Source organism: Pavona decussata, unplaced genomic scaffold, assembly GCF_977016875.1.
Source record: "Pavona decussata unplaced genomic scaffold, jaPavDecu1.1 SCAFFOLD_274, whole genome shotgun sequence".
NCBI classification, from domain to species: domain Eukaryota; kingdom Metazoa; phylum Cnidaria; class Anthozoa; order Scleractinia; family Agariciidae; genus Pavona; species Pavona decussata.
This window is the reverse complement of record NW_028145676.1, coordinates 333,828-395,605: the sequence shown is the minus strand read 5'-3', so window position 1 is coordinate 395,605 and position 61,778 is coordinate 333,828. Positions and strand designations below refer to the sequence as shown.

Genomic DNA, 61,778 nt, shown 5'->3' with positions numbered 1-61,778 from the left:
TTTACGTGTATTAACGCATGAAATGAAACTAGAGACCTTGGCTTTTATCTAAAAGCTTCCGTGAACTGTATTGACACGTGCAAAGTTACAGGAGGAACATGAAGTGCTGAAATGGCGAATTGTGTCAAAGTGCATTCCACACATCTCGACCTAGCGCGCTCGCTTTTCACGGGCCAAACTAAATATTTTAACATGATAAATAAGAAAAATTACCCGTTCAAAAAAAATATTTCATTACCAGTATATTCGTATACCCCCGATGATATGGTCATCTGAAATATGGCTAAAATCACCCTATCTAAGAAATAGCAAACATTGTATTCTTTACGTTGCTAACTTCAAATGAAAGAATGTTCAGGTCGAGATAAAATATAGTTTGGAAGCAAGCAAAAGGGATGTAAAAACGATTGTGAAAGTGTCAACTCGAGAAAACGTTGCCTTGTCTTGAACGAGAGTTTTGAAAATGTACTAATTTGCATAATTTCAATCGGGCCATCGGGCACGTTGAGGCCGATTTCGAACTTTCCTAATTTTTGCCGAAAAAAAAATTCGCTGGAACTTTTGAATATTATTTTTGAAAATAGTTCACCAAAAGGGTCTTTTGGGGCAAATAAAAAAAAATTCGAATTTTCGCTTCTGTCGCCGGATTCTCGAAAGTTACTGACAACGGCTCTTAAAAACAGCGATTGACAATTCGAGGGCCAGAAAAGGAACATATTGGAAGGTATGGTATGATAAACTCCAAAGAAAATTTTATTCCAAACATGCGAACGAACATGTTAACGCGAAATTTATTTTTCTGCTTTTTAATCCAGAAACTGGATAAATACCATATCTATGGTGAAATGACAAAACGGTCGGTTGTTTTCCCTCATTTGTAAGGCAGTAAACGCTTTTTTACAACACGCGGGAAAAGTCTAAACATTTTTTTTCTTGTTGGTGAGCCGGTATAATGTGAGACAGAAAGAGACTTCAAGAGTTAACAAATTGTCATAAGAAGCGTATGAGATAAGTAATTGGAATTTTCGGTATAAAAATTCGTATCCAGACTTGATCACAAACGAAAACTTGCATGTTGCACTCCATCTGTCTTATTGCGTATTTAGGTTAAATAACAGTAAGAGTTTATGTCACATAAATCGATAAAGACGCTACAAGAAGAATTAACCTTACACAATCAATAAAGATCAAGAAAGGTTCAGGGAATGGTAGGTTTTGATGATTGCCTTTTGGGAAATGGTATCCAGTAGATCCTATGACACATTTTTGGTGAAAAAAAATAATAATTATAAATAAAATAAATAAATAAAAAACACTTCCGACAAAAGTCATTATTTCCTTACCTTGCTGGGCCTCTGTATTATACTGCAGACAAATTTTGCAAAGAAAACACAAGAGAAGGAAATCAAGAATGGAGAGGAAACAACCTGCCATACTTGAATGGAGACAACTTGATGCCAAATGATAACTCACTGTATGTAGTGTTGGATAATACGAGACTAAGAGCAGCTGATTGGTCAGTGACAGATCGGTTAAAACTCAACTGAAAGACAGATATGTCATCCACGAATTCAAAAGTATGACCATGGATCTCTCCTATTGGCTGTTGAAACACGCCGATAAATAATACAGGCTCTTATTTCAATTTACTCTTTAAAACTTCCTCTGTAGGATTTCGACAATACAATTTTTAGAAAGAAGAGCGAAAGAAGAACGAAAGGTAAAAGTATGCTGAAGGGATTTATAGTTCCCTTCACACAGAAAAGCGGCAATGTTGTTGAAATTCAAGTAACATAACAAAGGGGGATAAAATTTCCTAAAAAAAATAGAAAACCAATTGGATATAATATGTTTCACATGGTCAATTAACGGTGCAGTATATTTAGCAATGACGCGGGAGACAATTGATGTGTGCTGGCAGCTGATGGTTGGGGGTGCAAATTAGTAAATTTCAAACATTATTCTTATAAATATTAAAAGCAGTTACTGATAACCGAGAACGTAAACAGCGACAAACTAATTAGGTTGGTAGACTATAATAGTTAGTCTTCTTTTCTATTTGCCATAATGCGCAGTTGCAAAAGCAAGCACCGTCCTTAAACAAAAGGACTATTTATTCATCAGAAAATTATCGGAACTTTTTATGTCAGGTATATTACAAATTTGCATAACTGCTGGTGGTGGCATCTGTCCACCGATGTAAAGTAGAATCGTAAGTCGATTTTTGTATGGTCGGCAATAACACTTTAGAAAGAGAGATTTCAACTCAGATTATTCACTGGGACGTGGACGAAACAAAGCCAAGCTATGTACATTAATTCTTGGCATAAACAATAGCAGAAACGCAACTGGGACTGAAAAAAGGGAGCCGCCACCGCGCGACCGGTGGCCTCTTAATAGCGCTTCTATTTACAGTATTATACTCATAACAGCTTGGAGACTTTGAAAACTAGGGGAATAGATAACAGTTACTGACAACGAAAGGCGCAAACGACGAGAAATGAACTAAGTATAACATCATTGGTGACAAACCCGGTTCCGCACTATCAACAAAATGACATAACGACATAAAGAAAATATATTTAAGAAAAATATGGTTCTACCAAAATCATTCAGCTTATATTTCTTGCCCCGTGTTTAGAGCTCGTGTTTATATTATACCTGTGTTGTGCGCTATATTAACTAACTCCAGATGTTCACAGACTTTTCACAGAAAACATTACTGCCGATTAACTAATTTTTTCGCATGGCAAGAAGGGAAAAAAATTCTTATTCGCTCGGCTATTCTTGTTTTAGTGACGACAATTTCTATTACCAGCAAACTTTTAATGAGCCCGATCAGCGTCAGCCCAAACAGCATACGCAATGCTTTTACGCTGCCAGCGCCCCTTTGACGTCTAAAAATTATCCAGCTGTTACTGGGGGCTGTGCCACCCCCTCAGCTAGAAGAAATCTTTTTACGTTAGCGGTGAATTTATTAAACTTTTCGTGTTCCTTCAGTCATCTCTAAACATCACAACAAGCAAGCCTTTCTGGTTAATTGATTAGGACAGTAAATAACTTGGAACTAAAATGTGATATTAGGGGGCTTCACACTAGAGCTTGTAAGTATAATCTAAGTGCACTTGAAACCTACTTTGAGTGTGAAGGGGTAAAACCTACCAACTTGAACTTTACTTAGTGACCATGGAAACTTTGGCAGTTCAAAGAAGCCGAAGTACGCCGCCAAGTATGGCCAACACCACACTTGAGAACGTACTTGACGAATAGGGAAAGGGAAACCAATTGAAAGCCACGTGCTGCGGTGCCAGGACAGATAAACATTTTGCCGTGAACTAAAATTAATTTTAAAAAAAATTCAAAATGGATGGTTGGAGATACGCCTCGCAGTTTGAGGACTCCATGGAACAGTCTTTTTTGTAAGTAAACATAAAAAAGAAGGAAAAGCCGATTTAAACTTAAGATCTTATTTGAATTTCATCTTTACGGACAGCCTGAACCATCGATTTTCAGTTCAGAAGATGTCGCCTGTTCTTTTGTTTTGTCGCCAAGTACTCGTAAACAATGAAGTACCTATGCATTTCCTGTAATGTTAAAACTCTCCGAGTTAAAATTAAAGACAAAATAAAGAGTAAAAAAAACACAAAACGTTTTTCCGTTGTAAAGGCTTCATGATTTTCCGGCGAGCAGTTGCATTTCTGATTTTACCGCGAACGATGATTGACAGCTTGTGCTTCAAGTGTATACTTTGTCACCAGGTGTGAAGCCAAGTTTTCTAAAGTGCGACTTGAGATTTTCAAGTGCACTTGAATCAAGTGCTTACTTGAAACTAACTTAGCTTGTAGTGTGAAGCCAACAATTGGCTGCTTCTTAAAAATGGAAAGGAGTAGAACGATTGAACATGAAATTTGTAGGATCCATGTCAGGCAAGATGTTATACTGTTAATAAGCCAGATGGAGTATCATGCAGTGTGTCGACAGGCGCCAAGAATTAGCATTGTTAAATAGTTGCCTACACGCAGACGTTGCATATTTCCTTTGAGCGAAAAAGGAGGCAGCAAGCATGTGAGCGCACAGGCTATCAGAGAGCAGCTGAATAGGACAAATTATTTCCCTTGTTACAAAGATGCGAACTGTTCTTTGGTTATCCTTTCTGTGTTTATAGCCGCTGCATTTCTGGTGACATAAAATGGCGAAGATTGTTTCCCTCGCTCTCCTTCTTCTAATGGGAATACCGTCTAAAGCTGGTATGTTAATTTCAGCCGTTTGTTTAAATGGGTAACACTTCTTAGGGCCTCTTCATATGATCCCGGTTGACCGGGCTAGCCCGCTTACCGAGATCTCGCCTCATTCCTATTTCTTTTGTAAAAAATTCGATGTGTTCATATGAGAGGGCGGGCCAGCCCGGTTACCGAGATCTCGGTTTCAGCGACCGAGATCTCGGGAGTCCGGGACGAAAAATTTCTCATATGAACACGGTATCCCAGTTACCGGGATGAAGTCTATAACCAAACATTCGCGTCTTAGAACGGATATATTTGATTATTACGGCTCATTTCTGAGATGTTCTAGTTCAAAATAATTCCTTTTCGTAGTAGAGATAAGATATTATACTTTTGAGGTTTGTAGAACCGATAAAAATGAAAAATTCTTGCCGGGCTTGTTCGGTAAATGTCACGCTCGATTGACCGCGTCACCACTTTTCATCTCGGTAACCGGGATGAAATTTCCCATATGAACGGACTGCAAAATTCATCCCGCTTACCCAGCCATCCCGGTAACCGGGATCATATGAAGAGGCCCTTACAATTGCTTTTTGTGAATTACGCACAAGCACTGAAAAAATATTTCGTTTCTTTGTGCTAGTTTGATTTTCTCGAACTGTACCTGTGCGCCTTTGATTGTTTATTATTTCATCAAAACAATTCTGCATCCTACAACATCGTATACCGTATTTCGTCCTAATGTAGTTAACAGATTGGTAGGTCAAATTTTTGCCTAAAATGTTTTTGTTTTACTTTTGTACAGAAAATAAAAAATATTTTCTAGGTATAATCTGACTACTTTACGTTTTTTCCCTCTAGATTCAGTTTGCCCAGATGATTGGAAAGAATTTAATAACTCCTGCTATATTCTGATGCACAAATACCGAAACACGTCCGAATTCGACTGGTTGACAGCTTCGAATGTGTGTCGTGGTTTTGGAGGGAATCTCGCCAGCATAGGGAGTGAAAAGGAAATGGAACTTGTTAGAAACTTCTCTTCACAGCAAAAGACTGATCACGCTTGGATTGGCTTGGTTTACTGGTTTCAGGAAGGCGGATATCTTTGGAGTGATGGAACACCTTTTAACAGTTCTGTTTACGCAGACTGGCTTAATGACAAACCGTGTAACCATTCTGGCATTGGTTGTGTTCAACTATCAAGAGATGGTTCGGATTTTACAAATTGCAACTACAAGGAAAACCAAGAGTTCATCTGTGAAAAGCCTAAAGGTAGGATTGCCGTCAAAAAGCGCAAGAAGGAGAAAAAAAAATAATAATAAGAACTGTGCATTATTAGGTTTGTTTGTCGATCGTTGCGATCAGTAAGTTACGCTGGGGGAAGTCCATTAGCGTCAGATTATTCAATCAAAACTTGGCAAATTTCTGAATGTTTTTTTAACGTTAAGGAATGAAGAAGAAAACGAGCAAATTTAAACAGAGCAGTCAAGCTTGACGTTTTGTTTGTCACATATCATACTGTTTTGAAACCTGCTACAGTTTGTCTTACCAACACAGCTGTTTAGATTCTTTAATGAGATGTTTTTGGCTGCTTCTTAATTTTAAGTAATACAAGTGTTCTAAATTGTTTACAAGTTGCCTTTTCAAAAGAGACGTAGGCGTTCTTTGAAGAATAAAATAAAATAGATATATACAAAAAATATTTATATGAGTTAATATCCCCCAGTAAGAAATAAATAAATAAATAAATAAATAAATAAATAAAGGTGTTCATTTTTCTCGCAAGTTTTCCTGTGTAACTTGTTAAATGGGTCTCGAAAATAGGCCATAGGATAAATTCTACCTGCAAGGAATACTCTTGGACAAACAACATTCCATTTGGGATAGCTTTTTGGGTATCTGTTCTGTCGATATCTGTTCCTTCGGCAAAATGTCAGTTTAAAATTTCCGTACACTGGAAAACTAATTTCTTTCCTTTTGAGCGGACAAACATGTTGTTCAGAAAGCAGCTGAACAGGTGAGCAGTATCATCTTACACAAATATATCTTTGAAAACGATTTGAGAACACAGGAGACAGCCTTTCAAGTCCGTTTGCTTATATGTTCTCGCTGTGTGCCGGTTAATATCGGTTATTCAAGGAGAATTTGAGCAAATTACGTAGAAACACATATATCAAGGAGTTTACAAAGCAGTCGGAGGAAAAGAATCCAAAACAAATGCAAGTTACCTAAAGATGGGTTTCGTATGTCGCATGACATAAGCTAAAGAAATTGAAAAAACACGCACATCACAAACCCGGAATCCTTTTTGTACTCCTAAAATTAGCGATACTGCTAAAATAAAATCCCATGATGATAAAATTCGCTAATTCAGCTTAGGTGACCGTAATTTTGATCCGTAAGTAGCATCTGGTAAGCAGATTTTAGAGCTGAACACTAAGACATCTGTATTACTAGGATAAACAGCGATAGAAAAGTGGCAGTAATAATTAAGTGTCGTACGTAAAGGGGGAGGGGTGGGTGAGGGTAAGGGGGGGTGGGGTGGGGTGTGCCTAACTCTATATTTGTCATAAAAGGGGTACGCTGGAATTGATTGTTTTTCCTTTTTAGGCCCACTGCCTTGCCCTACAGCTGACTGGTTTCTCAATGGCTTGACTTGCTACAAGGCCAGTGACAAGTGGAAAACGTGGTTTGATGCACGTCGGGACTGTCAAGCATCCGGAGGAGATTTGCTTAAGACGGATGAAAAAGAAAAGCGAGGTTTCATAGCTTTTTACCTGGATTTGACTGGTCTTAAAAACGCAACGAGTGTAAGTTAAAAGAGCATTTAGCAGAATATTATAACGAACTTGCACTCACCTTTTTTTAGTGTCCTTTGAATAGCCAGAAAATGTATTTGTATTGGTGGATCGTTAAAATAATGGTTCATTCATGTTAACAATAACCCTACTAGTGCACAGAAACTAGTGTTAATTATCTTTGGTTAGGGATGGTTAGGATGCAACTGAAGCAACTTGAAAAAAATGGCGAACTTTTTCAAGTTTTCCTTGTTTTTTTTGGTGGAAAAAATCACTAAAAGCTACTTATTATGGTATATTCTTCCGCAGTGAAATCACTTGTCGGCTACTGTGCGGTGGACCAAGACAATTTGTCTGGGCTCGCACGCGTCTCAACCAATTAGGAAATGTAAACGAGAGTCACGTAAACAAGCGTCTTTTCCAAAATGGCTGAGATCGGAGCTTAGATCAGCACGGAGATCGAACAATGGACAAAAAATCGGCTAGTGTGCGGCAAGCTGATCGGCCGACAAATTTTCACCCGATTTGACCCCGACAAAAAATCTGCGGTTTTCCGACAAAAAATAATTTGAGATTTTACAAGTGCCGAAAGTTGGATTCTTGCTTCCAGAAAAATGGGCCGGTCATAATATCTCAGTCTTAAAAAGTTGCCACAAGATCACAATATCCGCCTCTCAAAAAACTGACACAAGATCGCATCATATGCATCTCATATAGCTGCCACAAGTTAACAACATCCGCGTCTCAAAAAATTGCCACAAGACCACAATATCCGCGTCTCAAAAAACTGCGATAGAGATCGCAACATCCCTGTATTAAAACGCAACCACAAGATCACAACATTCGTGAATTAAAAAGCTGCCACATGATCACAACATGCGCGTATTAAAAAGCTGCCACATGATCACAATATCCGCGTATTAAAAACCTGCCACAAGATCACAACATCCATGTATTAAAAAGCTGCAAAGAGATCACAACATCCGTGTATTAAAAAGCTGCCACAAGATCACATTATGCGCGTATTAAAAAGCTGCCACGAGATCACAACATCCATGTATTAAAAACCTGCAACGAGATTACAACATCCGTGTATTAAAAAGCTGCCACTCGATCACAACATCCGCGTCTCAAAAAGCTACCACAAAATCACAACATCCGCGTCTCAAAAAGCTGCCGCAAAATTACAACATCCGCGTCTCAAAAAGCTACCACAAAATCACAACTTCCGCGTCTCAAAAAGCTGCCACAAAATCAAAACATCTGCGTCTCAAAAAGCTACCACAAAATCACAACATCCGCATCTCAAAAAGCTACCACAAAATCACAACATCCGCGTCTCAAAAAGCTGCCACAAAATCACAACATCCGCGTCTCAAAGAGCTGCCACAAAATCACAACATCCACGTCTCAAAAAGCTGCCACAAAATCGCAACATCCGCGTCTCAAAAAGCTACCACAAAATCAAAACATCCGCGTCTCAAAAAGCTACCACAAAATCACAACTTCCGCGTCTCAAAAAGCTGCCACAAAATCAAAACATCTGCGTCTCAAAAAGCTGCCACAAAATCACAACGTCCGCGTCTCAAAAAGCTGCCACAAAATCACAACATCCGCGTCTCAAAAAGCTACCACAAAATCACAACATCCGCGTCTCAAAAAGCTACCACAAAATCACAACATCCGCGTCTCAAAAAGCTGCCAAAAAATCACAACATCCGCGTCTCAAAAAGCTACCACAAAATCACAGCATCCATGTATTAAACGGCTGCCACATGATCACAACATCCGCGTATTAAAAACCTGTCACATGATCACAACTTCCGCGTATTAAAAAGCTGCCACATGATCACAACATCCGTGTATTAAAAACCTGCCACAAGATCACAACATCCGCGTATTAAAAACCTGTCACATGATCACAACATCCGCTTGTTAAAAAGCTGCCACATGATCACAACATCCGTGTATTTAAAAGCTGCGACATGATTACAACATCCGCGTATTAAAAACCTGCCACAAAATCACAACATCTGCGTCTCAAAAAGCTGCCACAAAATCAAAACATCTGCGTCTCAAAAAGCTGCCACAAAATCACAACGTCCGCGTCTCAAAAAGCTGCCACAAAATCACAACATCCGCGTCTCAAAAAGCTACCACAAAATCACAACATCCGCGTCTCAAAAAGCTACCACAAAATCACAACATCCGCGTCTCAAAAAGCTGCCAAAAAATCACAACATCCGCGTCTCAAAAAGCTACCACAAAATCACAGCATCCATGTATTAAACGGCTGCCACATGATCACAACATCCGCGTATTAAAAACCTGTCACATGATCACAACTTCCGCGTATTAAAAAGCTGCCACATGATCACAACATCCGTGTATTAAAAACCTGCCACAAGATCACAACATCCGCGTATTAAAAACCTGTCACATGATCACAACATCCGCTTGTTAAAAAGCTGCCACATGATCACAACATCCGTGTATTTAAAAGCTTCGACATGATTACAACATCCGTGTATTAAAAACCTGTCACATGATCACAACTTCCGCGTATTAAAAAGCTGCCACATGATCACAACATCCGTGTATTAAAAAGCTGCGACATGATTACAACATCCGCGTATTAAAAACCTGTCACATGATCACAACATCCGCTTGTTAAAAAGCTGCCACATGATCACAACATCCGTGTATTAAAAAGCTGCGACATGATTACAACATCCGCGTATTAAAAACCTGTCACATGATCACAGCATCCGCTTGTTAAAAAGCTGCCACATGATCACAACATCCGCGTATTAAAAAGCTGCCACATGATCACAACATCCGCTTGTTAAAAAGCTGCTACATGATCACAACATCCGCTTGTTAAAAAGCTGCCACATGATCACAACATCCGCTTGTTAAAAAGCTGCCACATGATCACAACATCCGCTTGTTAAAAAGCTGCCACATGATCACAACATCCGCTTGTTAAAAAGCTGCTACATGATCACAACATCCGCTTGTTGAAAAGCTGCTACAAGATCACAACATCTGTGAATTAAAAAGCTGGCACATGATCACAACATCCACGTATTAAAAAGCTGCCACAAGAGTACAACATCCGCGTATTAAAAAGCTATCACATTATGACAAAATCAGCGTCTTTAGAAGTCTACTACGATCTCCACATGATGTCGCTAACTGCGTCTTAAAAATTTGTCAGACGATCGCAGCATCCATGTCTTTAACATTTGGCACACGGTTACAACAACCATGTCGTGAGATGTTGACATAGTCCATTGGGTGGAAGGAAACTTAAACTATAAATTTATAGAGAAAAAAAAATTAACAGGCCGTCTATACTATTCATCCGAAGATGGGAGAAAAATTTCGCAAACACCAAAGTTTGTCTCCGTACCTACGACTTAACTGGCAACAATTTAGTATAATACTTGATTGCTAGCATACATGATATGATCTTTACATAAAAGCCAGACAATTTAGAGCATGTTTTTTCTTCAAAAGTTCAATGTTTTCTACCTTTTTTGAGTAATTTAAGTTTATTGTCATTGTTGTTTTCTGCCATTTTTATTCCTATCTATTGGTTTTGGTAACTTTTGAGCCAATTTGATTTAAGGTTGCCCTATACCTTTAGAGGTGTCTTCAGAGGTGTCTCGCGTCCAAGCGATGTAGCGCGTCCGGTTTAAACTGTAGATACCTGAACCCTTAAAACAAATTAAAGCTTAAAGGGCTGGCTATCAAACTAAACCAAGAATTTTGAAATAAAATGAATTGCCGAATTTTTAGCGCTGTTTTCTCGAATCAATTTTTTTCTCTTGGAGGAGCCACTTCAAAGAGCTAAAACTCAAAAGACATTTGTTCGTTTGCCTTCAAATTTGGACAGTAGCTAGTTTAACTTATAAACAACAAAAACATGTCTGCGAATTTTTTTCTTTCGAAATATTTTTTCTCCGAGAGCGATTTTTGTACGATCACTCCACATTTTTTTTCATCCTATTTCGAAAATGCTCTATAACTTTTCATTGCGATTGAATATGGCAAAAAGCAGACACGTTGTTTTAGCGCTTTGGGTCCGGAAACTGAGGAGCAAATTAAATTAGCGAAAAAGAAAATTCGTTTTGACTTGCAGCTTTAAAAAGGTGATTCGGACGCTCGCATTAAGAGATCGTGAAAAATTCGACAATTCACTTTGTTTCAAAATTCTTGGTATAGTTTGATAGCCAGCTCTATAAGCTTTAATTTGATATAGGGGTTTAGGTATCTACAGTTTAAACTGGTCGCGCTACATCGCTTAAACGCGAGACACCTCTGAAGGTATAGGGTAACCTTAAATCGAGTAGTTGGCTCTGCATATAAATGAGATGAAAATCATCCTCGTGGGTACTGTAATTAATTAACTGTAAAACTATTCAATCTTTGTCTTGTTTCACAGCATGTGTGGATTGGCGACAAAACGAACAGGGCATGTGTAACGATGTCAACTGATGATGGTTTGAAGCTTGAAGTTGAAAACTGCGAACAAACAATGCTTTACATTTGTGAAAAGCAAGCTTCAGGTACAAGCTAAAGTAATGCCTTAGAATGTATTTACACCTGTATGGAAGAAACGTAGGCGGTTTTGCGAATGACTTCATTTTTTCTGTTCGCCACTGCTACAGGTATTGTGTAGCTTGCCCCGAATGGTATTAAGAGAAACGTCTTCACAACTTTTAAATAAGTTTAAAAACAGACCACACGAATGCTTATTCTATTCCTATTTTATTCCTATTTCCGTTAGCTGTAATAACAACTCAGTGATCTTCTCATTTCCAGAAAAAAATCTATTTTTCAAACACAGTCACAAAACAGGAAATGATATCTTCTCCGTCTATCTAGCTAACAAAACGATATCTTCATATTGAACGGATGGTTGTCCTTTTAATGCTTTTCCCATTTTTACGCTCTTAAGGGTCCTGCGATTTCTGGGGTATAAAGTGTAACAAAAGGGAAGCCCAGTTCATCGCTTTTTTGTTCGTAGGCCTGAATTCACTGTGTATCTTCAATCCTCCCCAGACTCAAATTAAGTTATCCCAATGTGCCTACATCATGTATTGATAGTTTATGTTTTCTTGTAACACGTAGATCAAAGGCTCAAATGCTTCGAATGTTACAGTACCATGACCTTTAAAGAGTGCCCAGGCCGTCCATGTATTTTCATTGGTAGCCAATGCTACTATGTGTCGAATCAGCAAGGATCAAGTGCTGAAAAGCGTTTCAAATATGGATGCACTGAGACCTTTGTAACAAAACTGATATGGGTGGTTATTTTATACAATGCTGCGATGGTTACTTGTGCAATGACGATTTGTTATGAAGATATTTCCTTTAAAACCATTGATTTTTGTTTTCAAATTACTCTTTAATTATAAAGTTATACTATTAATCTTTAGCTGGACCAGTACCATATAATCATGTTAATTTACTAATATGGTATGGTCTTATTAATTTATCACGAGTTGCGATCTAGCAATTGACCCGGCGCCACCCTCCCACCATCAGCTGTTCCTAAAATTTGTTAGAAAGGAATTTTTGGCACAAATTTGGATCACAAGACCTCTTTGTGATCATGGAATAATTAATAATATGCTTATATTTAAGCATGAAAGGGGAATGCAAGGAGAACTTTATGCATTGCAGCTTTTTGTTGAGATGCAGTTGGATTATCGATTCTGTCGGCCTATCAGTTTCAAAGTCAAGTAAATATGAACAACTTCATGAATTGAATTCCCATCCTCCGTCATTTAATTGTATTATAAAAGACCCCAAAAGTAGGGAAAGTTGTCATTTCCATTATCTTAGTAAATCTCCTAAATTAGACAATCCAGCTCTTTGAAACATCGCACCCATTTTGCTTTGAAAACAATAATTTGTCTGTTATCTTGCATAAACATGTTTAAACATATCAGCCACTATTAATTAAGATCTCTGTTAGTTATTGTGCATGTTATGTTCTTGTTTATTTTTCTCTGCAGTAAGTAAACCCCCGTCTTCCAAAGAGGAAGGGGATGAGTCCTCCATAAATGCAGTTGCCTACATATCTTCTGGTGTTGCATTGCTTCTGTTGCTGATAGTTTCGATTATCATCAGCTTCTGGTGTTACCGCAAGTCACATCGCAAGAAAATTGAAAGGTTTTTATCTTTAAAGGTCTTAACACTTTTAACACTCTGTCAGGTTTTCCGAGATCCTGAGGATGGTGAGCAGGGTTGTCCCCCTCCTCACCCCACCCTTGCTCAAAACTCCAAAAGCATTTTTAAAGCAGACCAAGTCTTCTGTACTTTCAAAGTCTTACCTTCAGCTCCGAATGAAGGTAACAGATAGGACTGGGGTAGGTTACTTCAGTTTGAACTGAGCAAGATCTATACTACTATGAAACATTCAAACATAAAAGACTGGTACTGGAGTATAGTCATTTATTTTCCTTTCATTGATAGGTATCAAAGAAATTACAAAACACAAGTAAAACGTTTCTAAGGCCAACTTGCAATGAAGGATTTCAATCCATGCCTAAATCTCAGCAGAAGAACTGGGCATATATACTTTTTTTTTTTACCTCGTTTGCAACTACGCTGAGAAAGCTTCAACCGAATCTTAAAATTCAAGTCTGGTTTTTATAGCTTACTTGGTTAGCTAAACTTTCATCCTAACCATGCTGAAAGAGTTAGATGTTAGTGCCATATAATATCGTCCCGAATGAAAATCAAGAGAAGTTTAAATTTTGACGTAGAAAACTATGGCGATTTAAATGGAAACGTTTCATTAATGGCCACTGTTCTCTCACGCAGTTTCAATTGTAGCGGTACAGAAGTTTGATATTTAATAACCACAAGTAAATATCTTGATGAAATTGCAAATGATGCAAGTAATGAAATTTCATTACCCTATAAACAAGGCAGACATGTCAGCCTTCCCTGAAATTCCCCATACTGTTGCTGTTGTAAGTCGTGAACAAGCTGTTTTTCGCACTTAACAAAATAGAAAAACTAAAAAAGTGTTCAGTTGTATTTGAAGTATTAATTGTTGATTTTCCTCCAGAACGGCTCGCTCACAACGCCAAATTGTTCCCCTCGACAAGTGGGAAATACTTCCTGAGCAAATAGAATACGAAGAAGAGCTGGGCCGAGGGGCATTTGGCGTGGTCCACAAAGCAACTCTAAGAAGACGAGCAGGAATTGAGGTATTTGAAACTGGAAAACGGCCGAGAAAAGAACCAAAGAGGGCATCTAAGATGGTTGCTGTCAAAGTTTTGCAAGGTAATTTAGAATCGATCTGTGTACTGGCTGCAAGTCTGAGGTTCAACATTGAGCCATTGTCTGATGATCGATTTAATGAGCGACTTATAGCAAAGATGTTGATGCTTTTGAGGCTGAAAAGAGCCAAGCATTCGTCTCTATCCAAATTAGCTCAAATTGTGATTAAAGGAGTGTTAATAGTAATGTTATGCTGTGATTAATGTGGAGTTACTTGTTTTATATAGATGATGCAACTGAGGCACAAAAGGAACAATTCATGTCTGAGATTGAGCAGATGAAGATGTTGGGTTTCCACCAGAATATCGTATCCCTCGTTGGATGTTGCACACTTCAGGATCATAAGTTCCTGGTGATAGAGTACGTTGCATTTGGTGACCTTTTGCAGTGGTTACGCAGGCGGAGAAGAATGGTATGATATTCGATGAGTAAAAGCAATAGAAAGGTTACCATATTAAGTGCTACGCTACAATTACCACGGCATAAATAAATAAATAAATAAACAACATAAAAGCACCGCCATTATATTGAGTAAGCTAGAGCACAGGGCGCCCACACAAACTATGTGACCGTTTGTATTTTGAATTTATAGAGGCATTGTATGGGAATATCGAAAATTCTCGTATTATCGTGCTAGATTGCGACAGATATTCTCATTTAACATCAAAATAAACGTAGTTTTACCTTAAATGTTGTGTGTTGTCGTTCCTAAGGTTGAAGACGGCGATTTTAGCCATTTGAAGGGTTCGGTGTTGAACGTTCACTCGAGCGTAATAGAAGAGTGAGAAGGGAGGAAAACTTGTTTTGAAAGGGTTCCAGCGCCGGAGCGATTTTTCCCCCAATAAACGCATCGCTCCGATTTCAAACTTCACAGCATAAAGGTCAAAAGATTTTCGATTCTTCTCGTACCTTCCAATCGAAAATCCATCCAAACGGTCCGGAGCTAGTCTTCGAAGAAAATCAAAATCCCACAGTATTCGAGCGAGTAGAATGCGTAGCAAAATTCTTGCGTGCCATTGTCTAACTTCGTCCAATCAGAAAGGGGCAATCAGCGGGACGGTTTGTGGCTGGCACGCATGAATTTTGCTGCGCATTCCACTCGCTCGAATACTGTGGGATTTTGATTTTCTTCGAGGACTAGCTCCGGGCCGTTTGGATGGATTTTCGATTGGAAGGTACGAGAAGAATCGAAAATCTTTGACCTTTATGCTGTGAAGTTTGAAATCGGAGCGATGCGTTTTTGGGGGAAAAAATCGCTCCGGCGCTGGAACCCTTTCAAAACAAGTTTTCCTCCCTTCTCACTCTTCTATTACGCTCGAGTAAACGTTCAACGCCGAACCCTTCAAATGGCTAAAATCGCCGTCTTCAACCTCAGGAACGACAACACACAACATTTAAGGTAAAACTACGTTTATTTTGATGTTAAATGAGAATATCTATCGCAATCTAGTACGATAATACGAGGATTTTCGATATTCCCATACATTGCCTCTATAAATTCAAAATACAAACGGTCACATAGTTTGTGTGGGCGCCCTGTGGCTAGAGTCGGAACCCTTAACAACAACGCGAGGCACTTGAGCTACGGTTCCAGCATTATTGTTACTGAGATAATCATAATCTAACCGAAAAGATTTTCCTTGTGTTACCTATTTAAATAAAAATGAGGCCTTTTCTATTGCTAATTACTTTTTTGTTACTGATGTTTCTTCTTTATGTCTATTGAAAGTCTTGGATTCCCCGTCCCCGCCCCCCTCCTCCCTGTAGTGCTTATGTTAAATTGGCGTCCGTACGTCTTACAAGACGATGCAGTATAGATCCATATCTCATTAATTTTAATTTTATCCAAAAAAAAAAAAAAAAAAAGCAGTTAAATGAACCATAAGAGCAAGTTCAAATTATAACTTATCCTTCCTTCAAAATACCTATATTCCTATTATAATTCAAACTAAATCATTCGGTAATATACTTTTAGAAACTGTGTTCATTGCTCATGACTCATTATTAAATAATAGATCAATATGCCTGAGGTCTCTCAAGCAAAATGCTATGAAGACAAAGACGTCGTCAAAGATGGGAGAGCAACAACAGACTTTGATAAAGTAGGTAACGTTTAAAACGTCTTCACCAGTATATAAAATTGCCTGTCAACAAGCCACACGAAGATGTCATTGTTCACTTATATTTTTTCAGTTCCTTCATTCATTCATTCATTCATTCATTCATTCATTCATTCATTCACTCACTCACTCACTCACTCACTCACTCACTCACTCACTCACTCACTCACTCACTCACTCACTCACTCACTCACTCACTCACTCACTCACTCACTTACTCATTCATTCATTCATTCATTCTTTTTTTTTTCTTTCTTTCTTTCTTTCTTTCTTTCTTTCTTTCTTTCTTTCTTTCTTTCTTTCTTTCTTTCTTTCTTTCTTTCTTTCTTTCTTTCTTTCTTTCTTTCCTTCTTTCTTTCTTTTTTTCTTTCTTTCTTTCTCTCGCTCTTTCTTTCTGTCTTTCTTTCTTTCTTTTGGTCTCTCTTTCTTTCTTTCTTTCTTTCTTTCTTTCTTTCTTTCGCTATTTTTTAACTATTTATTTATTCATTTATGTTTTTTGTACTCTGAAGCAGAAGGAAGGAGATCAAATACCAGTGGAGATGGGATCAATTGTTGTTGACATGGCCTTGTCTTCACAGGATCGCCCCGAAGTAAGTAAGCACATATTAACCCTATCTAGGGCGTCGTCTTCAGTGTTGCAGCCCTCCCGTCATAACACTGAGAGTATGAAACTATGAAAATGATACCTGGAGGATAAATAGCATGTTCAAAGATGCTTCCTTTGTGGTCCACAATGGGAGTCGATGATGTTATACCCGTTTGGAGTTAGGTCATGCTTGCAAAGCGGCGGCCATCATGGATCCACAATCTTGGATTTCTCTTAAACGTCAGAAAACTACAAAAATAGATAAACAAGTAATCGAAACCAAGAGTAGAACACTAAAATGAACTAAAAACTTAAACATCACAGGAATAATTATTTTCTGCAAAAATGTCCTTGTCAAAACCTGATTCCCATGGTATTATGGTACTTAGTGTCATTTTCCCTTTCAGGAGAGCAACGCTATCCAGATAAAGATTGTGGGAGATCAGCCACTGGTAGATGAAACCTCACTGAAGGTAGAATATATTCCATCAAAGCGTAAATAATATGAAATATTGGAAATGATTTCGAGTTCAAGTCAAATATATTAGTGATTAGTTTCTTTTCTACAACCTGATCAACCTTTAAAAAAAATTAAGTGAATTTTCAATTAACCTTTTCATATAGTAGGTGCTAGTGGATACCTGGACAGCCGTCTGTCTAAATCTTAATGAAATTCCACCAGCCCTGCACACCTACCCGTCAAAATAAAAATGTTTCCCAAATTTGAGTTCGTTGGGCTAGATCAGTCAAGTGTTTTTTCCAAGTCCAGGGAGAACAATCAATAAACGCTGAGTGATGATTAATTCAATCAAATCTTCTGACTCTACATGCTTGCTTCATGCTTTTTTTTTTTAACCTTGTTGGCTTAAATTATGTTTTGCCACGTTTTTTTTTTTATATTGAAGATTTCTGACGTTTACTCATTAAAAGGATTCGTCAATAGCCACTCAAGCTTTCATACTTGTTGCCTCTTAGCCAAATCATGTAACAAACATACCGTATTTTAGTTTACCTCGAACAGTTAGTTGACCAGTTGAGTAGTTCTTTTAATCATATTTGACATCTTTCCAACAAAGATGGATTGTTTGTCAAACTGGAGAGCAAAATTAGTGATTTGGAAATGTATTTTCTATATCTCCCTGGTGCGCTCATTTGCATCACCTAGTGTGTTTAATACAACAGAACAAAACATGGTTGAGACTCAACTCCTATTTATGAATTTTAGGGCCATGACTGTGAGGATCCCCTTGACCAAGAATTGCTGTCAGTTCCATCAACATCAAATGGAAACAGCCCGGCTGCCGCCTTTTCTACAGAGAATCTTGAGGATAGTGATGATGAAGAGGAGAAAAGCTTTTCCACCAAACAGCTTTTTTGTTTTGCTTGGCAGATTGCAAAGGGAATGGTAATTATTCCAATTGTGTTCAACGCAGTCATAGTAACTGCTTTCAGCTTGCTATTGTTTAATATAACCCAATTCAACGTTGGCTTTGTTTCAGATATATGGCACCAAGTGTCATGCTGTGCGCCGTGATTGGGTGAAACCATTACCTTATGGTGTAGTAGCCCACTGGGTTATGAGAAATGTTTTTAACAAACCGTCTGAAACATTCCTGTATAATAAGCTACACTCATGGGAAATTAGTTGATTGCACGTGCATGCCTAGCGATCGAGCAGAAGAACACTTCCGCGGTTCCTTCCGACATGTGGTCGTCTACCTTTACGTAATAATGGTCACTTGTTATCAAATAATTTATTTTTTGCTCGTTTACGGTTTTGTTTAGAATCATCTTGCTGAAATAAATTTTGTCCACCGGGACCTGGCCGCTCGTAACGTACTTGTTGGCTGTGACAACAAAGTGAAAGTGTCGGACTTTGGGTTGATGCGCCAAATATATGAAGATGTCAATACTTCAGAAAACACGAGAAAGCTACCAGTGAAATGGATGGCACCAGAAGCACTTTATCAAAACATTTGCACTACCAAAAGTGATGTGTAAGTAGATAATTTCCAAGAAGTTTTCAAGTTAGTAAAATAATTAATGTCAATCTCTGGGGCTTGTGTGTAGGTGGAGAGGTTGTTTGGTCGCTTAGAGTTTTCCTGTCTCTTCTACTTCCACTTATTAAGTTATTTACTCGGTTATTTGGTTCTCTGATAAAAGTTATGTAAACTGTGTTTGTTTGTACATTCAAGGTCACACTAGTTTTCAATTACTACTCCCGACACACTTCAGCCGGAAGAACAGCCTTGTATTCAAATATGGTATTGGCCAAGGAAACTACTTGACTATACATAAGCATAATTAAAAAACAAACAAACAAACAAACATGCACAATCATTTGAAAGGGTAATGCAAAACCAAGCAAATGTTAAATTAAGTTAATACCTGTTTCCTTTATGTTTTTACATAGCTGGGCCTTTGGTATTCTTCTCTGGGAAATGGCGACTTTAGGTAAGTGAACCAATCACACCTCTATCTTTTTTTTAACGTATTCCGTCCTTTTTTTATTCAGGTAAGGAGATATTACCATTATTTTACAAAAATTCCACTTCTCAGACAGCCTTATTAAATTGAATATCTTAGCTGTTTAAGGTGCAATATCAGAATAACTCAGACGTCGGAAATTACTAGGGCCAGTAAGACAAAGGGGAGATTTTGATAAGTGCTATATGAAAGCATTAATGTCAATCTCTGGGGCTTGTGTGTAAGTGGAGAGGTTTTTTGGTCGCTTAGAGTTTTCCTGTCTCTTCTACTTCCACTGGGTATGCCAAAAGGTTTTTAGCCCACGAATCAAATTGTTGATACAGCTGTCAAGTCATAATAAAACATTTACAAAAGCGAGGAAAAATGTTCTTACCTTTGTTTACTGGCTGACTAACTCTTACAATCCTCATACAATTCAGGAGGTGTTCCATACCCGACATTGACTAATTCAGAGCTGTACCGCCTACTGAAAACTGGTCATCGCATGGAAAGGCCAGATATGTGCTGTGAAGAAGTGTAAGTTTCCGAATTTTTTTTTGCCAAATTAAGACGATCTAACATGCAGAATCTGGATTTGTTAATTTTTGAATCTAGGAAATGATATAGCTAGGAGATTTCACACCAAAGGCAATGTATATATCCTTTAACGCTCCGCAATAAGAGTCCTCATCTTAGAGGCGAGTTACATAATGTTTTGGATAGGTGTGTTAATGCCAGAAATTCCAATTAACGATCGAAAAAGACGGATGCAAAAGTGATTTGTAAAAGTCAATGTTAAGAGAAATCATTCTTTGAGAGTCAACTCTGTAAGACCTTATCAAAATTACACCAGAACTAGTGTAGAGAAGATGTAATCTATTAGCCTATAGATTATTTATCATAGCAGGTGAAACAACAAAACAGCCCAAACATTTTTTAATTGTTTCCGTGTCCCAATCCATAACAGATATGAAATGATGACGGAATGCTGGGAGGAAGATCCTTGTAATCGTCCCAGTTTTTTTCAACTGATTGAAAAACTGGAGACGATAATGCAGATGGATGTGCCATACTTAGACGTCAGCAAGCACGATGAAGCCAGTCCTTACTACAATGTCCCTTCTGGAGCTAGCACTGCCGACGATAGAGTGTAATAAGTCAATGCAGCTTTCACAAAAACTAGGAAATGCCATGTAAATTAAAGGAAACATGGAAGAGTGCTTACGGAAGCTAAGGTCTAAAATGAGTTAGCAATATACTGGGAAGGAACGTTTTAGTACAAAAAATATATATTTAATGAGGCAACCTAGGTTATGTACAGTTAAATTGTTTACTTAAGACGGCTTTAAGACACAAGCTTTGAGTAGCATAGGCCTTATCACGGTTTTCGACGCCATTTTGACGAGTAGGCAAACAGGCTTAAAATAACAGTGTTTGTATGGAAATCCTATGTCAAATAATTTTCATAAAACATTGCTTCTGAAAAATTCATGAATTGGAAACTTTTGGCACTAGAAAAAGAATTTTAAGAACAAAATTTGAGGGATGTAGCTGTGACAGAAAGCGTCCAGTCGTGTTTGGAACTTTCCATACATTTGTCTGTATAGCGAACCAGCCGTGAACTGCTCCTAAAAATAGTTCGCGGGAAAAAATACAGGGAAATGTATGGAAAGTTCAAAACACGACTGGACGCTTTCTGTCACAGCTACATCCCTCAATTTTTTTTCTCAAAATTTTTTTCCTAGTGCCAAAAGTTTGCAATTCATGAATTTTTCAGAAGCGATATTTTATGAAAATTATTTGACATCGGATTTCCATACAAACACTGTTATTTCAAGCCTGTTTGCCTACCCGTCAAAATGGCGTCGAAAACCGTGATAAGGCCTAGTCTAGTATTTTCATCAGCTGTGAGATTTTTCTCTGTGTGACAGGTGTATAGTGTTATGTAAAGAATCTCTAGATTAATGTAATCTCTCACATTAGTACGCAATCTGTAATACCCAGACTATACTCAGATACTTGCCTTAGTACATTGTCTTCCCTCGCTACTATAAGTCAGTCTATGCAATAGTGCAACTAATGTGGGAGTCTTTGGAATTGTTGTGTGATCAACGTGACATGTTATTATAAACGATTCATTTTCATTTCGTAAAAGTCAGGTCAAGATGCGTAGGTCATCAATTGTCACGTTGGTCACACCGGTTGTTTTTTCGTTCTTTTTCCTCAGCCGTCCAGTTGCTTAAGCTCCACGTTGTCTTGTCAGATGCATTGAGTTAGGATCAGTTTTGAATTTTGTTTGTAGTTCAGCGATTTAAGGATCCTGTAAATTTCATTTTGGCTTTGGTTGTTCTCAGGTGAACGTTTCTAAACAAAGAGAAACTAACAGAGCCCTTGCTTAACTTTTAACTTGAACCGTTTTGGAACAACCGGTCCCTTTTGTTATCGTGGCTTTGAATGTCGAAGTCTAACTCAACGGTATTTCTTTCTCCTAGTAGCAAGGCTCTTTAAGATCTATTCAGTTTTGCCAATTTGTTAACCCTTTCAGACAAAACGACATTTTGTCCAGATCCAGGACTACAAACTCACTGCCTATGTATGATATACCATTTTAAGTGAGTGAGCGTATTTCCAATCACTGATATAATTAAAAACAAGAAGTTTTGAGATAAACGGGCTTAAAACGTAAAAATTTAAAAGTTCAAAAACGTTGTAATCCTGGTGTATATTAGGTATACCCCTAAACTATGCCTTAGTTTGCAGTTCTCAACACGTTCATTAATGTGAGAGGCCCACAACTTTTAGGGGGAAAAAGTTGAAAAGTTATGGGGGTGGTCAACCATATCACAAATAGGACGGGGTTAACATTTTTAAAGAATAGATCTTCACAAGAACATTTTAGTGTGAAAATTTGTTTTTCCATTCTCAATATTCGTCGGTAAAGTTGATTTTCCAGGTTTTGATGCCGGTGGGTTCCACTGTGGAGTTTTTGTTAAGCACTTTATAATAATGTTTGCAGCGCATGTTTGCTAGATCTACAGGTGTACTTTCAGTTGACGAGAATACCGTAGTTCAATTTAGTAGCTGTTCATGTGAAGGTACTTCAGCTGACATAGCTTTCCTTTTCAAATCGGATGGGAAAGCAGCCGCCATGAGTTGAAAGTAATGAAGATAATTGGTTGTTTTATCTCCTTGTTTGCTTCCTCTTTTAATAATAATTTTACTATAGTCTATGAACTGGTACTGAAATGAGTTCCGTTTCTTTTCTTTAAGTTTAAGTTGCCGTAGGCAATGTAATCGATGTAAGACGTGTAAATTGTAAAATATTGTTTTGTAATTAGTTATTGTGCGTTGCATTAAAATAATAATAATAAAACGACCATCTTGTTGTCAAAAATTCATAAAAAAAGCTGTCAAGTATTGACAGAGTTATGGCATTACGTGCAATTGGCACTCCTAGGGGTTAAGTGGCACTTTCCCTAAGAACGGTCCACTGCGTTTCAGGTCAAAAAAAAGTTTGCCCTCAAACTTTGCCCACTAAATCATCTTGGGTCATAAGTATATGAAATGACTTTAGTTTTCGGAAATACGTTAAAATATATTTTTTACAGGCCACAACAGTCAGAGCGCTCGAGGACCTAAATTTGAGCGTGGCGAAAGGAGGAAGTTGCATAAAATTGAAGAGCTCGCTGCTCGAAAATCAGGAAACGCCACAAAAATTCATTATAATTCCCAAGTCAAGTGTTCCTTCAAAGGTATGAAATGCATGTTTATTTTGATTTGTTTTCATTTTTAGGGTCACAAAAACTAATATTATTAACCCTCGTTAGAACGCTTTCTGAAAACCGGTGAAAGTACCCTGTCTTTGCCGGCATTCATTTCACAAGTCCAGACCGACCCATTCTAAATTCCAACTGAACTTTGCTAAACAGATGTTAGGAAGCATAGAAATATAAAAATACGTTGCGCTTTTTATCTTCCTTGACCACGGCGACTTTGCACGTTTGGTGCTTTTTCGAATGTGAAACCCGCGTTATGCAAATGAGGTTGTCGATCAAATTCAAATTGTTGTAAATCAAAACATTCTTAATCGCTAAATTTCACCATTCTAAATTCACTACACCAAAAAGCACACAAATATAAAAGCAAAAACGGTTTTACCCGTTTAAAATGCTTAAAACCTGATGAATTATTTAGTCCTGATCTCTGACTGCTATGTAAAAAAATTGTAAACATTGAATATGCTAATTGCGTTGTGTGGGACACTTAGTCCTATATAAAGAAATCTTTCTTCTCGCTGTTTTCTACTGTCGATTTTCATTTTTTTGAAAAGTGCTATTGAAAATTTGTACACGTTTTTAGTATCAAAAACTTGAAGAAATAATTCAGCTTTAAATAGATGAGCACTCACTCTGACATGACCTGCATTGAAATCGACAACACTTGACTTTTTTTAAATCAATATTGTGTTACACTCTGGGTTATTTCTTGATTGCCTTTTTATTTGGTGAATGGCTACTAAAAGGACAATGCTAACAAGACCAATTTATTTTCCCTGATCTACGACCGACGTACAGAATGATTTGATGAAGAAAGTTTTGTTTTGCCGGATATGGCATTTTAACGACATAACTCCCGCGCCTCAGACAATCTCTCACCAGCTTTCAGTGAAGTCTTATCCGCCCTGCAGCAATGTTTAGCCATAGCATCTACTAATTCGTCTAACTCGTCATCAGGCAGTTTACTAAACGACCTGAAATCTTCTAAACCATAATCTTTGATCCTCCTTGATGTAGTCCAACGAGATACTCCCAACATCTCCGCAATTCTAGTGTGTAAGTAAAGCCCAAACCCAGGAGGTCTTCCAGGAGCTCTGCAGTGATGTGGAAAGCTGGTTTACCGGGCTCATCACTTTTTAGCCTGGCACAAACATTCTTTGCCACTGAGGTTGGAGACAAAGATGCTATGGCTAAACATTGCTGCAGGGCGGATAAGACTTCACTGAAAGCTGATGAGATATTGTCTAAGGTTTCTTTGTCATAAGCGTTAATATTCGAACTGCTGTCTCGGAGCTCACGAAGCAAACTCACCGTTCGATCAACAACAACAATATGCTGCTCCACAATTTCGTTATCTTCTTTTCACTGGGAAATCTGGTCAGTTCTCTGAAGGATCGAGGAAAGAAACCTTGGCAAGTCAGACTCCACATCGAATTCGAGCCTTGTGTCATCATCTTCATAGGCTGCCATTTCCGTAACCGGCATTGCCGCCATGGACGACGCCGCCATGTTTGCAACAAGCAATGCTATGCGTCACTGACCAAAAATAGTGAGGGCTCAAGAAAGTTGAATTGAATGAATAGTTGAATGTTGAATGAAGAATTGAATGTTGAATGAATAGTTGAATGTTGAATGAATAGTTGAATGTTAAATGAATAGTTGAATGTTGAATGAAGAATTGAATGTTAAATGAATAGTTGAATGTTGAATGAATAGTTGAATATTAAATGAATAGTTGAATGTTGAATGAAGAATTGAATGTTGAATGAAGAATTGAATGTTGAATGAACAGTTGAATGTTAAATGAATAGTTGAATGTTGAATGAAGAATTGAATGTTAAATGAATAGTTGAATGTTGAATGAATAGTTGAATATTAAATGGAGAGTTGAATGTTAAATAATGTGTTGAATGTTAAAAAGCGTGTTGAATGTTGAATACAAGTTGAATATTAAACACATAGTTGAATATATAATACAAAACTGAATATAAAATTAGACGAATTGAATATTGCTACATTTGGCTTGCCATACTGAAACGAACAACCTGAAACAAACAACTTACGCGCTTATTGTTTTATTTAGTCCAATACAAAGAGGTGTACTACAAACCTTGATCCTCAAGTCGTGTTGGAGTTTTGTTCTTCCTTCGTGGAGTTGATTTTGGGTGACTCATGGTTAAAAAATGGTCAATATCAGCTGAAAATCCTACTCGGGATGCGAGGATCAATGCGGTGCTGGTGGCAAACATTGTGAAATTCGCGCCTTTTTCTGGCCCGTGACACGGTGACACAAACCGGTGACACATGATTGACTGCGCGACGACAGTGTACTGCGCTACTGCGCATCTCTGGGACACGTGTTCTTGGTGCTGACCAAAAGAAAAGCGGGCTCTAGGAACAAGTATGGCCGAACGGTCGCCGAACGGTCCGAGGGAGAAGGTTCATGTGGGAAGCGTAGAGGTCCCTATTTGCAGTTTCTCTCTGATGGTTCACATCAAAATGTACCAAGAACTACAAAGTATAGATGGGAAAAGAAAATACGAAGGACTGTCGATGCTGTCAGTTGTGAGAGTGATGTCCGTGAGGAGCGAGAATATGATTCAATCAAACAGTGTGCACAAGAACCTACGAATATTGACTGTTCAGTTGAGGATGACAAAGAAAGTACCGGCGCTCATCTTTTAGAATCTGCCGTTGCCAGCTCTTCATCAGATGAATTTTATTTGCAAGAAAGTGACGCTTTTGTTTTTACAGACAATTACTGCACGAATAGTTGTGCTTGGTTTTTGAATGAAAGTGAATCGACCGCCTTTGAAGAACCAGCTCTGTTTGCAAATGAAAAGTCGAAGGAGGACCAAACCACTACATTTGCTGACGATTTTTTTGAGGAAATTGAAATACCCGAGGAAGAAATTGAAATTAATAGAGACAAAAGTGAAGATCCGCTTTTCAAATATGCAGAAAAGCCACTTTATCCTGGTTCTCGTTTGACACTTGGCATCAGTATGTTGTTGATTGTAACCTTTGCGATTAGACATGGCCTCTCCGGGGTTGCACTTTCTGATTTGCTTACTCTGATTGAGTTGCACTGCCTGTTACCTAATTGCTGTGCAAATACGACAAAGTTACTTCGTGACTTTTTCAATCAACTGAAAAGTCCGATCCAACTCCACTATTACTGTTCTTTCTGCCAGGAGTACATTGGAACAGAGAAGCCTACCACTTGTGCAAATACAGCCTGTTTGCTCGATTTTACAAAGAAGGGATCGCATCTCCACTATTTCATTGTCATACCCTTCTTAAACCAACTGCAAGCAATAATTCGAGGTAGGTTGTAAAATGATTCTTGATCTTATATTTTTTTCTTTTGTTTAACCTCAAACTAAAGGACAAGCCCAAAAGAGTAGTATGGGTGGAAGTAGGGTGCTGCTTTACAGGCTGAACACTAGTAAATTGTAAGAAGATAGCAAACGTTTTCTTTTCCTGTTCAAAAACGATGTGAAAACAATGTATTTTTCCCATGTTAAATTTAAAATAATTATTTTTCCAAACTCAAGGCTACTAACAGGTGAAAGAAAAGCTACAGATAAGATCTAATGAGAGCAAAAATGTATACTTCATTCAAAAAATAATATATATATTTAGCCAAGCCTAAAAGCGGAGCTCTGATTTTTTTCATAGCATTTATAGAAATCTGCTTATCGTATGAACGTAGTGACCTTACCAGTTCCTCATCCTTTCTGCAGTTATATATATATACTTTTAGTGAATACGCAACAAACTGTCCATCAACAATTACAGTAACAATGTAATAAAAGAGGGTACAATTATTTATTGCTGATTTTGTCTTAACAGACCTTATCAGACAATAGCCCTTTTCACGGTTAACTCTGCTCATTTGCATTACAATGAAATCTAGCATGTATGTGAGGCAATTTCGGGCTATTTTGTAGTTTTAGCCCGAAATTGCCTCACATCCATGTTGGATAACATTGTAATGCAAATGAGAAAAGTCAACCGTGAAAAGGGCTATTGTCTAAAAAAAATGGCAAGTAATTTATGTTAAGGTAGCATATAGTCACCCTGCTCAAATCTCGTCCCCAGAGCCCCCGCGCGTAGGAACCAACATTGCTAGTACCCAGATTCTTCGTACACAAATATGGCGGCCGCGAATAGGAGAATTTAGTTTTGCTTTGTTCTAGAGATTTGGATAAAAATAGCAGTGTTTAGACGTCTTCCTGTATTAGGATGGCGCATCTAATCAGCGTGGTGGATCAAGGATCTTTTTAAGCGCCAGGAAACTTTGCAGAAGTTTTCAAATTTGGAGGCGATCGAAGTAAATTCCTACGCCTCATCTTATTTTTCCTGCGTGACTGAAAAATGTTCCGTTCTATAGCAGATTTATTGGGTTGAAGGAAAATTTTTAGTGTGATGAATGTCAAAAGTAGAAAGGGTTTTGCTGTGTCGGCGAAAGGCAAAAGGTCCGACGGCTCTGTCAATCTAGGAGGTAAGGACTAACTTCAAATCTTTGTCAACTTATGTAAGCTTATTAATGCACACCTTTGTACTAGAGGGAGCAATTTTCTAAAAGAAACCTTTGATGTTGAATAAAGATAATGTTAAAATTGCAAGCAAATACGGACAATAGTAGGCCAGTGTCGTTATATGAATTCATGTGGTCGGTTAGATTACATAATATTCAAACTGCGGACCAATTAAAGAGTAATTAATCATGGGGATTTTCAAAATATTTTAAATTTCATCGTTTTCTAGTCAAATTGAGTGATTTTTTTTTGTTGATGTTTAGGTTCTATTTGAGGGAGATGCACATTGGTGATGTTTGAATACAGGATAAATATTTCAAGTCAAGTTAGCTTTGTGTCATTTTTCTATTTTCTTTAAAATAATGTACTGTACTTGTTGCTGATTAATTAAATAAATTAGATTAAAAATTTCTTTTTTTCCCAGGTTGATAGCTATTCTTGTACACATAAAGTTGTTTATTTTGGTTTTTGTATAAACTTAAACTAGGTGTTCAGTTCCATGCCTTTGATATTGATTTACTAGAGAGTCAAGGGATAGGAAAAACATAAACCTTTCATAATTTCCTGTAAATCACATTAATTCTTTTGTTTTGAGAGTGCAAAGTGGTACTGTTTTGTTCAGGGAAACCACAGCAGTAATTGCAATTGTCTGCCTCTTATTCTTGATATTGCAAAGTCAACATGACAATCACTTGTGCCTTTTGCTGCTTTTTAGATATGAAAACTAGTAATAATCAAAACTGGATTTATTTAGAGAGTGCATTTGTTGACCTTGATCCTAGGTTCTCCCTCCTTTGCTAAGTTGGTGATAATATTATCTCCCCCTACAAAATCTGCAGGGGGTGCCAGATTAATGTCCCAAGATCCTTTCATTCATCGCAATCAAGGTTGGTCGTCCCAATAAATCTCGACTCCAATCTGTGTAAGGAGTGTGTTCTTTCTATGTAATTTATTGTTGAATGCAATCAATTTTGTAAGTCTAATAATTTATTCAACAGGAAAAAAATGTTTTTGCTGTCCCTAGCCATTTGTACCTGGTTTTTAAAGTAAGCAAATTGTTTGACATTAAATTAAATAATACTTGGGTAATTAAATCCTCAACTGTCCCTGTCAAAATCTTTACCAAAAAAAACCATCAGGCAGTTATGGGGTCAGTTATCCCCAGCCGTTGTTTTTTTTACTCGTTGCTACATGAGAGTTCACTTGGAGTAAAGTAAAGAAATAAAACAACAATTAACTAGGGGTAATGAAATTTTGTGCTGTACAGTGCTGATTATACAGCTGGGAAATCAGATAATTATCTCTGGAGTGTAAATTTCTGTGTGAGAGGGAAACCAATTAAATTTCGCATTGCCCTAGAGTGAGTACATTTGGTCCATCAGTGATCAAAATCCTGGGATAACGGGTTTGAATCCTGCCAAAGTCAAAGAGTTTTACTTTACCTTGCATGGACCACATTTCGTTACTGAGGTAATACTGAGGAGGAAATTATGCGGTTTTCTTCGTCACACAAATTTACACTGCAGATTTTATTCTCTGGTTTTTACACGGAATGCCCGCAGGCCAGGCCGTGTCTAGGTTTGGGTGGGGTATCTTTTTTTTTCTTCATTGTAGCCACAAATGTGCACATTAATTTATGCATTAAAATATGTCCTTCCCTAGTGGGGATGTATTGTTCTGATTCTCTTCAACAGAAGCGGCCCAATCAAAATCTATTATTTAGGCACATATCACAAGAGAGGGGACCCACTCATCCCTTCCTGTGTGACGTCAAATCATTATTTGATTTATTCATTAAACCTAGATTAAATTCTGCCCTCTCCCAGAAGGGATTTATTGTTCTGATTGTCTTGAACAAAAACGGCCCAATCAAAATCCATTATCGGCGCGTATATCATGGGGGAGGGGACCCACTTATCTCTACCTGTGTGACGTCAAAGCAAATCATCATTTGGAAAAGTTGTTTTTTGTTCAATGGCGGCCACATGTCTGAATTTAAGACTCTGATCTGCCGTTTTCGAAAAGAAAACAAACCTTTTTCAAGCGGTAAATCGAAATAATAACTTCTAAGTAGTACCGAAGAAACTACGCTTTCACAAACAGATTGGATAATTTAAAGCGAACGAAGCCAGACCAGTTCAGCGGGGTCATGACGTTATTGCAGAGTTATTCCCAGTATGATTCCCAGTAACACAATGATAAAATATCACACAGTCTCTCTGAATAAAACCATTCGACTATTTCAATTGCGAAGGGAGGATAGTTTTAAATATCTGCAAAACATATCATGGGGAATAAATGGGGCTACATTAAGCATTTCGTATAATGCCGATTAAGGGCATCTTGTTCAATTTAAGTACAGGCCTTGCTTCAACCTATTAACCTTTTGTCCTTACAAGCAAAATCCTAATTGAAGAAGTCATTAGACTGCTAAACACTACACCGCTGCAGCCTCAGACACCACTCCAGCTTATGGATAGCACCTCATCTGAGAACTCCCATTCATTTTTACACAGCAGCATACCTACCATGCATCATTTAATAAGTATTCTGTAAAAATATTCCTTACTTTACTTTTTATCATCTGGTTTTTCTAAGAAAAAAAAAATTGGAAGGTGCAAGAGTGCTTAAAGAGAGTTGAGTGTGCATAAGACAGTCCTCTTCTCTATTCACAAAATGATGTACAGCTAACATTTTGCTTGAAATATTGCAAATTAAAAGCATTTTATTACTTCCTTCTTCAAAACAATCAGTGGTTTATACTGTCCTTATATAAATATAGAAGATTTTTCATACACCTGTAAACCCAGTGGACAGAATGGAAAAGGAAAATAATATTTTATTTAGTGTTTTTCCTTATGTTACTGAGAAAGGTATACTAGACTATGTGATAAGGTGTCACAAAACCCATGAAAAATAAAGTTATTGTAGGGTAATCAAAAGTAAGTAAAAGAATTTAACAATTAACTTGAAGTATACCGGTAGTTACGTTTGTATAATAATGATATCTGAATCACTACAGTGGAATACCAATTGTTTTTAACCTGCAAGGGAAACAGAATTTTGTTAAAAAAAAAATAGGAGGTAAAAATTTGACTGAAGCAAATTCAAGAGAATTAACAACTATTTGTGCAAAGAATCAGGAGTGTCGATTAAAAATTGAGGGTTCAAATAGCTGAGATTGCCCTGTAAAAATTAATACCTACACATAATAATTTTCATAATTCATTACTCACTACCATGTTTGAAAGTTTTCTTTTCATTAAAAGAGATGGCTGATAAGAAGTTTGACCTTTTATCTGTAATCACAGTTATCAACAGAAGCCAGGGTCTGGTTGCATTAAACATGACCTGAATATCAGCCATCTCCTCTCCAGATTATTGGTGAGTGATGGGAAACGTATACAGGGAATGCCCCTTGTTCAGCATATTTTTGTCAAGCCTGGATTTATCAATTGAATACTGTTATAAGAATAATAATATTGAGTGACAGTTCTCTGATGCTTATAAACACAGCTTGGCACAAGCATCCAGTGGCCAATCTCTGTTGTACACACTATGATAGAGCAATAGCCCTACCTTGCCAACTAATTAAAATCTTTAGTGCTGAAGAAAAATGTTACATCAGTAAGTGCCTATTCTATTTGGTTCCTGCCATCATAAACATTCATAAAAAGGTAAGAAATTTAATGCACAACTGGATCTATCCCTTGATGGGAAAAGTGCACAGAACTTTCAAACAAGAATACATAATTTACAAGTTTATGAACTGCCTCAACAAAAACTTCCATTAACAAAGTGATTCTTGAGCCATACAGTGTTTTCATCACATCTGTCATGATCTGTGATGGCAAATAACAAGCTTACATCGATTTATTTTTTGTTACGGCTAAAACTCAAGGTCTTAATCTACCAAAAAAAGGTTACACCCTCTGTGCATGGCTTTTGTGCCCAGGCAGTGGCAGATCTTAAAACAGTCCTGAGAGAAGGTTCATTATTTATGCATATAGGGGCCTATGATTATTTATAAAATTTTCCCTTTCATATTTTGGAAGCCCCCCCCCCCACCCAATGATGTTCTAAAATTAATATTTTTTCTGTTTCCCCCCTCCCCTCATGAGCTATCCTCCAAACCATGGTAAAATACCATGCCCACTCCCCCCTATCACCCCTTTTAACTTTAAAACCTTCTCTAAAATAGAAAATACAAGCATTTCTGGAGTCTTAACATTTAATGACATAATTTGCATCTTAATTAACTAATACATTTCACTTTCAAAAATCCTTTACTAAAAATTAAAATGGTATAAAGGCTGACATTCACTACATAGAGAATGCAGTGGTTTTATATTATAAACCACATTTATATAAATAGCTGTTGTTTGCTTTGCCAAGGAATCATTCTAATATTCCATGCAAATAGTTACATTGACCTAGCCCCCTACCTTCTTTTTTGAAAAAAATGTTCAGCCATCATACAAATTGATTGTAACTGTATACTCTCTTTAAAATACCAATAGACTCTCTTTAAAAATCAATTTTTCTGGCGATGAAATACAATAGTAGCCATTTTTTAATGTGATCTATATCATAAATACTGCATGTACAGTATTTATGATGCAGTAGTTAATTAAGATAATGTTTGATGAAGTCAGGTTCCAAGATACCGAAATGAGTAACGGAAGATGATACATCGACCACATGAAGACAGTGGCCAGGGGGAAGCTGAAAGAACTAATTCTGCAGTTGGAGATGCTAGCCATTATCGATAGCAGTTCTATAAAATGGGAAAATTTTTCATGACAAATAAGACGAAGAAATTTAGAAGATGGCTCAGTGACTATATTACTATGAAAATTGCAAAGATAAAGAATAAAGAGAAATGCATGGAGGGTTGGTCATGACATAGCATTGCACATTGCGAAGATGCACCTGTTCTGTCAGATTACATAAGGGCATTTGTAACAGAGAGGGAGGAGGTTTTTTTTTTTTCAACAGTACCCAGCTAATCATAATTTCATGAAGGCATAAGAAAGTTCAGAGAAAAACATGTCCCTGGCTATAATATTATTTTGCTTGAATTTGTGACCATATACTGTAAATGATTACCATGATGTTGGAGAGTTCTACATGGAATTTGTCAAAGATAGTCCTACAAGGTTAAGGAAAAGCAGCTGCAGTGCGCTTCATGCAAAAATTGGTTGGCTGGCTCCATGATGTGCAGAATTCCACGCCCTTTCCCGAATAAAAAAAATTAAGGTACAAATTAAAGTCAGCGCAAATAAAAAAATCATTCAATGAAGGAAAGCTGAACACAGTGAAAGAAATTACAGACTTTTCTTCTATAGACTGTACCTTTGTGGCTTCTGAGGAGCTAGTTAAAATATACCTGGACCATTTAAATCATCTCCATTTCTTCAAAGATTTGCAAAATCAAGCAACCGTCAAGAACCGACGAAATCGAGAACAAGGATTACAATTGGAAAGAGTTACTACTATTGTCTACAGGGTTAAAATCTCTTTATGTTTTTGAACTTGACATTTACTTGAAAAAAACACTCCCTTCCATACAAGAAAAAAATGAGAAATGAAACATTGTGCTAATAACCAGTCAACTACAAGAAGCAAGGGGACAGACATTACAGCGACAATGAAAGTGCCAGGCCAGCATCTTTTACAAGCTAACAAACACACATCTGACGATGATGATCACGAAAGTGATGGAGACGACGTTGTTGTGGGCGAAACATGGTGTAGTGAAAGTGAGGGGATGTTTAGTGAGAGTGAGAGTGATGATAGCGAGTGTGAACTTGACCATTGCCGGCAAAGAAAAGGTGCAGCACTAGAAGTGGACGGAGTGCCACATGCTTTGCGTTAAATTGGTGAATTGCTTAACCCTAGATAGTAAAAGAAAAGTGCTTAGACCTTAATAATATTTTTTGTTGCTTAACCGGCAGGGGTATTTTGCTGGGCCCAGTTGCTCGAAGCATGGTTAGCGCTAACCCGGGTTAAATGCCATGACAACCTATAGGTTTTAATACCTCTTAACCAATGGTTAGCGCTTAACCATGCTTCGAGCAACTCAGCCCTGAATGCCAAATGTTGCATCTTTAATGCTACCTATGACAGATTAGCATCAAAGGGGAAGTAACACAAAATTTGATGTAATTTTAAAACCCCAAAATGTTTGTCTGACAACAGAAACAAAAAAAATGGTTGTCTAGGTTTGTTATAAATTATCACCCCAGTGCATGAAAACTGTCGATTAGTGCCTCTCGCCAGGGACAGAGTAGGTCGCAATGGATTGAAACTTGAAAAATATTAGGCTAACGTTTTTCAAGTTCTCATATTTTTGTTTCGAAAATCTGCTATAACAAATCACGAGTTGTTCCTGTCAAGAATTGAGTTGATTTTTCTCCTCTTACAGTTCTAGAATTATTTTGTAGCAAAGTGAAGGTCTTACTTCACCATTTTTAACAAAAGAGGTCAATTAAACCCCATGATACTTCCCCTTTAAGCAACAAATGAAGTTATTTAGGTCTAAGCACTTCTCTTTACTGTCTAGGGTTATACTGGCAGACAGTTAGCTTTAAGTTGTTGTTATGGCAGCCATTCCATAAAAGGACTTTTATGAATTCAGCATTTGGCATTCTGCAAAATACACTGCCGCTTCAAAATTAAACTTTAAATTATACTTGGCTTCATGTGAATAAATATACTACCTGTTATACAAGGTAGTAAGGTATCGTTTTGAACCCAAAAACCCATTTCAGTAAAAGAGGCATCCTAAGCTACATGATTATGTGAGTGGGGGTCCAAAATCAAATATCAAAATAATAAATGTATGTACACTGAAGGTAAATATTCAGGACGGGTACTTCCTCCTATAGCTTCCTATTGATATTTTTTTTTTCTGCCGTCATTGTTCTTTTTCGATGCGAACTTGTATATATACCGGTATATAACAATCAGTACAGAAATAAACTAAACACTTACGATCTTTAAAAAATTTGCACAAACAAGCGAATAAATATTTTGTGTAATCTAATTATATTGATGAAAATGAAATCACACTTTGCTTTTAACGTTCTTTGAAAAGACTTTCAGTCAAGAATACTCACACATCTAAATCTTTGCCGTTACATCCTATTCCTTTAAGTATTTGTGTTCAATGAGCGAAAAAGAATGCTCTAAATTAAGTTAGCAGTATTTTGTCAACATTGCAAGAAATCAATATCTTGCAAACCAGCAAAGATTTGTCAACAAAATCACATGGATATACTCGCCTCTTCTGAGAATAACCAGTCCTTTTATTCCACTGCTGATTTTTTTCGTTCGTTTAACAACGTTAATTGAGCGAAACGTTCCACTTCAAGAGGAAAAATCCAACGTCTCGCCAAGCCGGATCGGAGTAAAATGAGTTAATTCACTTCAAGATTCGGTTGCTGTTTATGCTTCGTCCTCTCCCGCCAGCCGCGATTCGTATTTATACTCTTTCTCCCGCTGTTGGAAGGCAAAATTTGGAGTAGATTAGAAAATAAAACTCCAAGGGAAATAATGAACATGGACCGAAAAAAGTGAGCTCAACAGCATTCTGTTGCAGTATTTAGCTTATTAAACGCAAACGGCGTGTCAACACTGCGCGCAAAACAACAAGTTCTTGCAAGACAACAAACAAGCAAAATTTTGTCAACAAAATCACATGAATATACTCGCCTCTTCTGAGAATAACCAGTCCTTTTATTCCAATTCCTGATTTTCCGTTCGTTTTACAACATCAAGTGAGCGAAACGTTTCACGTCAAGAGGAAAAATTCAACGATCCGTCGCGCCGGGTCGAAGTAAGATGGTTTCACTTCAAAATTCTGATGATGTGCAAGTCGATTTGTTTCTCTCGCCGATAGTCGTCTTGCTGTTTCTCCCGCTGTCGGTTACATAACTTGACTTTGTATTTTGTTGTCTTCAAAATGTCTTTGTGTTTTTCTTAAAGGCAACTTCCCGCTAAATAAACAAGGGTCGCAGCTCGATCGCAGCACGATCGCAGCACAGCTTCACACAACCTGAGTTTTCCTGTGGAACTTAAATTGCGGTTGTTTCGCCCGAAAGTCGACTCGCCCGAAAGCGTTTCGCCCGAACTTGCGTCGATTCGCGGACGAAATTACACCGTATTCACAAATTCCATATGGATTTTAATAATTAGTTCCAGGAGCTCATAAGACTCCTGTTAGTTCTAAGTTTTCACTTCGCGGTAAAATTTCCCGCTAACAAAAGTAAATCAATTAAATAATATTTGTTACAAATCGACATGCCAGCTATTTGTCTTGAAATTATAATCAATCATCTTGTAGGTAAATTCCTAGTATCTCGGAGACACTCGGCACCTCAACGTAAGGACCTCTTTTAGTTTGTTTGTACAATTTTTACTGACTCTCTTCGCTCGTTTTATTGTGTAGGTCTTACAGCTTTTTTTTCCAATGTAAGTTTTCCATTTTATTATTTTAAACATCGCGCTAATCGACGTGAGCCCGGGCGATATATGCCGTTGGTGAATCGGGACTTTCGGGCGAAACAACCGCTGCGTACGGACGGACGGACGTACGGTCGTATGGATGGACAAAAGTGACGTCATAACCAAACCAAAATTTCTCGCATTCACGGGTTACCAGATTCTCTTAGCTATGGGGCTCCGCTGCGCGCGTCTGCGGCGCGCGCGAGAGCTCCGCTACAAACTTTCAGATTTCAAGTTTGGAAAATTATTCTGATTGTGGCTGAAAATACCTCGTTTGAAGAGAGGAAAAGAGAACATTCAAAATCACGTTTGGCATTTTGTTAAATCTCATTATTAATATTCAGTGCATGCAATTGCCCTCTACTTTTAATTACCCGTACTACCTTTTGTGCTGGGAGCTTAGGGGTGCTTACCATTTAGCCAAAAATCCTGTTTACAAATTGTGGGCAACCCCCAGAGGGAGTTCTCTTTTTCCGTTTGGAATGGAACATTTGAAAAATTGCTACCATTTCAAAAATCATCCATTTCCAGATCCCCTGTAGGGAGTGAGGATAATGGAATGCCTGAAATTAAATAGTAAGCACAGTTTCATCTGGTTTTTCAGTAAATTTGGAAAATCGCATACCATTATGGAGCACTCTCACCAGGGTCTGCGAAATCTGCGAGCCAGCGAGCCATGCGAGCCACCGTGCGAGCCATGCGAGTCATGCGAGTCACGCGAGTCATGCGAGTCATGCGAGCCACAGTGGAAATGTTAAGAATTTTTATTTGTTTTATTTACATTCGCGTGAGAAAATTTTGGACGAATTTTTTTCTTTGTTTTTTTTTTTTTTTTTTTCGTTTTTGTTATAATTTTGGAGAGAATTTTGCCCATTCAAAATCGCCCAAGAAGCGCAAAAAATAAAAACATTACGCAAAAATTTATTAAGGTTCAAGACTTCAGAAAAAAAAAATCCGAGAAAAACATACGGCTGCACCGCTACTCGAATAGGTATCTATTGACACATGTCATTCATTGATATCCACGTGGAACTTCATTCAAGAAAAAAAAAAAAGAAAAGAACAGCACTTCGATCTCCGTGTGTTGGCGTCAAGAATGGTGAGTAAATCGCGCCATTTTAACAGGAATCAGAGTTATCAGAACTCTGTCGGTTGGCTGACTGCTGCATGTGGTTGTCCTTTCCCTTAGACAAGTCTTTCTTCAAAACTGGCAGAGGCTGGTTTCGAGATAGCATTCGACCCACCAGCTGACGGCAAATGCTTCTGTTACGCTGCTTCTTTTCAAATTGACTAGTGCGACAATATTGACTTCGCTCATCTTTGAGCACACATTTATCATACCCTACAAGATTGGAATGACACTGACAATCAGTCCTGACGTGTCAATTACAGTCAACCCAGGTCACACGTGAACAGTATTTCCAAGAATGAAATGAACATTCGAATTTCTCTTTGTAATGTCCGACGTGTGAATGGAATGTTGGACATTTCTCTGGAAATCGTTCCGAAAAAGACGCATTAACTGAAAAAAAAAAAAAAAAAAAAAAAGATTCAAAATACTTGGGAAACAATTGTTATTCTTGAAATATTCAATTTTGCACTGTAAAGAAAAATTCATAGCTTTACACCGTCAATAAGCTAGGCAAATTTATACGGGAACTCTGAAATCTCGTTGGCGATTTTCAAAACTGACATGTAAATTTCAAAACTCCGTTCAAATTTCAAAAATATCGTTCACGCGTGACCTGGGTTGACTGTAACAAAAAACTGAAATATGATGGTTTGCGTTGTCCCACTGTAAGAATTAAATATTGCGATATTATTCATCTTGTTCCGATGCTCTTGTTCTTGTTCTTATGTGAATGTTAAAATACAACAAATAAAAATTCTTAACATTTATACTGTGGCTCGCATGACTCGCGTGACTCGCATGGCTCGCATGGCTCGCACGGCTCGCATGGCTCGCACGGCTCGCATGGCTCGCATGGCTCACACCTTGGCTCGCGTGGCTCGCTGACTCGCAGATTTATATCACTCAAATGTACATAAATGTATGTACACTTTGGCGTGCTTAAATAAAGATATTATGTTTCAGGTAAAAAGCTAAAGATTGCGACAACTGTTGCGTTCAAGTAACATCGTGCTTGTACGTGCTTGAATGACTCGGCAATTTGCTAAATGGATGTATCACACCACAAATACGAAATGAAATGCATTACTTGCCTTTGCCTTCGGACAACGAACGAACGTTGGTTCCATTCATCTGAATCCCCGTCTCTTGCAAGAGTCAGGCCATCTCGAGGCTACATTAAACTGAACCTACCTGACGTTAAATAAAATATAACACAATATAACTCGACAAAAACTTTGCTTCCTAAGGCACAAGAAATGTTTTTCTTTTGTTTGTACTTCTCTGAAGAGGAATAATTCCATCAGAAGAAAACTGCAGAAACTGAACAGATTTGCGCGCCATTCTGTGAAAACCTCTGAAAATCGGGTAAGTATGTAACCCTAACACGGACCACTATATGAGACCCTACATAAAGTAGTTTATATAAGTGTAGCTGTCCGGACCACTATATGAGTGCCTACACCAATTAGTTACCTACTTCGAAGATTTCATTAGTTTCAGGCGGGATATAAAGACTCTCGACTTTGTTCGATTATTTGCGCTGTGATTTCCAAAACCACATACTGACCTGGAGATAAGTATGTTGGTTTTACTCTCATGAAAACAAATCTGCTTTAAATGTTTCAGTTTGACTCTTTGGGGGATACTCACTCAGTGACAGGGAAGTGACTAATACCTGCTAATACACCAGTGGTATGTACATTTTATTGTCAACGTATTAAAGGTTAAGTTTAGTGAGGTTATGTCAGTTGCTGTTTTTTACAAAAGTGTGAGACACCAAGTATAAAAATAGGTAAACTTGCGTAATTGCAGGACGTGACGGTTGTTGCAAATGGAAGATGCATGTAACTGAAACGATTCGGGTTATGTTTGAGCACTGTGACCTTTACGCAATTTTTAAGATCTGTTTTGCGTATTTTACGATGAAAAGGGCGGAAAGGCTTGGTATATTGTGATTTCACACGCTGATAATTCGCACAGACTTCTCAGACAGCGATCAGACCTGTTCAGACCCGATTCAGTTAGGATGCTTTGGAGTATCTACCAAAAGAAAACTTGTACGTTGTGGAAACTGACAAAAATCCACAGTGTAAAAAGTACAAATGCCGATTATGTGATAGGTTTCTGTCCCCGAAGCAACGGGTTTTGAGTCATCTGCACACAGCCCAATTAAGTATTCAGTTTTTTAATTAAAAGTTAAGCTTTTCTGAGTCGACAAGACAATCACTGTTTTCAAATGTTCAGGATATTAGGTTTATCACTGTTACATAGAACTTTCTGTAACAAATTGAAATCATACATTATCTAAAACTTTCGCTATAATTTTTTTATGCCAATTTATTAAGATATCTACCAAAAAATACAACTGATGAGCATCATTTTTGTAACTCTTAATATGAAACATTTAGATCCTTCTCTGATGAACCCTTGTCTTTGTCAACAAGATATAAGCTATGTTCTAAGCTATTGTGCACATTTTCCTACTATCACTGCCCTTGCCGGGTGAGTCTCTAAATTACATGTCTATTAGAATGATAAACAGGTTTGCTAATTTTATACAATAATGTATATCATATTAAGCAGTTGTTGATTGACCAGCCTTTGGAATGTATTCTTTTTCAAGTTACCATACAATAACAAAATTGTAAACATAATTCCAGGATTGAGTTGGTTAAAGTAAATACTCATGCATGCATTTTTACTTGCAGGCCCTTAGAAAAGGGTAAAGAAACGTTACCTCAGAAATCCCAGTGTTCCAATTCCAAGGCGCACATTATATCGGAAGGTAGCCCAGGATAAAAGGTCCGCTGAACAAGAGACTGTTGCAAGTTTGCCTCAGGATGGACAGGAACAGTGTATGGAGATCTTGGAAGCAGATCAAGAAATGCTGATTTCTTCTGATTTACATGTAACCATGATGACAGTTCCCAGGATGACAGTGAGTTAGAGGAAGAACTACCACAAAACGAAAATGGTGGGCCTGAAGAACTACATGTTATAGACAGTAAGACAAAGGAAAGTCAGTGTGAAAGTTACTCACAGTCAGATGATAGTTTGAGTTCAGAATCATCATCCTTGAGTAAAAGCGAAACAAGTTCCTCTGAAGATGAAAACGAGGATGAAGAAACAACAAATCAGAGTAATAGAAAAGACTGTAGTTCATTCACGGTGCTGCAGTTGCAGTCATTTGCAATGATTGCATTTCTTTTAAGGCATAACCTAACTGGGGTGGCTGCAAACGATTTAATTAGTCTTCTTAAAGTGCGCTGTCCTGAGTCATCTTCATTAACTTGTTTGAAGTAGGAAGAACTATTCCAAGCGATAGATAAAGTCAATTTTAAAGTATGTCATTACTGTAATATTTGCCACAATGTTTTTCGCCAAGACCAGGAAATATTCCAATGTGAAACGCCTAACTGTCCAGGGTTCAGGTACAGAGGAGGACGTTCTGCGCAGACAAAAGCTAATCGTCACGCACGTCAATTCTTTTTGATTGCAGATGTTAAATCACAGTTAAAGGTTATTTTAGAGCAGGATGGGTTGCTTGAAAAAGTTCTCAACACAAAAAAGAATGCAAAACTTTCCAAAACATCTCATACCTCCTCCCTGAGAGATATAACCGATGGAAAATTTGACCGTCTATTGTTAGAGGAGGGCCAATTTCTTCCAGTGACTATTGCATAACACTGATAGTATTCCACTATATAAATCAGCAAAAGTTAAACTTTGGCCCATTTTTCTGACAATAACTGAAATCCCTTTATGTCAACGATTTGCCAGGGAAAATATGGTTTTGGTAGGGATCTGGCAAGGTAAAGGATCACCCCCATTCCTTCAATATATGAATGCATTTGGAGAAAAAATGTGTTCTTTATATGAAGAGGGAATTGCTATTAGTATTGAGGGTAGCCCTATTACTGTACAGGGCTGCAAATAACTAACGGGCAGGTGCCGGTCACGTTGTCCGGTCAAACATGTTTTTACTCGGACACTACTCGTTTTTGGCCGGTCAAATTTTAACAGTCGTAACTCTTGCGATAGTGACCCAGGTGCGCACAGTAATCCTTTTATAACTAAAAAACAACTGAATCCAAGTTGGTTTGGCAATAAAAATTACAAGTTAATAGTTTTACTACTCTTTACTACAGAAGCAGCCTCGCATTCAATACGTGGAACGGTTACGCAAGATACAACCGCAATTGTCCGTTTAACTTTACATTTGGCAAAATCACTTATATTTAAATATTACACTTTGGTAATTGCCACATCATTTCTACAACTGAACTTTAAAACGTGCAGAATATATAAATGCTGAAAGGGTTCAATCGATTTCTAAATTAATTTGAAAAAAGAAGCTAACTGAAATGTAAACATAAACAAGAAACACAACTTATCGTCTTAGGGTTTCGAAATTCGGCAGCACTGTATGTAATTGTATTAAATGCATGGCGTCTTAGTACAATTGTTACGCTCGCTGACTTTCTTCCATCAGTTTAGAATCCCTTAAAGACAACCTTATTCTTCCACTTTTTGTGTTATACGCTCCATTTTTGAGTTACATCGAGTGATGAAATCACCAGAAAGCTAAGTAACCAAGCATGTTTTGCAGGGTGTGCCGGAAGTAACGTATGTTTTGTTCGCTTTTTGCACTTTGCGACAAATGCTACGTGGAGTATTCTCGGTGCAGCGAGATTATTCTTCGTGAGGGTGCTTTCCGATCATTATTCAATCAATCAAACAATCAATCACTTTATTTGAGAGTCAATCATAGTATCTAGCTAAAGGTAAAACCCTCTACTAATTGGGAACACTTAAAGTAAGTAAAATAACGGAAGACACGATGATTTGCGGTCGTAACAGGACTTGATGAAATCGTAGAAAATTTGCGACTACTGGCAATTTATCGACCACTAATTCGTCTACTTTTATATTCGTTTTTTTTTTCTTTCGGAAACAGGAATGTTGTCCCTCGTGATTATCAAATAGTTAAAAATTAAATTTCTCTGAACGAGTTGGTAAAGGTAAATAAGAGGTACTCGTGTAACAATAATAACCTGAATATCATACGAGGTGAACACAAGTCATAAAAATAATTAATGTTCAATACCTGTTAAGCTTTTTCCTGTTGTATTATTGGATTATTAAAAGTAAAGACTAGCCTCCTGTTTTTTGTTGTTGCAATTAGTGGGAAATACATGTACTTAAAGAGGAATACTTTGAATGTAAAGGACTACTCCCAATTTGAGAGTTCATTATCCTTGAGTGCATTATTATTAAATTAATACACTCATGAATAACGAGCTTCAAATTACTATGCATGAGGCCTTTCCTGTTTCTTTTCTTTTTTTTTTTTTTTGAAAGGGGCCTGGAAAGGAGTTATGTTTCTGGGACAATCATCAATCATTCATGTGTTAAAAGACTGACATGTTCGATTTTTCTTTATGATTTGTTAGCCACTATTCAATTTTACGCTTGAAAAAGTCCAGTATTCTTAACTTTTGCTTCAACTAACGATAAAAGAAAGCAATGTGCTGTAATCGTTGCAAACTACTATGACGTCAAAGTTTACCTCCTCTCCTACTCCTACCACTCCTTCTGCCTTTTAGTGAACATTAGGGTCCTGAATAAATACTCTTTACCCAGGAATTAAAGTGCAAGTGACTTATCTCACCAGTTTCAGTGTGTTGTGCCAGTCACTGTCAAATGGGTTGTGAAGATACACCAGGGGCAAGTTAGTTCACTCGACCTAAAAACACTTGTGAGAATTTTTAAAACAAGGACTACCACTTGTTCTGCTAACTAGACAAGAGCTCCAAGTGAAGAAAAAAATATACTAAAATCACTATTGGGTTAGTCCTCTTGAACATGGTTAATCATGGTATTCCATGGTTCACAAAAAGCGACACAAAAGTTTTAAAGTTTTATTTTATCTTCCTTTCTGTTATGTTTGAGAACGTGTATGCAGGATGGAGTTTGGAAGCGAGTTTTGCCCAGGGAAGAAACTGCGGAACGACCCAGAAATTGTGGGGGATCATAACGGAGCTCCTCGCCTTGAGATGCCGTGTGACCATCCATGTGTGGTTCAGCATTTTCGCTATCAAATACAGCCTTGGAGAGCAAATGGGGACGTAAGCTTGATTCTTTCCAATTCTCTCAAGGCGACTTGAACGGTATGGTGACACTGCAACCTGCAGTACACCTTTGGATGAATACCTTTCACGACCATGGGACGAGCACTGTTCTTGGTACCATTTTACATCCAAAAATGGTAAGGTACCTGTTGTAAGTGGTGGTGCTACACACGCAACATGGCCATTGAACGAGGACTACTGTAGCATAATGCTTTTGTTGCACTGGCCAAACTGGTTTGACATCCAAGAAGTAAAGGGAGATGCTGAATCCTGGGTTAATAGGTTTACAGATTTTATTTCTAGTGATGCGTGCCCAACATTTGTGAAGGTCCAGGTTTCTAAGGCACAGCATTATGCAGAGCATCCACAGGAGAGCAGGTATTTGTGGAAGATGAGGATGATGATGCTGCAGAAGCTGAGCAACAACCAGATTGGGTAGATGTCTATGCAGAGCAGAACCAGAGGTATGAGGGTGTGGAGAAGGATTTGGATTATGATGATGTTGGAGAGGACTATGACTGGAACAGCACCTTCATTATTCTTCCTGAGGGCAAAGATCCCAAGAAATGGCTCGAAGAAATGATCAAAGAAGATCAGGAACGCCAAACTATAGGCCTTGAATTGCCACAAGTGTCTCCGTTCTCCCTAAATGAGAATCAGAGAGCCATAGTGAGTTTGGTGTTACACACTCTCTACAACTTTGTTGAAAACCGACAAGGTTACCGTCCTTTGCGGCTTGGAACTGCTGGAACTGGAAAGTCGTATGTTATCAAGTGCCTTCAGAGGTTAGTGCGGCAAGTGTTTGGAACAAATGACGCAATAGAGGTGATAACCCCGACGGGGAGTGCTGCCTATCTCGTTCAAGGCAGTACAGTTCACAGTTTCTTAGGAATCTCAACGGGCGGAATGTCTTGCAACGAGCTGACAGTCCCTGCAAGTCCAGTGTTAGAAAGAATTCAGAAAAAGTGTGAGAATTTGAAAGTTCTGGTTGGGGACGAGCGATCGATGTTTGGCCGCACCACAATGGGTTGGATGGAAAATCACGCACGTTATGCAGTGGACAGAGGAGCCAATGTAGACGAGCTATGGGGGGTATTCTCGTAGTAGTACTTATGGGAAATGATGTTCAGCTACCTCCTGTATGTGACAATCCTGTCTACATTCAAGATTGTCGCAGTGCCACATCTAACCATGGTCGTTTGGTATGGACAACGTGTGATAGTGCTGTGGAGCTTACTGAGATTGTGAGACAAACTGAATCTGAACAACAGCTGAGAGGTGTGTTGATGTCCTCGAGGACTTATAATACCACACGCCAGCAATTCCATTGGCTACAGCAGTTTCAGTGGCACAGTGGAAGGATGGATGAACAAGGTCTGTTCGTGTTTCCAACACATGCCTGGAATGGGAGCGCAACAAAACTAAGCTACTCGAGTGTAACAGAAATCCTAATCACCCAGTAGCAAGGATCAATTCAAGGCAATTGACAATAGCAGGCATGCACAGAAAGCTGACAGTAGTAAGGCGCGAGGGCTGCTACCACTACTGTATCTTTGCCGTGACAGCAAAGTCATGCTGGTAGCCATTTTAAAGGCTTCATGGGGTTTGTACAATGGAGCGGTGGGATGCCAGCTCAGTGGTTGACACTGAGCAGATGGCAGCTGGCAATAACATGATATTGATGGCGTTACTAGACATATGAAAGTTGAGTGGCAGATGCCAGCTCTTAAATTTATGTGGTATGAGCAGATGGCCGCCACTAATTAATTGCCGGTAGATGCCAGCTCAGTGACCAGTGTACCCTGAGCAGATGGCAGCTTGCAATTGTAACATGTTGATGGTCTGACTAGATGTACGAAAGTTAAGTGGCAGATGCAATAATGGCTCTGGGATGCACAAGGCCTATTACTGTGCGTGTCAATTCTTAATTTTCACTTAAGCTCTAGGATGCACTGTCACTTGATATCAGAAGTGCCAGTACTGAAAACAAATTCAAAATGGTATCCTTTTCATTTAACATTCCAATTGCATTTTCGCATTTGGTAGGCTTTTATCTTTTTTACATGACATTTTTTTAATCTTATATGAATCATACAGTTGAAGTTCTATTTTTGTAGCTATTTTCTATTTCATGCAATTTGCACATTCAAATTGTTTTCATTATGCAGCAGTGTAAACATCTATATGCTGATGAAGCTAAAACGGCACTATAGGGCGCTATACAGTGTGAACTACTGTAAAGGCCGTCGGGGAATTTTTCCAGTGATGATGATGATGATGATGATGATTATTATTATTATTATTATTATTATTATTATTATTATTATTATTATTTGTAGTAGTAGTAGTAGCTGTTGTGCAATTCCCAACACAGGAGTGGTATTTATTATTATTATAACTGACGACAGGCACAAGCTAATGCATTATTTTGTTTTGTAGCATTTATTTCTGCTTCTATTTGTATATGATATGGAACAACTACATACCACCGTTATAAATGTTGAAATGCAAGAATTCATAGCTAGGATTTTTAAAAGTACTCTAGGAAACAAAAAGGGTCAAGTTCTTTCATTGCGGCATGTATTGCTGTGGCTGTCACTAAGGATATTTCCTGTATAGATGTTTTCCAATTTCAATTGGTGTCTTTCAGCCTGGCAACAATGAGTGAAGCTCAGGTACCTTCATGATACCCCCACCTTAATGAGCGGCTAATACGTGGCAAGGTCTGAAAAGAGATCTTTAAAAGTGCCATGGGGGACCGAGAACTCTGTGTTATTATTTAATGTAATTTGTTCTATACAGTACCCTGTTGACAATCATAATGGTGGTGTACGCCCCCCAGGGAGACTCTCATATGAAAGGGGCGGGGATACTAGTTGGAGGTTTTGTATTAAACCCCTAAAATTTACACCCCTAGATGTAAGCGAGACGACGAACATCCCCACCCTTTTCATAAGAGAGTCCCCCCCTCCCCGGTCAACCCTCTTTTTAAAATTGTTAGTATTGTTGTAAATTAGATAATAATAATTAATACAGTCAAACCTCCCTTTCTGAGCACCTCTCGTAAGCGACCACCTCCAATTAGTGACCACTTTTCCAAAATACCAAACGTTTTGAATTCAAATCCCTATAGATGGAACCTCTCGTAGGCCAGTACCTCTCGTAAGGGACCACCTCTCGTAAGCGACCACGTTTAGAGATGATTGTTTAAAATTGTCAATTGTTTTTAACCTCCCGTAGGCGACCACTTGACACACTCTGCTTTATCTTGACGGGCGGAAATTGAAAAATGTGTCGCTGTAACGTATTGGCACACATCATTACAGTGGACGCCAAATTCAAATCTCACAGCATGGAGCTACAGGAAGTGTTTCCCCAAATAGCTTAGCATTGAAATAATTGATAACAACATACACATGCTCTATAGTGTAACCTGAAATAAACTTTAATCAGGTTGAATCCCTGGTAGGAAAAAACTGTGACTCTTATGTTGTAAGTAGCCTGTATGTACATGCATTACCGGTGATGACTCTCTCAACCTTGTATTACTTATGCCAACAGAAACATTGTTACGATAAAGAACGTCAACTGGATTATGTAACAAACAAACAAACGCGAAAGTTGTAGATGTTTTACGCTGGCAATATAACATTGCAAAAATGCCATTTACTGATTCCTCCTATATCAGGCAGTCTAAAGAAAAGTTACTACTTTGGGTTGCGATAAGCACTAACAAAAGGGTTAGGTCTCCGCAATTACCATATGTAAATTACCTGAAATTTAAACCCCCCGTGGTCTGACCTCTGGAAAGCAACCACATATCCTTGGCGTTAAGGGTCGTCGCTTACGGGAGGTTCGACCGTATAATTGCATAATATTGCTTTCTTGCAGTTTGTGGAAGAGTGCTTGTATGATACCTTGTACTAGTGGTGTGTATACTCAATTGCAAAAACACCTAAAAAGCATAAACCGTGAACGAGGTGACCCAACGGAATTGTGGGTAGTGTTTAAACAATAACTCATTTCCATAATCAATAATTTACCATTCTCATTCTTCGATATAAAAAAATACAGTGCTGACTTATTCTTCTGAATAATTTTCTACCAAATATTGCTTAAGTTCATTGATGTTTTGAACTTAGGCAAATCGCGAATTGTGTATCACTCAAATTGGCCCTTGTTGGCCAACTTGAACACTTTAACTGACACTTCGAGCGTAATAGGCTTCAGTCAGGCATCTAATCTTTTTCAGGAGTAAATTTGTGTTACCTTGGTAGTATTCACTGAACTTTTGGGGATAACCTTCCACTCCAACACTCACTGCACCGTAATTTGTTAAACTTCATTGAACATAACAGAGAGATTCGAAACTTTTGTCCGACATTTGGACATTTCCCATGGCTCAGTGACCAGGCATTTTGTCACACCTCCTCGCACACCCCCTTTCTTGTCCAAAATGCGAACACTAAGCTGTCAATCATAGATTGCTTCGCCCCAGTCCGCGGTCGCTACACATTTCTTTGCCAAATTACATAATTATGCGATGTCTTCGCATTGAATGGGAATTGACGTCAGTTTTCACTCAGGTACACTTCAAGTTGTTTAACGAGGGCTGTTGAAATTGAATTTGCGGTTTATTTTTCGACGTAGAGGCAAAACTTCTCGTTTTATTACAGCAACACGACTTCCAAGAGGTTACTGTGTGGTCTACGGAAAGCATAGGTACCACTTCCAAAACAAAACTAGCATCGGAAGAAATTGCGGTCGAGTAAATTTACCCTGTTGGATAGCATAACCTGCGATGATGCCACTACTATTCAAAAATGTTTAGAATTTTCAGATGAGCATGCTTTCCTAAACGTGTTATCTGAAGGATGTGGACGTTTCCAAAGAGGTAAGATCGAGTTCGTCAAGAAAACAAATTAAAACGTCAAATTGTTTATAACCGGTAGTACTTCAAAAAGGTGGAGTTAAGTATATATTTAACAATTAGATTTCGAGCTCGAGATTTCTATCGCGTGATAGCTGATGAGGGTGCAGCCCGAATCAGCTATCACGCATAGAAATCGAGAGCGAATAATCTAATTGTTCTAGTATAAATCTACTAGTCGTTCAAAACTTAACGAGTAAATTATCCAAATCCTCCTCACAGACACTGAATTTTGTTGACAACCGCTACTCACTATCTCAGCACAGAACAGATTGCGGGTAGCATAGCCAATCAGAGAACGGCATTCGTAATAGAACGCTATGCAAACTTAGTTTGCATTGGTAATTAACTCCCTTGGGATTATTTGAATATGCTATATAATAGTTTGCATTGTGTCACACTCTGTCACTCAACTTGAGGCCGCGAGCTCAATCATGTTTAGCGAGGCGTGTTCAAGGTTCTACCCAACTGACCTCATGGCTGATGCCGAACAAGTACCTCAAGCTGTCCCGGTTAAAGTTGTTCAACAAGTTGTGATCCCTCCTTAAGCGGTTGCTCCGGCAGTTCCAGCAGTCGTCCCAGCAGTTGTCCCAGCGGTGGAAGCGCAACAACTTGTCGCTGGTCAAGTTCAGGATGGGTTACTTTAAGTTCTCATTTTCGTTTAGTCTTTTCGGAGCTTTAGCTTGTTTCGTGCCGCAGACCAGTTAAATTCCTCGTGTTTGTTCTTAGTTTGCATGTAGTGGCGAGATACCCCAAGTTGTGCTTGTTCATTTTTGCATGAACAGTAAGGTATCTAGAATTTGTTTGACTGTCTGGCGGGATAGTTTTTTAGTCGGCTAGTCTTACCTGTGGGGTAAAATTTGCTTTTGCGCCGTATTGCCTGGGGCGGCGTTGGAAATTACTTAAATTGCCTGTGTGGTTTTGCCTGAAGTGGTGGCAGTATTACCTGTGGGGTAAAATTTGCCTGTGTGGTGTTGCCTGAGGCGGCGTTGGAAATTGCGTGAATTGCCTGTGTGGTTTTTTGCCTGAAGTGGCGGCAGCATTTTCCTGTGTGGTGTTGCCTGAGGCGGCGTTGGAAATTGCGTGAATTGCCTGTGTGGTTTTTTGCCTGAAGTGGCGGCAGTATTTTCCTGTGTGGTGTTGCCTGTGGCGGCGTCGGGAATTGTGAGATTTTTTACCTGTGTGGTTTTGCCTGAAGTGGCTGAAGTATTTTCACGTGTTCACTAGCCTTGCCTGTGTCGTGTCGTTTGTGGCAGCGTGGCAATTGTTTTTTAAATAAGCAAAGGCTGATATTGACCGTGATTGCGAATATTTTTGCACATGGTTTTGTCGTAGTGGCGAGATTTTTCCACGTGTTAAACTTACCTGTGATGTTTATTGCTGCCTGGCGCGTTATTGGAAAAATTAAAAATAATTTTTTATACCTTTTATTGAGAATTGTTCTGACAAGTCTTTGCGTCGAGACTCCTTTTCTCTTGTGTTATACTGTGATTTACCGAAACGGGTTGTCTTAGATTGTTTGAATTTGTTTGTTGAAATGCCGAAAGCCGTGAGAGGTGTTTTTGAATTTGCTTGTAAGGTTCTGTTTAGTTCTTATTGCCTCTTGTACTTAGCTCCCAGTGGGGTTTGCCTCAGGTGGCCGTAACTATTCATGCTTTGCTGTTGCCTTATGGGGCCGGTTTTTGTCTTGTTGATGTCGTTCAGGATCTTAAGGGTCCGCAGATACCTGTATAGGGGTCATCTTTTCGTGCGACTTATCGTGGTCTTCACGGTTTTTTATTTTTAGCTGTGTTATTGCGGGTTATATGTGGTCCTTTGGTCCTTATGTTTTACATTTACTTACGCTTTAACGTTAATGGTCTAATATTGTAATTTTCTAACGCCAATAGATTAAATTAACAATATAATAATTGTAATATAATAACACTAATAATAATAATAATAATAATAATAATAATAATAATAATAATAATAATAATAATAATAATAATAATAATAATAATAATAATAATAATGATCGTTTATTCAACCTCCTCGATGATGAACAAGAATTTGTGAAATTTAGCTTTAGATTGTGAGTAGGAGGTATTGTTCTACCAGTCGGAGATGGGCTGATTCGGCTACTGTTCGCGTAGTTTTTTCTTGCTTTAGTTTTTCTTTCAGTTACCTTAGTTCTAATTTGTGTGATGAATTGTCTCGATTCTCAAGTAAATCTATTTATAAATATTGCATTGATTTTCAATGCCCGGTATGTCATTCGCGTTTTATTCAATTTCATTTAGCTATTTTCCCTCGCATTTTGTAGCCCTTTTCGGTTGGGTATAGGTTCGTTTTACCCTTTTCTTGGTCGGGGTGAGTGACTCCTGTTGGTTTACCGTACGTCTCGGTAACCACCAGACGTTCTGTTTCAGACGTGTTGAAGTTGCTCCCTCTTGATCGGGAACCCCGGGATTTGCTTTCTTGTAGTCGCTGGTTTGGTGCTCTTCCTTTTTTCGTGTTGCGTATCCCTGTTTAAACTCCCTCTCGTTAGCATGTGGGACATAAGAGAAAGATAATCCCGCTTGATGAAAATGGGAATGTTTTACGTTCAGACCCGTGGATGGAGTTTCGAAATCGTGCACTTGAAATTGAACAGCGACGGTCGTTCAAGTGGGTGAATATTTCCGGGGTTGCCGAACTGGAGGGGCTAGCAGCACTGTCCGATTGGAAAGATGTAATTTCGTCGGGTGTATCTCCAGTTCTTCAGAATTTACGATTTAGAGACCCCGATAATTGTTTGGTTGGCGGCCTGCATCAGAATGTTGGTGCGTGGGAAAATATTCTAAAAGGCCATCCCCTGGAAGAACGGATTGGAGACTAGATACGGAATAAAGTTAACATCTTGGACTTCTCTATTCTAGGATTTTGTACAAGAAATATTTTTCTTTTGGATATGTTAAGTAAGGATTGGGAAACAGTAGTGTTTGTATGCGGGCCGAGTTTGTAGTTAATGGCAAGGACTGGAATAAACATTTGTTGGCCCATACCGTTGATGTGTTACTTTGGGTTAAAGTATGGAGGTAGGCTAGGGGAAGGCCAGAGCGATTCGCCATACCTTATCTACACCTTATGAATAATAATACCTAGGGAGGAAATATTACACTATGCAAACTTAGTTTGCATTGGTAATTAACTCCCTTGGGATTATTTGAATATGCTATATAATAGTTTGCATTGTGTCACACTCTGTCACTCAACTTGAGGCCGCCAGCTCAAATCATGTTTAGCTGCCCACCCTTCCCTCCCTTCGAGTCAGTTGGGTTAAACCTTGCCTTACCACATCTACCTTCCCCATACCTTATCTACACCTTATGAATAATAATACCCAGGGAGGAAATATAACACTAGTAGACTTATACTAATATACAATAGGAGCAAGCGGTGTACAAACATTTGTTACCATTTTATAAATAGTGACAGGCCTGTGCGACTCTCACGTGCGTGTTTTAGCCGTTTTTAGAGTTTTGCTCTCACGAGGATATCCTTGAGAGACCTACCTCTCTTGTATGAAATTAGAGGAGATTCCTTGTAAATTTCTCTGAGCAATGGTTGTCGTTCTATTAAATACCAGTTTTCCATTAGTATTTGTTTCAAGTTTGTAACTGATCGGTGGTATTGCGTGACAAAAGGCAAGATTCTCTTGTTTGTGTGAGGTTTTTGTTGAAGGGCCTGTTTTGTATTTTCAAAAACCACTTCTGAGAGAGTTCTCTGCACTAGATTTTTTGGATAGCCCCTCTCGATAAGCCGTGATTCGAAATGTTTGATTTTTTCCTCAAATGTTGCTTTTGTTGAGTTTGTCCGGAGAAGTCTGAGGGCCTCTCCTTTGATGAAACCTCTTTTTACTCCTGGTGGGTGACACGAGGAGAAATGTGTGTACTGGAATGTCTCAGTAGCTTTGTAGTGAGTGCGTACATCGATCACTGACTCGGTAATGAATCTGTTGCCTTTATAAACCACAGTGTCCAGGGATGTAATTTCCATTTCAGAAATTTCAGCCGTGAATTTTATGGTAGGGTGGTGATTGTTGGCTTGTTCAATGAACTGTTGTAACTCCTCTCTGCTGATATCCCAGAGGGAGAAGATATCGTCAATATATCGTTTCCAAACGAGCGGTTTGAATGCGCTTCGGTTAAGGAGTTCTTTTTCGACTTTGCCCATAAAAATATTGGCGAAAGCGACTGCCATTTTTGTTCCCATGGCAGTTCCGTGTGTTTGTAGGTAATTTTTACCACAGACCTGCCGAATGAGTTTCTTGAAGTATACATCCTCGGAGACCCAGGGGCAGTCAGTCGGGGGCGGGCGAAATAGCGCGAAGAAAGTTTTCAAGAACGGGCGAAGGAGCCCCTGGGTACCGAGTCTCACCGGACCATTTCCAAACGGCTTCGTGAATCCCGGCTCCCGATTGGGCAGAAAAAAACCTTTGTATTATTCTGCCCAATTGGCGAGCAGCAACTCTCGAATCACTTTCGTGTGTTCTTACACGGCGATTGTTGTCCCGCCATACTTGTCTGGTTCGTTCACCAAGGTTATGCGTGCGAGGGAAACTTTCAGTTTGACTTTTCTAACCGGAGATGAAAGGACTAATGATGACTTGGGAAATCGTTGCAGTTGCTAGCAGCAAAAACCTTTCCAATTTCCACCGAGAAAATTCTTGTTCTGACCGATCACAAGATGCCGTAAGTAATAGTTTATACGAAGGTGGGAAGTGATCATATCGATCGATGCTTGAAGCTCACATTTTTTAATGTATAGCTTCTTTAACTCATTCTTACTTACCTTTCGATTTGTTAGTTTTCTGTGTAAACAGCATTTGCACGGGCTTATCAAACTGAAACTTTCCCGCACGGCGTGCATTATTTTGGTGCACGAGCCAGACAAATATGCCGGGCGGCCAATGCGCGCATGCATTCGCACGGGTAAAGTATAAAAGCCTTACACTTAAGTTGCATGGTACACGTGAGGTAGTGTGTCAGAAGTGTCCATTCGTGTATGTTTGTATTCAACTCATAATGAATACCTCTGGAAATTTCTGTCGTACATGTGGTTGTGAGTTTTTGGATAAAAAAAGAAAGAGGAATATAACTGGCGAATTTGCCAAGATTTTCCAAGCTGTATTCAATGAAAATGTGAGTGAAAATGATGCTCTGCCTCGTGCAGTTTGTGATCGCTGCAAATACCAAATTGAAAAGGCATGGCGACAGTCTGAAGAAGCCAAAGAATACTTGTCAGTGTTAAAAAGAAAACACCCAGTGTCTCCTTTGTCATCAAGTTGTGGTGATGAACAAACAGTGACTCGCATAGAACGTAAGAAGAAGGGTCAGAGACTTGTGTTTGAATCCAGCTGCCCTAAACAAATGCCGGTAACAGCTGGTACATGTTCGACCAAAGAAAGTGTTCCTGTGTATATTCTACCCAGTTTATCAACACCATCTGCACCAGTGGTTTCTGCCTGTGTCAGTGAAGTGTCATCAACTTTACCTCTGGTCAGAAAAATGCACAATGTTGCAACGCAGACTGCAAAATCAAACTGTCAGTGCCACCCAAGTACTAAAAAGGGTACATGTGTAAAGGTAAGCAGCCAACATGATAAATACGAAGACAGTATCTGCAAGAGCTTTTAAAATTCCCCACCCATGGGCACTTAACTAGATCTTTTGTAGAAAAGTCACAAAAATATAGAGGTTTTGTTCTTACTTGAAAAAGAAAATTAACACTTCTAACAAATACCTGTAGTACATTTATTTTTACTTTGGTCCACTGGTTTTGTACCAATAAAAAAGTGCTTACATGTAATGAATGCTGTAGTACGAGGTGCATGAAGCCCCCAAACGCTTAAGCTCAGAGGGGTCAGGCAGGTATCTGTCTGGATTTGTCCTTTGGTAACCACAGGGTATTGGGTGGTGTGTTTTGCAATACCCTTTAGTTGAGTTGCAGCTGGTAATAAATCAGGACCCCTGCTGTCTTAATAGAGTACCTCAAAAGTACCTTAATATATTATTGAGTTACTTAAAACTTTGATAAAGGCCTTGACTATCATGCTGGAATCAACTATCACTTTGAAGATCAGGGCTTGTATCGTTTTATCTGTGTGGTTTATTTTTTGGATAAATAAAAGATGCCTCATAAAGAAAAATTAATTCTGTTGTCTGAATAATCAGTTCACTTATTATAATTATATTATTGTTTTCTAATCAACTGAAGGTAATTGTACACTTCAAATCCAAAACTGTGTCAAGGGAATTGCCTAAAGGTCTAAACAGTCTGGGGATTGCCCTTTGCTTAAGACGACCTAATTCAGGAATCACCTCAGCAGCTTTCAAAACCAAGAAGCTGAGAAATTCATTCATTCATCGTATCTGCCTCCAAATCAACAAGGAGTGTCGCAAGCTGGAGAAGAAATCATTGCTAAAGAAAACAGCTGTCAGAGACCTCAAACACTTTCAGTGGAATGCAGTACTCAAGGAATGGAAGAAGGAAGCCCCTACCTTTTACAAAATCCTTAAGACTATAGCAATGCCCCCCACAATCTCCAGGAACCTAAAGAGGAAGTAGCTGCTGAAGCCCATAATTGGTTCGGCTGGTGCAATACTGCTCAAGGGACGAAATTCAAGGTTATCTGCCGTGCAACACCTTGTTGGCCTTTCACTATTTTTAGGGCGGACACGGAAAAAGGTGAAGTAGTGTTCACCTAAGTTTATATGAGTGTTGTTGTTGTAAGACTAAGCTGGTGAATGGATACCTAAAGGTGAGGTGGGGGGACTGCTTTCTGGCCAAAACAAAGTAACACATTACCTCAGTCCTGCAGGCCTCAAGTTTGGTCTAAGATAGGGGGGTGGGGGGGTTTACCACTGATACCTCCTGAAAGGATTAAACACAGATTGCTTTTTGAAGTTTTTGTTTTATTGGTTTTTTTGAGATGCTGCAGCAAATTATTGATTCATGAATTCAAAGTAAACTCATCAGTTGTTTTTGGAGACAATGTTACCTTTCAAGCTGAAGTATACATTGACTTGTTTATAATAATATATATACAACAGGGTTTCTCCAGACTACAGAAGCTTGGAATGACTGTTTGTAAAGCTGTAACAAATAGAAAGATTGCAGAAGTAGCGCTTGGCTACAACAAGAAAGTGAAGGCGTGGAAAGCCAGTGTTGAAAACAAAAGACAAGGGAATGGTACAGCCCCCACAAGTTCTGATCCCCAAGAAGAGGTAGTTCTGCATAAATGTTCATTGTCCAGAGTCATGAAATAGTTACACAAACAGTGCAATGCCCTTTTCAACGATAATGTTGTTTGTTAGGAGAAAACAGTAATGCATGTTTTATTATTATTATTATTATTATTATTATTATTATTATTATTATTATTATTATTTTTTACCTTTTTTAATACTTCTTTGTTGACTTGAATTTGAATGTATGCTCAAGGCGGTGCAACAGTTACAGCTTGCTGATGACAAAGGGGAAGAAAGTTCTGCAGTGGATACACCATCCCAAGATCCAAAGTTTGGTAATTGTCAAATCATGATTTGTAATCACCATACAGAATGTAACTTTTAATTATTAAACATTTTAGTAAACTTGGCTTACAGAACAATATGTTCTTCTATGCATTGGCTTTGTCTGAAGTTACCTCAGAGTACATTTTTTTAGATATCTTGTCAGCAGGAATAGCCTACTAAATACTCCAACTGTCACTTGTATTTACCATTGCAAACTGAAATAATCTGTTATTTAAGAACAAACTAAAATTTGGGATAATATTAGGCTTTAAAAAATTAACAAGCATAGAATTCTTTTTTAGAGTTCATGTATTTAGGTCACTAAAAGCATTTTGGCCTTTACATTACGTTTAAACAGACTGTGCAGATGTCCCAGATAGTATTGATTCAAGTTCATGTGACTCCCTTGTCAGTACTGTAAATCTAGACTTGGATGACAATGATGATTCTGGCCCAGAAGAATCCACACCAGTGCAGTGTGCTAATGGTGCATGTGACTATGGCTTGAATGGGGACAATCTGGACTGGCTAAGAAGACCCTCCATCTACTCCAAGGATAAGGACACTGAATCAGTACACTGGTTCAATTTGCTGGCTTATGACAACCGGGTTGCTGACTGGATTTTGAACAATGAAGAACCTATCAGAGATATTATGGAATTACCAAATTCAAGTTTCTTGCCATCTCCAGAAGAACATACTAGACTTAAGAAAGACTTTGTGGTTCTTGCATTACGCATCCTTACAAAGCATTGCAAGTTCTTTAATCAGTTTTCCCATATGGTTCCATCTCACATTCCTCACCAACACAGCAAGGAAATGAGCCAGCAGTCCCAGATTGTAGGTTTTAAATTTAATTGTTTTAATAATTATAATCTTCTCTTTATATCCATAAGTGATGCTTGTTATAAAATCTTCAGAGTTTGCCAACATCACATTTGAAAATGACAACTGGGAGTGTAGTCTTAGGTTACAAAATTGGTGCAACTTTTCTGTTGATTGTCTAAGTTTGTGTCCTGTTGCTCCTGTGCAGAAATATGAACTATGAAAAAAGGGCGTCGAGCAGACTACTTTATAAAGTCATTTATGTGTGTTCTGATTTTTGTCTTGTCCTACCTTGTTGTTGTTGTTGTTGTTTTTTTTACAAGTATTTCATGTTATAATTTAAAACAGTATGCCCATAATAACTGTGTAATGCATTCAAAATGATATATGAGTGTATACAATTAAGTCTGTGTTATCATGTGCTGATTTAGAAAATTGTGAAGGGGCCTAAATAACAACCAAACAGGGGCAAATGTAATTTTAAGGAGTGTTTGAATTCACAGGTTGCTGTAGAATATTTATTTTTTTGTTCACTAATAAGAACCTAGATTTTTCAAGTGACTTCACTTCTTAATTTTTACCTTTATAACTATCAAAAGCTATAAATTGTGGGATAGATTATTAATTTGTAATTATTTATAATATTTGAGTCAGCAAATGAACAGGGATCATTAGAGGGTGATAACTGATACATCTTTATTAATTTTAGCTTATACCTTTAATAAAAACATAGGTACACTTGGGTCTGCTGGAAAAAAATGAGAACAAGATTCCTGAAATGTTACAAATTCTGCAACACTGTAATGAGGAGTATGTTCCCACTGATGCAGACAAGGCAAGAATTCTTCAGACCATACATCTGGGTGGTGACCATTTAACTGTTGAACGTGCAATCAGTGCTGTTAATGCAGTTGCAGATGCAGATACACCCTATGAAAGACTCCAGGGCCTTATCCTAAAACATGAGGATTTCCACTGTGAAATGAATTTTCTACAGGTGATTATAAATACAGCAGGTTCATTTGATTTAAAACTTTGTTAGACTTCAAATCATTTTTGTCCTTTAGGTTGACACTAAGACTCCTCCACTGTGTGTATTACTTCTGGAATACCCTTTCTCTTAAAAAGAATGGTGTTTTTACTGATGCAGTAACAATAATATCAGTGCGTTTAATCATAACAGACATTTACATATATAAATACAGTCATAAAGTAATACCTTCTGCCAATGAATTTCCTTTACAGTGCTTTTTAGAAGGCCCAGTTAGCTTAGCAAACACTATATACTAATAAATAGCTCCAAATGGATTTGTGGATGACAGCAGGAAGTCTACTTTTAAACTGCTTGGTATGATCATTTTATGAGTGAGTAATAATATTGTTATACCCAAGACATTACTTAACCATAAACATTATATTGCCCACATAGTATAATAGCCCCAAGTACATGTATATATAAAATTATATATATTACACAAAATATATGTTTGCAGATGCTGTTTGACTATCTCTACAAAAGCCAATCAGTGGGAGACTTGGGAACATTGTATCAGTTGAAAACAAGGCTGAACAGAAAAGATGTGAGTGACAAGGTGACTAAGTCATACCATGGATGTGAAGCTTTCTTCAACACTGTTGTAGATGGGTATATTGTTTATGCAGCCACACAATTTTTTGGCATGGAATCCCCCAACAGTACTCCTGAGTTAAACAAATTGGGACCTTCTAACAATGATGAGCATGCTTCACAAAAACAGTTGTATGATGCAGTAGAGAAACTTGTTGAGAAGTATGTTCTTCTTGAAGCACAACCAACAGCAGTGCTCTTCAATGACATGCAACAAACAGAACAACCCCAGATTTTTGAATGTAGGTACCCAGATTGCAACAGGCAGTACCAACACGAGAAGAGGAGGAACAACCATGAAGTTTCAGTTCATGGATTAAACATCACAAATCATGCAGAACAAGATGAAAGGAGCCCTCCAGATCCTCGTAGTGAAGATGGGGTTTTTAATTATTCTCACAATATTGCCAAGACAGGTCTCCTTTTCAAAGATTTCCAAGACGCAATTAAAGAGGGAGATGGAGCAAGAGCTGAATACCTATGGAAATTTATGATGTTACTATTCAAAGTGAGTGGGAAGACAAAGTATGCTTTAGCAGCTGCGAGGCTCCATGCACAACTACATGCACTACTTACTCCTCAAGAGGCCCATTCTCTACGCTGGAATCGCACTGTAAATCTCAAGGGTGGCGTGGGGAGAAACATTGCAATCGACCAAGCTATGGAGCATGGTGTGAGAGACACAAAGCAGCTGATGTATGGCCAAGGTGCAAACCTTTCTTTCCAGACAGCTCAGACTTATAGCAGGGCTAGTGATGATGTCAAGTCCATCATGGTAAATTTTGACCAGGCAAACAATGTCCGCAGAGAGTCAACAAAACACAAAAGAAGGGAAGATTCAGACATCACTACCGTGGTTGACATCTTAAAAGAAGTCAAAGCATTCAGTGAAGTTCCTGGAAGAACACACCCTAATATTGGATCCATCCCTAAAGACCCCATTTCTGTCCTTGACTTTGCAGACTTGAATGCCTGGTTAACCAAGCACAAGAAGAGCTGGATTAATTTGTTTTAGATGATATTTTATCAACATTTAGAAGGAAACATTCATACTAAATTGTTCATTCACTAAGGCTAATAAAGTAAAGATGGCTGCACACAAATTTGATTTGAACCTTCAATGATGGTATCAAACCAATTACTGGTAATGCACTTTCCTCATCAAGCCAAAATATTATTAACTAATTCCAGACTTTGACCCCTACCTTTGGCAGTCTTTCATTCAAAACAATAATGAATTCCATTGTTACAGTGTACAATTACTGGATATTTGAAAACAATTGGAATTAAATATAGCAGCTATCAGTACCAACTAAAAAAGACTTTTTTTTACATTTTGTCAACTTGTGTTCTTTGACATGTATATGCTATAGAGTAGGACATAAAGGTATCAAAATTAAGCAGCTTATTCAAACATGTGTCAACATAAGTAGTTTAAATATCATCATAGCCTTATAACACATTACTAACAGTAAATTCTTATCATATTTCTTATTATTTGACTTCTCTGTAGAAATAATTACTGTAAGTTGTATTTACGGTACCTGTGGATAAACAGCAAAAATAATGAAAGTCCTACTTAGGGGAGATGTGTTTTACAACTGTTGATCCTGACTTTCTTGTTGTAGGTCTGTAAACACTTTACATAGGCAATTATACACTTTGAATGCATGCTGTACACTCAGAACTGGAATTTGTTCAATAATGTCATCAACACAGAACAAAAAATCACACTTAGAGACTGTAGCTTCAATTATGCAATCAGAGAAGCAAGTGATTTGGTCAATGTTTGAAAAAAAACAATGCTGACTTGATTTTATCACTTCCTGACGCATGCTCTCCTGACTCTCTTTTAACAGAACCTTCAATGCGCTTCTATCATTGTCATTTACACTTCTCGACTTCGGGACATCATTAGCAGTTTCCAGAGACATCTTTGATACCATACTTTCTCTATTTTGCTGACAGTTTTGTTCACATGAACAATCTTCAGCACACACATCACAACAGAGATGCTTTTTGTCTGTTACACTTCCTTGACTTATGTCTTCAAAAAATTCAAGAATTTGCCTTCTTCGACAGGAGTTGGACTTTACATAATTCAGCATCTCTGGGGTACACTGGCGGAGTTGCCTTCCATGAAACATTAATAACGCCTCTGAAGATTTGCTATCCCTACCAGCTCTTCCCATTTCTTGGACATATGACTCAAGGTCACTGGGAGGTCCATAGTTTATTACATTATACAAGCCCTTAATGTCTACACCCATTCCAAGAGCATTTGTTGCAATGACAATTCTGACCTTACCATTAGGATCCTTGAGTGACTGCAGGACATGTTCTTGGATGGAAGGTGAAGTGCCACTGTGGTACATGGACACCATTCGATTGGAAGACTTTTTCTCAGCACCATTTGGGTAGTATGCTTTGTCCAACAAACTACTCATGAAAAAGTGGTAGAGCTCCCCACAAGTTTTGTAATCTCTTACATAAATAAGTGTTCGAGGGCATCCAATGCTCATTTCCTGTAACTCCCTAGCAAGCCATGTAAAATTAACAGAAATGTCACTGGTCACCTTTAAAACAAAAAGCTTGATATTCTTTCTGTTAGGACTAACTGTTATTTCTAGGCATTTGTTTAAACTCAAACTTTTGATGATTTTATTTCTTGTTGAAGAGGAAGCAGTTGCTGTAAGGGCTAAAAATGGAACGTGCTTTGGCAAAAAAGACCTGATCTCACCAACATGACCACACCACTTCCTAAATGGCTCGTTATCATCCTTCTTCTCACCCCTAAAGAGACCAGACAAGTGAATTTGTAACAGAGGTTAAAGAATAACATTCTACATAAAATTATTTAGTATAACAAGTACAGGAAATAACATGCTAGCATTATTGTATATACAAGAACCACTAAAAATAAATACAATTGTTAATGTATAATACAAAATAATTTTTATTGTACACAGTTTGTACGATTTCCACTTTAAATGTATTACGTGTAGCTACAGTTATAGTGGTCGCACATAGGACTGTCAATGCACATCTGTATTATTAGAAATGATTATTATTAGATGATTGTGACCTTAAAGAAACTGGATTTGATTTTGAGTTAATGCACAGTGATACACCATGGAGACTTGATGATTCACACTTTGTTGGCTATCTGTGGCACTTTTATATCAGTCTTATATCCTGGCAAAATGTTCATGTGTAGCACCAATATTTAAAACAAAAATTATTAATGTGAAATATAATATGCCATG

The 61,778-nt window shown here is 38.2% G+C and overlaps 5 protein-coding genes and 1 long non-coding RNA gene across 8 annotated transcripts in view; 4 read left to right on the top strand and 2 right to left on the bottom strand.

Moving 5' to 3' along the window:
* Nucleotides 1-2,132: 2,132 nt before the first annotated feature.
* On the top strand, nucleotides 2,133-22,874 carry LOC146455425 (uncharacterized). Of its 3 annotated transcripts, XM_085094323.1 has the most exons (16): nucleotides 2,133-3,074; nucleotides 3,853-4,247; nucleotides 5,085-5,495; nucleotides 6,834-7,033; nucleotides 11,472-11,595; nucleotides 13,051-13,207; nucleotides 14,112-14,329; nucleotides 14,554-14,738; nucleotides 16,342-16,428; nucleotides 16,956-17,036; nucleotides 17,440-17,505; nucleotides 18,258-18,437; nucleotides 18,818-19,029; nucleotides 19,446-19,486; nucleotides 19,939-20,035; nucleotides 20,466-22,874. In XM_085094323.1, exons 2-16 carry the CDS (start codon nucleotides 4,190-4,192, stop codon nucleotides 20,650-20,652), a joined length of 2,304 nt encoding a protein of 767 aa, XP_084950449.1. In that variant the 5' UTR covers nucleotides 2,133-3,074; nucleotides 3,853-4,189; the 3' UTR covers nucleotides 20,653-22,874. The 3 variants fall into 3 exon arrangements, with proteins under 3 accessions (XP_084950449.1, XP_084950450.1, XP_084950448.1); XM_085094324.1 differs by lacking the exon at nucleotides 2,133-3,074 and having other exon boundaries at nucleotides 3,675-4,247; nucleotides 16,959-17,036; XM_085094322.1 differs by lacking the exon at nucleotides 2,133-3,074 and having other exon boundaries at nucleotides 3,675-4,247.
* Nucleotides 22,875-25,489: 2,615 nt separating this feature from the next.
* On the top strand, nucleotides 25,490-26,886 carry LOC146455424 (uncharacterized). Its single transcript, XM_085094305.1, has 2 exons — nucleotides 25,490-25,506; nucleotides 25,601-26,886. The coding sequence occupies exons 1-2, from the start codon at nucleotides 25,490-25,492 to the stop codon at nucleotides 26,610-26,612; spliced, it is 1,029 nt and encodes a 342-aa protein (XP_084950431.1). The 3' UTR covers nucleotides 26,613-26,886.
* Nucleotides 26,887-38,982: 12,096 nt separating this feature from the next.
* On the top strand, nucleotides 38,983-40,860 carry LOC146455423 (uncharacterized). Its single transcript, XR_014859036.1, has 2 exons — nucleotides 38,983-39,150; nucleotides 40,167-40,860. It is a non-coding gene; the product is annotated as an uncharacterized LOC146455423 (long non-coding RNA).
* Nucleotides 40,861-51,960: 11,100 nt separating this feature from the next.
* LOC146455422 (uncharacterized) lies at nucleotides 51,961-52,794 on the bottom strand. The gene has a single exon (XM_085094336.1). The coding sequence runs from the start codon at nucleotides 52,753-52,755 to the stop codon at nucleotides 52,015-52,017; it is 741 nt and encodes a 246-aa protein (XP_084950462.1). The 5' UTR covers nucleotides 52,756-52,794; the 3' UTR covers nucleotides 51,961-52,014.
* Nucleotides 52,795-55,171: 2,377 nt separating this feature from the next.
* Nucleotides 55,172-59,923, top strand: LOC146455421 (uncharacterized). Its single transcript, XM_085094316.1, has 6 exons — nucleotides 55,172-55,230; nucleotides 55,596-55,769; nucleotides 55,987-56,068; nucleotides 56,419-56,900; nucleotides 57,619-57,882; nucleotides 58,379-59,923. Exons 2-6 carry the CDS (start codon nucleotides 55,623-55,625, stop codon nucleotides 59,525-59,527), a joined length of 2,124 nt encoding a protein of 707 aa, XP_084950442.1. The 5' UTR covers nucleotides 55,172-55,230; nucleotides 55,596-55,622; the 3' UTR covers nucleotides 59,528-59,923.
* Nucleotides 59,924-59,997: 74 nt separating this feature from the next.
* Nucleotides 59,998-61,778, bottom strand: part of LOC146455420 (uncharacterized) — a 3,215-nt gene continuing 1,434 nt past the window's right edge. Inside the window, exon 2 of the mRNA XM_085094332.1 lies at nucleotides 59,998-61,305. Coding sequence (XP_084950458.1) covers nucleotides 60,108-61,305 — 1,198 coding nt within the window. The 3' untranslated portion in view covers nucleotides 59,998-60,107. The remainder of the gene's footprint in view (nucleotides 61,306-61,778) is intronic.

What these genes read in the sequence shown, in the direction of transcription:
- LOC146455425 (XM_085094323.1), top strand. Translation starts at nt 4,190, where the DNA reads ATGGCGAAGATTGTTTCCCTCGCTCTCCTTCTTCTAATGGGAATACCG. An exon ending in CTTCACAGGATCGCCCCGAA is followed by an intron (nt 17,037 to 17,439) that starts GTAAGTAAGCAC and finishes TTTCCCTTTCAG; the next exon opens with GAGAGCAACGCTATCCAGAT. An exon ending in GATATGTGCTGTGAAGAAGT is followed by an intron (nt 20,036 to 20,465) that starts GTAAGTTTCCGA and finishes AATCCATAACAG; the next exon opens with ATATGAAATGATGACGGAAT.
- LOC146455422 (XM_085094336.1), bottom strand. Translation starts at nt 52,755, where the DNA reads ATGGGAACAAAAATGGCAGTCGCTTTCGCCAATATTTTTATGGGCAAA.
- LOC146455421 (XM_085094316.1), top strand. Translation starts at nt 55,623, where the DNA reads ATGACTGTTTGTAAAGCTGTAACAAATAGAAAGATTGCAGAAGTAGCG. An exon ending in ATCCCAAGATCCAAAGTTTG is followed by an intron (nt 56,069 to 56,418) that starts GTAATTGTCAAA and finishes ACGTTTAAACAG; the next exon opens with ACTGTGCAGATGTCCCAGAT. An exon ending in GTGAAATGAATTTTCTACAG is followed by an intron (nt 57,883 to 58,378) that starts GTGATTATAAAT and finishes ATATGTTTGCAG; the next exon opens with ATGCTGTTTGACTATCTCTA.